Source organism: Pygocentrus nattereri, chromosome 20, assembly GCF_015220715.1.
Source record: "Pygocentrus nattereri isolate fPygNat1 chromosome 20, fPygNat1.pri, whole genome shotgun sequence".
NCBI classification, from domain to species: Eukaryota; Metazoa; Chordata; class Actinopteri; order Characiformes; family Serrasalmidae; genus Pygocentrus; species Pygocentrus nattereri.
In genome coordinates this window covers 8805860-8857991 of record NC_051230.1, presented here as the reverse complement: position 1 = coordinate 8857991, position 52132 = coordinate 8805860, and the positions used below count along the sequence as shown (strand labels likewise).

At 39.4% G+C, this 52132-nt stretch overlaps 3 protein-coding genes across 3 annotated transcripts; 2 read left to right on the top strand and 1 right to left on the bottom strand.

The window, feature by feature from the left end:
* Positions 1–1611: 1611 nt before the first annotated feature.
* pole (polymerase (DNA directed), epsilon) lies at positions 1612–26536 on the bottom strand. Its single transcript, XM_017705075.2, has 49 exons — positions 26172–26536; positions 25330–25465; positions 24493–24573; positions 24368–24412; positions 24190–24282; positions 23843–23997; positions 23401–23545; positions 23108–23188; positions 22588–22695; positions 22354–22464; positions 22157–22242; positions 21951–22070; positions 21602–21734; positions 20856–20969; positions 20428–20640; positions 20167–20274; positions 19840–19968; positions 19408–19510; positions 19058–19204; positions 18697–18842; positions 18397–18545; positions 18043–18135; positions 17744–17888; positions 16962–17119; positions 16315–16510; positions 15826–16040; positions 15563–15665; positions 15375–15455; positions 14993–15115; positions 14405–14608; positions 13006–13218; positions 12520–12663; positions 12219–12359; positions 10213–10366; positions 9897–10003; positions 8137–8313; positions 7547–7770; positions 6934–7154; positions 6517–6721; positions 6101–6274; positions 5828–5953; positions 5238–5370; positions 4806–5004; positions 4427–4558; positions 4132–4325; positions 3771–3971; positions 3433–3558; positions 2994–3083; positions 1612–2013 (listed from the first exon to the last, which is right to left on the bottom strand). Exons 1-49 carry the CDS (start codon positions 26234–26236, stop codon positions 1912–1914), a joined length of 6849 nt encoding a protein of 2282 aa, XP_017560564.1. The 5' UTR covers positions 26237–26536; the 3' UTR covers positions 1612–1911.
* Positions 26537–27665: 1129 nt separating this feature from the next.
* Positions 27666–42530, top strand: lztr1 (leucine-zipper-like transcription regulator 1). The gene is made up of 20 exons (XM_017705074.2): positions 27666–28348; positions 29759–29821; positions 29901–29957; positions 30811–30890; positions 32183–32291; positions 32427–32507; positions 32687–32744; positions 33288–33427; positions 33574–33775; positions 34555–34665; positions 35010–35102; positions 35354–35449; positions 35639–35816; positions 36664–36833; positions 37865–38021; positions 38580–38706; positions 38998–39147; positions 40013–40118; positions 40749–40829; positions 41291–42530. Exons 1-20 carry the CDS (start codon positions 28179–28181, stop codon positions 41405–41407), a joined length of 2346 nt encoding a protein of 781 aa, XP_017560563.1. The 5' UTR covers positions 27666–28178; the 3' UTR covers positions 41408–42530.
* An 8395-nt stretch (positions 42531–50925) lies between these two features.
* si:dkey-98f17.3 (uncharacterized protein LOC793143 homolog) lies at positions 50926–51618 on the top strand. Its single transcript, XM_017705022.2, has one exon. The coding sequence runs from the start codon at positions 50956–50958 to the stop codon at positions 51616–51618; it is 663 nt and encodes a 220-aa protein (XP_017560511.1). The 5' UTR covers positions 50926–50955.
* Positions 51619–52132: the final 514 nt, after the last annotated feature.

Genomic DNA, 52132 nt, shown 5'->3' with positions numbered 1-52132 from the left:
ATGGTGGCACCACTGCTATAATGAAAGATTCACCACCCAAATAATTTCTGGTGATTGACAGTCCTTGTGGTGGTTCCTTTGTCATGCTGAACAGGGCAGAGGTGGTCTGATTAACTGTGCAGCAACAGATGGGCTGCAGTAACTGCTTTTCGAAAAGCGCACCTGTATGGTAGGTGTACTGGAAAAACAACAAACGTTTACAAGCCAAACAGGGCATGATACTCAAAAATCAGCTCTTCATTTTCCCACAGGTTTCATGGCAAAAATCTAGATTAAACCCCAACCAGTCATATTCCCAAGCAAGCATCAGTCTCTTCCGAGAAGCGCGGTCATACACAGAAAGATAAAGATGTGGTTTCTCATTGGACTCCATGGCACTCTATGGGCTCGTAATGTGATAATGACGACTCTTCCTGCAAGATGGGCTTTCATAATGAGATTGAAGAAGAGGGAGACTGCATCCTCCCAGACCCTTCCTCCCGGAGATTAATAGCAACACATCGATTTCTACTGCTCACACTTTTGAGGTTTATGGACCAGCCTCCTAAGAGATTGCTTTAATAACCGCACCTCTCTAGACATGGCAAGAGACAGAAACCAGATCTGAGACGAAGACGAGAGACAGCTTTCTGCTGGGCATGGTTTCTACACAGCCTTACGTATTTGACTTCACAGGCCTTCATTTAAGACAGCAATGAACAGATAAATACAAACTGTACATTATAACATCAACGCTCTGAAATGTAAAATACAGAACCATCAGTATTCTCATATTCTCTTTGTATAGACAAGGGTTCATTATGAATTATGGTGCTGATGTTTACAGATCAGCACGGTCTGGTAAATTTCTTGGTCTAACACACCAACTAAACCTGGTAAAAGGCGAACATCTGAACAGGGAAAAATCACTAAACTGTGCCAGATTCAAACCTCCAGAATCATAACTGATGACCCCAGGCATCAATGGCCTTAGGCTGATGGACCGGGTTGAACTTTAGAGCCCACCACAAAATTCCTGCACCATACAACCTACACAAGCCATGTAAGCCCAACCGAACCACTATCTGAAACAAACCTTCTCTGACAGGTTATATTACTTGAATTATATTCAGGCAGACCCATCGGCGAAACCTACAGCATGACTCATCTTATGGCCCCACTCTCATCTGGAGGAAAACAAGGTTATCTTGGGAGAGTGAGGCTGAGTTACTGTAGAACTGATTTGCACTGAAAGGCCTGAACTCCAGTAAGTTATATGCAGTGATGCTTTTCAGATTAAGCAGAGGCAGAAACCAAACCCTGCCTTAGATGAGAAGCTTAATTAACTCGTAATGTGATAATGGAAAAGTGGCATGGTCATACTGTATAGCTCTCATTAGCTGATTGTTGCAAAAGGATATTGGTGATTATCCCCTTAAATGGCTCTATAGAGGGTTCGTGAGGTCATAAATTGATATTCTGGGAAACCAAGACATACATTTGAAACAGAAGGAATATCTAGATAGATGTGTGTAATAAGCACAATGGGGAAAAACGTCTCATTTACACATAAGTACTGTAACTGACAACACTCATAATTTATTCATTAAGCCAAATGATCAGCCCTTTTCCCTTAGCTGAAACATTTTATTGCTGAAGTACAAAAGTATTTCATTCAAATACAGAATATAATGTCAATTATTACTCTTTAGATACACACCACTGTGTTCCCAACACATCCTGGTACAACATGTTCACAGAAAATGATGCTGAATCAAGATTTGTACAAAAATCTTTTATAATCCTTTGCACATAATTTCAAGCACTGTGATAATTATAAAAGAGATCAAAGATACATTTTGATCTAATCTGGTCAAAAGAGATATTTTACACACAAACATACATTTATACAGACATACATCCACCCAACTCTTAAGTGTTCATCCTCAGGATCCAGTCAATGGTCTCTAGCAGGAAGTGCATGTTGTAGTGGGCAGCAATATTCCTGAACACGGTGACCTGCTCTGTCAAGTTCTGAGTGCAGAATAATGTAAAAGAAAACCATAAAAACCACATTAAACAGAACCTTAAGAGCACTGTAAGAGCATTAAATGAAAAATTAGATGATGGCGGTATAAATCTCTGACCTCACAATAATCAGATTTAATTACAAGTGCTCAGGAACAGAGTCAATGCACTGAAATCTCAATTCACCATGATGTGGTTGCCTGGCATTTGAAACAGTATTTGTCACTCAATTATATTTTAATGTTTTGCTTTTGACAACACAGACAACCACTCGCTTTTTGTATGTTTTACACAATTAAATATCTGCTATGCATGCATTAGCAAAAATCTGAAAGGATTTTTAATTTTGCTTCATTTTTCAAATATATTCAATTTTTCAAAACTGCTCATCATCCCAGTCCTAATTAGATTCAATTACATTACATTAGCTTTACTGTCCTAATTGTGATGCTGTAACGTGGCTGAATTAATTCACAGCAATTCTGCTAACTGAGCCAAAAATGCTCCACAGCAATGAGTAAATTGTTGCTGCTACAGATGAAAATTAAGTTTAGCGGCTGTTACTTTTTCACATGTATGATATACGTGTGGTAAAACTTCTCTTAAATAAACAAATTAATATTTTAAACATTGTTCTGTCTCCTCATGTCCTCTGTTGTATATTTTGTATGGTTTGAATCTATTTAGTGTAATACCTTTAAATAAAAGATCGATACAAGATAGACAATTATATATTATCTAATATTTTATCTAAGATGTGAAATAATTATTGACAAATTGGGACAAAATTATGAATCTTGCAAAATTGTTTAACATCCCTGCCTAAATGAAATGAAATTAGATTCGCTTTACTGTTCATGAAGGAAATGTATTTTTTTTGCTGAACAATGACCAAAATACAATTCAATACACACATTCCTCACATACATTTTACATTTTTACATCCTTATTCACTACTGCATGAGTAAATCTCATTTCGGTGATACCTTTGTGGTAAAGGTGAGTTTAAAGTCTCCAGCACAGCTGCAGTACACGGGCATGTTGGCTTCCTTCACCCCTTGGCATTTGGCACACTCCTGTAACCAGATAAAATCATGACCACCATACTTTGTGAGCCAACTAAAAGCACATTTAAGTAGGTGTATAAGGTCTAGATCACAGAGAGACCATGCATGAACACTGTTCTAACATCTAACTGATTATGTAGGGCACAAACACACAGTTCAGCATTTTCTGGTTCTAATACATCATTACCCATTCAACCTCAATGTGCAGTAATAAGACCGTCCCATTTAAATGGTACTACATCTTTGGTTAAGTAAGTCCATAAAATACTACACAGAAACCTAACAATTACATTTATTACAACATATTGTAGATCAGCAGTCTTAGTTTTTGATGTAACAGTATATGACTGCCACTCACCAGGTCCTGCAGGGTGTAACTCATTAGTTTCTTCTGCAGAGCCTCCACTAGAGCCATTTCTACTGACTCAGTGTCATATGGGGCCTGGCAGTTAGAGCAGAACCACTGAGGTAAGACAGACCCATCCTATACAGGAGGAAAGCCACAGAGGCGGAGAGAGAGTGAGCTGGATGAGCTAAAAATAATAAACATTATATATAGCACTGGAAAAATACAGGACAAAAAGCAATTTTAAGTACATTAATGGCTTCTTGATCACTTCCTATAGCAGTCTAACTTGATCTTCAGATGTGTGGTGAACACGGATTTTAATTTGTTGCCCCGACTTGTGTACGAACCTGGGCTACGGAAGGGTCCTTGCAAAGGTCAAGGTCACGACAGAAGTTGCAGTGGTGGCAGATGACCTCTGGCAAGATGTAAGAGTTGCAGGGGTCATGGAACTGAGCTTCCTCGGAAAACTCCCCAACGTCCACCAAACGCAGAAGGTCTCGCTTTAACTTATTCACTTGATTTACAATGTTAGAGTCCAGGGAGAGGACCTGAACACACAAACAAAGATGCACCATTCAAGCTTTGACAAGCTCTTGCACACACACACTTGAATAAAAACCGATCTCCCTCAAATTATTGTGCATATTAAAACTTACCCAGCAAGACCATAAATGGCTCAAGCTGAGAAGTAAAGGTATGGGGTCTCACCTGGCAGACGTATTTGATGAACTCCAGAGCTGGATTGTTGAGGGGCAGGTGTGATCCAGGAAGCACAGGGAACATTTCAGAGGGCAAAGTCACACTGCGTGTTCCAGAGATCTTCTTCTGAATCTTTTGCGTGATAGTGAAGAAGTTCTGGGTAAGCTCGCTGGACACATACTCCTGAGAGAATGTGATCATGCCTGCAGACAACACAGAGAGATAAACAAACCTGGAAAGACACTACAGGTGTTACACCTTTATTCCTCCAGTGATTTAACAAAATATAATTCCAAGTTCTTACCAGGAAGTGCACTGATATCACCAGCAGGTTGTTGGGTCATTTGGCTTCCGCCCCGTCTCTTTATAGGCGTGGCTCCAGGAGCATTTCGTCTAAGCTCCTCCTTCATGCTGTGATACACAGCAGCTATGTAAGCTGTACAGAGGCAAGAGAGAAGCAGGAACATTGTGTCACTAAATAAGCTGAAAGTTCTGAGAGAAGCATATGTGGGGGAAAAAAAAAACCTTGTGTTTAAGTGCTTCAAAATTAATTATCCATCAATCATTTTCATTGTACATGTGTGTTAGAATGAAGACACAAAAAGTAATAGTTATTTGCAATGATCAAAGTATAGTGATAAAATATTAATATTTCAATTAAATGTAAGTGTAAAACAATCCACCTGAGATGATCATGAGGAAGTATTTCTGACATGAAGCTGTTTGAGGCAGATACTGCATGATGTTCCAGTTGCTTTCAATCAGGTCCTCAACTTCTTCATCCCCATCTTGCTCTTCATCTTCCTGTGCATCAGCCTCTTCATCCTCATCACTGTCCTCATCTTCTCCTTCCTTCTTTTCTTTCCTCTTTTCCATGCCATTCTTGTTTCATTTAAAAAAAAAAAAAGCAAATGAGCAATTTAATTGACGTATTCTAATTTTGATGGACAAGAAACAGTTGAGCAGCTCCAAGATGGAAAGACTACATAACAAAACGACCTGTCCTCCACACATATGCAATTAACATGATGGATATAAATAGATAAGCAAAAGAACAAAATTGCCTTTGTGCTTGCAGAACATGCAAAACATAATCTAAGTGAATCATGACATACCTCTCCATACATAACACTGGAAGGCAGTTTCCCCTTGACTCCCCCGTAGTTGGCAGGATCCATCCACAGCAGGAAGTCCCAGCATCGAGAAAATGTGATGGACAGAGAGTGGAAGATCTCCCGGGAATGGATACTGCAAGGTGAGAATCAAATATGAGGAATTATACACAGAGATCATTCCACTCTTGAAGGCTTGGCTACTTAACAACCTTTTGAAGCTGGGCAAGAGAATTATTCTTATTGCTAAAGTTTCATTTGTTTATGTTTTACATTTGCCTGGGGATAAGCTATAAAAATCTGTAATAAATGCCTGCTCTGTACAAATTAGCAACTGACATGGACTGTCAACTACTGATCAGGGCTGGCATCAGATTCTTATAACACTGCTCTGCCTTAAAAAAAACCTTTTTGCCATTCATCCTATTGTACAATGATACAATGCCATGAAATTTGTTAACTAAACTTTTACACCCCTTCATTATGCAAAGTCATTCCAAGCTGAATCTGGTATTTCAGGATGGAAAAACATGCAGTGGGATGAAAGGGATAGACAATCACTGGCACTGTTAGGGGGGGAAATTAGGTCTCACCTGTTGGTGATGTACTCCACGTATGCAATGGCATCATCAATGCGCCGCTTCTTGGTACTGAGGATGATACGGTTAAAGTTCCCATAGACAACAGAGGAACCGAGCCTCTTAAACTCAGCAACCAGTCTATATGAGAAAAAGGGACACTTATCATCTGAAATGCTTGGTAACATTACAGCAATAAATATTCAAAAGGGGTCATAATGCATTTACAGTGGACTTTACAGCTTGCAGCCTTCCCAAACACTTTTGTCTGTATTTTATGCCACTTACTGCAAAAAAAGTTTCTTCATCATATTGAGAAGTGTGCGGTGCAGTGCTGGGTCATACAGCAGAGAGCTGGGGGAGCGCAGCCAACGGTAGAAGTGCATCACTTGGTTATCAGCGTAAACATTATGGTACTGCGTGATCTCCCGCACCCAGCCAACCACCATACTCTTCAGGATCCTGCACACAAACAAACACAATTTCAAAGAACATGTTTATCCACATCAAAGTTTACATCTCAACCAGTTTTTTATGTATGTACTTTTTAACAAAGTGAATAAGAATCAAAATACTTTACTGATCACAGAGGGAAACTGCAAAATGCTCCAATGTTCTCAAACTATAAAACTTATTATTCACTAAATGGCACTAATGATCTCCTTAGAGGGAAATACCAAACTCATACACATGCAAACACATACCTAAAGGTGTTGGAGCAGAGGGCGGTCTCATCATAGCTGGCCACAGCGCTTGCCCCCTGGTTCCCTGACATCATTTCCTCCAGTGAAGCATGCTGGATGACATCAAAACTCACACCCAGACTGGCCCCACCCTCCATGTCATTCACATGCTGAGACTGCAGGATGGTATTCACTGCCAAGCTCTGAATGTCCAACTCCACACACACTAAAAGAAAAAAAAAGCCCCACAAGTAAGTAAAAAGGATAGCCACTGAGTGTATTCTCTCATATTTCACAGTAAAATAAGACTAAAGCACTGTTGGACACAGTAGAAAACTGGACTTATGGAGAAACGGACTGCTAATTTTACTTTATTCAACCCAGCATAATCAACTAAGGGCCAACAAGTTCTGCTAACCCATAAAGAATGCGATGTACCTGTGGAGAAGCAGCCTTGGATGTTGATCTCCACCGAACCACGCTCATCACTCTCCATCACCAAGCGGCTATCATCTGCCTCCTTGCCCCCAAGGTCAGGTCTTGCTGTGGGAGAAAGCCACAGCAGGTGGTTGTGTTTCCGCAGGTGACGGGCCAGAAATAGGTCTGAGCCAAAAATGGAAATGTCCTCAGGTAGGTTCCCCACAGGCAGGTGATAATACCTGCAGTGTGGAAGAACATAAGAAATTATGAAAAAGTGGGGAAAAAAAAGAAATTATACAAAAAGGACAAGCCATGTGAGAAAGCTGAAGGTAGGCATAAAAAGCATTTAACTTCTATTCTAAAGGAATGACCATCAAGCCTGAGGTTAAAGTATTATGACAGAGACCTATAAAACTGCATCATTTAGCCCAGGCTTCATCTTTGTTCATTAAAGTGTCCTTTAGGCTCCAATTTCTTTTATTTCTTAGCCACACCTACACTACAAGACCCCTCAGAGATGGTCAAAATAGCCTCCTGCTAATTCATTCTGCCTTTTATCTTTTAAATTTAGGGAAGCTGGGTCCAAATTAGGCCTAAAGGTCATCGTCTCTCAGTGGTTTATGTGTTGTACCTGGCCATGTCAAAGGCTTGTGATAGGCAGCTGTCCAGGTTAAGGTAGTGTTTGATCATACGCCGGGCACCGTGTCGCTGCCAGTCGAGCACACTGTAATTAATTTCATCTGTCACATGCACCGGGACCACTGGGAACTCCTCCAGCACAGCCATGCCGGCAACCAGCCGCCGCAGTTCCCAGTTAGACTGCACAGCAATGAGAGTTGGACCACGACGCTCCTCCTAAACACACACACACACACAAACATATACAAACTTAACACAAGCTACAAATTCAGAATATTATTTTCCCATCAAATACTAGAGCTAAAATTTCAATTATAAAATATACTGTATAATGTAACTTGTGTATTTTAATTATATAATCCTTATTATATAATATGGAAATGATGCATAATTAAAACTGCATTCTAGAAAAAATATTCTCCTTCTTAGCCCTTTCCCACTGCATTCTTTCAGTATTGTGTACTATATATATATATATATATATATGCCCAAAAAGAGAACAAAAAACTCACGCTGGCACCTCACAGTCAATATAGCACAAAATGTATGTGCATAAAAAGCCACCAAGGTGGGTGTTTATACCTTGTAGCTGAGCAGAATGCGCTGGAGGGCACGGTATATGGCCTTTACATCATTCTCAGCACGCACTTCAAACAGGTGCTTCTCAGGTGGCAGCAGCTCCTCAGAGGTTTTCTCCAGGAGGGCAGTGCGCTCTGCTCCATACATTGTACTCAGGTTTGGCATCTGGTTACTCCGAACCTGAATGGGGTGCCAGAAGGTTAGAAAAGAGAATTTTTTTTTTTTTGGAACTGCCACCCCTGGTAAGCATGAGCAAAATGAGTTGTAAATGAGCTTGAACTTTTTGATTTTCTGCAATTTCCCCCTGGGATCAATAAAGGAATCTGAATCTTTCATTCAAAATATAAAAAAAATAAAATAAATCTTTATTTGAAGTATAATGACAAAGAAAAAAAAACCTCATGAAAAAAAAAAAAAAAAAAAAAAAAAATATAAAAAGCCACAGTTACTGGCAATTATTCAAACTCTTAAGAGTGAAATCTAAATGAAATATTCATATTTTGTGTTTTTAAGTTCATCTGCAATCAGGAACACTCAAATGGTCAGCAGTGATTTCATGTTTCACTACAGTCACTTTGACTATATATAAAGAAAATAAAGGCCCAAGGCCGTCAGTTCTCCATCGTTATGAGAAAGACTAGAGAATAAATCAAATTATGCAGGACAAAAGGTTGCTGAGCCGCACAAATCAGGAAATTGCCACAAGAAAATAGCTGAACAGTTGAAAATGTAAATTTCCGATATTATTTGAATCATTTAGAAGTTCATAACAACTGGATATTTTAAGAATCTGCCAGGAACAGGATGTATGTCTATAATGACAGATGAGACCAAAATGTCTCAAACACCAGAGCTGAGACTGGTGTACACAAAGACATTCATGCAGAAGAGTACCCCATCCACAATGCGAAGTATGGTGGTGATGTTGTTTCTGTCTATTTTCTTCCAAAGGCTGGATACACGGTATCACAGACTCAATCAAATACCAGCAGAACTAAAACCAAAACTTGACTGCCTCAGCCAGGAGGCTTAAACTGGGCCATAGTTGGGATCTTCCAGCAGGGCAATGATCCAAAACACACCTCAAAATCAACACAAAAATGGTTCACTGACCACAGACCTAAGGTTTTGCCATGGCCACCACAGTCCCCTGACCTGAACCCTGATGAATGAGCTGAATATGAGACCACAGCTTGAAACTAAAAGTGGAGAGGTCCTGTATAGAGGAATGGTCTCAGATCCTTTGCTATGTGTTCTCCAGTCTCATTAAGCATTATAGGAGAAGATTCTGAGATGTTCTCTTAGCAGAGGGAGGCTCCTCGGAGTATAACAAAAAGCGGTGCCAATAATTGTGGTACCCACACATTTGAGAGAAATAATATTGCCTAATGAGACTTTTTAAATTTTCCCCAATATCTGTACTTCAAAAAAAAGGTATATTTTGAAATGGTCATATGTTAAATGAAAGATCAAAAGAATAAGCATTAAAGAATGTTTTTACAGCCTGTTTTGCTCATGTTTACCAGGGGTGCTGCTATTTGTGGAGGACACTGTATATTAGTCAAATGACTACACAACATTTTATCTCACAAATAAAAAAAAATAAAAACAGCCCGTATCAAAATAGGCACAATATTTCTAGCAGAGGACATTTGCTTAAATAGACAAATAAAAAAAATATACAATCTGTTTAATTTCTTTTCAGGCTCAAAAAACAGTTAAGTCATCATGAGGAAGAAAAAAAAAATGCCACTCCTACTAACCGTGTCAAGGACAAAGATGTTGGCTTTACGCTGAGAAGGGATGAAAAGGCCAAACAGAGCCTTGTGACCCTGACTGTGATGGTACAGGTACATATGCCTCACGCTTCCTGCAATACAAAGACTTTGTAAGTTATTCTCAAGGCCACAAAACAAAAGCACCCATGACAAGTGGCAGAAAAATGAAAACAACCTGCTAGTGATTGAACAAGTGAGGAAAAGTGATTAGGTGTTGATTTGTCTCATAACCTTGAATATGAATGAGATGCATGGGTTCATACTCATTTTCCCCAGCACTGGGTGTAGTTTCAAGTGTTACCTGGCTCAAGGTAGCTGAACTGGGCCAGGGAACGCATCTCTAGGTGCTCCAAGTCGAACGTATCTGCCTCACGGCCGGCAAGCTCCCTTACCACCTGCTTGTTGACCATACACACACAGCCCAGCTGCACCAGTGCCCGGAACAGCAGCGGCACCTGCAGGATGTACACACAAGAACACGCTCAGTCAATCAGGGAGTTCAGGCACTAGATGAACTATAGCAGTGAAAGAATGAATCAGATGTCGGGTGCCTCAGAAAATCTGTCTGTGTCTGCAAGTGTTTTCAAAACAACAATGACACTGAAAACAAAATGCGTTTTGAATGCATTTCTACCCAGGAGAAGAAAGAATAGATACATTCACACTTTTGGATTGACAAATGAAAGAAAAACACTGTGCAAAACAGCAAAACACAGTTGTATAAGAACTGTTAAAAAGATATAATTACAGAACATTGAATCTCAATGTGTGCTCATGGTGAAACTCTGAGACTTCTTTCTGAGCCGTTTGTGCAAAAAAAACAAAACAAAAAAAAAACCTGGTGCAGACAGTTCTGCTCAGTCCGTCTCCCAGAGACTAACAAAAGATCTGTGATTTTTTTTTTTGTTCTTAAGACAAGATTAAGACAATCAAAAGCTAACTGTCTGAAAACAGTATTTAAGTTTTCTTTTTCAAAATTCTGTGATGAAAACGGACTACAACTACAAAGTACTGATGGAATAAGAAGTCTCAAAAACAAAATATTCAGGATATCTAAGGAAACCTTAGTAAAATAAAGCTACTTAGAGCATCCAGCACTGCTACCCTGAACTAAAATGAAGCCAGCAGCTGATTAACTTTTCATCAAATCAACACAGGCATTCACAATGGAACTGACTAAACCATGATAACTCTGGCTAGGTAAGCTTAGATATCACATGTTGCAAAGCGCGGGCAGAGTAACAGAGAACACGGCTTGCCAGGACATAATTCATAAAAGATGCATGCTTTTAAAAGCACATCATAGATTTACATGTTTAGTGTGGCAATAACGCAGTGACTGGACAAAATTATGAGCGCTGGCAAATCTTGTTAACACTAGTTGAACGTGTGAAATCTCATGATCACAAGATTGCACATTTCTAGAGGATTGGAATCATTTGTCAATAATTGCTGTTATTTTATTTGGGTAAGCGATGAACAATAACAATCACGATTCAACTTTCCTAAATAGAAACATAAGAAAATGTTCAATAAATGTCCAATATGATGCACCATTCTCACACTTCTGTGTTCTAATAATAGCCCTGGTGGCATTTTCTACTGCACGAAAAGCAACACTACTCAGCTGTCACAACAAGAGGGCGCATTTTTGAGGTCTTCAACATGATTCTGAGGTGGTGGTAATTAAAACAGGTCACCAAATGTACTTTGGCAGCCATGAAAATCTATAAAAAATATCTGTGTCTTGGAACCCCTGGCCAGTGTTTTACAGTTTTAAGGGACTATTCAAAAGCCACAGGATGTAAACAGCCGATTTGACATTTATGGTAATTACTGACATTGACTCATACAAAAAATTTTAAATCGCAATATCATCTTTGGCCATGTTGCTCAGCCATACTACTTCATTCAATACCTAGCACAGTGCAGATACTACAAATACATTAAGCTAGATATCAGGTATGTAATGAGATTTTCAAGATTTTGGGAATAGCAAGTAACTTTATAAATGATAAGAGATTCAAGAGTTTTGTCGTCATATGTACAGCAGAAGAGGCAGTTACACTATACAATGAAATTATTACTTTGCTGTAAGAATTTCATTGTATAGTGTAACTGCCTGTTCTGCTGTACATATGACAAAAATAATATTGTGATCATCTGTTTACAGTACTTCCTTATATTAATAAACAAGCATTGGTTCCAAACTTTTGAATGGTAGTGTACATGGTATTGTCATATCATATGATTGAGGACAGGATGCAAATTAAAAGGCTTAGTTAAGGCTCCTGTCTATTCCATTACCTGTGTCTCATAGACTCCTTCTATGTCCGGGGCAGAGAGGTCTGCATTAATCTCATTGATGTGTTCTTGATACATGTCCTCGGGCACACAGTACTGGTATAGGTAATACACTATGTTGGAGCGTGGCAAAATCCGGTTAACCTGTAGAGAAGAATGACTCCAATCAAATGTTTACATAGAAAACATTTTATGGGCAACAGCTTTACAGACATGTGCGTTCACAAGAGTATCATTTACTAATTAGCTCTACAAAATAGTTAATCTAGAAAGGTAACGTACAAAGCTCTTGCTCTTGACAGACCTTTTTGTATGTGGCCCCTTCGTCTTGCTTGGGCACTCTTTGATTGACATAGAACACTCGTGGAATATTGAGCTTCATGCAGTGCAGGTCACTGCCAATCACTGCCCATAGCTTATACAGGCCTGGGTGGCTTGTCTCTGCAATCTAGCGAGGATTAAAAGACAAAAATTAGAATAAATTGAAATATTGAGGATGGGGAACTTGTTTAATTAACATAGTAAAGACATCTTAAACCCAGACACTGAATACAGTTTTGGTCCTTTGTAATAACTGGTAGTTGATGAAGTATTGATGCAAGTGTTTGGTCACTGTGTTTTGCAATCCACCACTTACAAAATCCAGGACTACAATCGAAATTCAAAGTATAGATCTATAGAAAGACATTTTAAGAAAATGACTGGCAGAAAAAGTGTAACGGTATCCTAGATTAACCATCCTATTTGAGAAACCTTGACATATGGTATTAATACAGAAGACTGGTCCCACCTGTACAACCTGCCAGGGCATGTCCAGAATGCTCCTGGCTGTCCTGCGCAGGAAGTTCCCCAGCCCTGTGGTTGGTCCGTCCCTGATCACTCCACCTCCGGTTGGCTGAGCCTCTCCATCAATCAAGCGGCGCTTCTTCCTGCGCTCCTTTCTCTGACGGATCTGTAGTTCCCATTTTTTCTTATGGTAGCGCAGCCAAACCAATCGCTCCTCCTAAAAATGAACACATTTCAGAGAAGATTCTACCAAAACTATTAATCTTGATAGAGACCAATTACACTGCGTTCCAAATTATTATGCAAATGATATTTACCTAAATGGTCGATGCAAATGAGTCAGTATAATTTTAAGTTATCAACCATTAGAGCATAGATCTAATTTTACAGAACAAATCTCCCAATGATAACAGTATTTTTTTTTTACTTTTGGAAGAAAAAAATAAAATAAATAAAAATACACTGTTCCAAATTATTATGCACAACAGTTTCAAAACATTTTATAGGTTGTAAAGAACTGAAAATGGTTATTTGTTGAATTTGCGGCATTAAGAGGTTACATTTACTGAAATGAAAAGCAGGTAGGAAAGTAGGTGGAAAGTAGGTTTATGCACAACTGCAAGCCTCTGGAGGATCCTACACCTTGAGGTTCGTGGGACTCCAGAGGCACCAGCAGCTTCAAATACTTGCTTGCTGCTTTGTAATGGCATTTTAGCAGCTACTCCCTTAATCTGATGATTTTGTCTGGCAGAAACCTTCCTCATTATTCCTTTATCTGCACAAACCCGTCTGCTATGTCTTGAAATCTCTTCACAATCGATGATCACGCTCAAGTTTTTGTGAAACATCTAATTTGTTCATACCTTGTCCAAGGCATTGCACTATTTGACACTTTTGGCAGCAGAGAGATCATTTTTCTTTCCCATAATGCTTGAAACCTGTGGCCTGCTTAACAATGCGGAACGTCCTTAAGTAGTTTTCCTTTAATTGGCCTCACCTGGCAAACTAATTATCACAGGGGTCTGATATTGATTTTCATTTGCCACCATCATGGCCTAATAAATAGTGCCGCAGTTTGAGGTACAAGCAATGCCTAAATTCATACTGAATGCAAGTATAGGTTAAGCGCTGCCACAAGCTTAGTTGACTGCACATAAAATCTGTTGATTATTCAAGTGAATAATTTAAAGACACTTCTTGAGAAACATCTTGTCTTGAACGCCTGATGAGAATATGTTTGGTTTATGCAATTTATGGTACAAACAAAATACTTAGAAATACAGTGGCCTCATCCACTAAAAGGACTCTCACAGCTTTATTTACATACATGAGCATGTGCACCTACTGCGTCTACACATTAAAAGGAAGCTTCTGGGGAAATGGTATGAAGGTTTATGCAGTACCCGTGTTGTGCCCCTAGGTGGCGGTGGTCCCAGAATCTCTCTCCAAGACTGAGTAAGCTCCAGCTCCTGAGACTCCGTCTGGCTGTCCTCACCATGAGACACTCTCTTCCTCTTTGTGCTGATGAGGATGGCAGGTTGCAGGGGGCGCTGCGGAACCCCAAAATCCTCTATATCTGGAGCCCCATCCTGCTTTTGTTGGGTCACCTGCGAAAAAGAAGCAATAAAAAAAAGTGCAAAAAGAACAAAAGAGCAAAAGAAAGAGTGAAAGAACAACAGAAAGATAAAAAGGAAAAAAACAAACAAACAAACAAAAAAAACGTGTGATGAAAGACAGAGGCAACAAAAGTCTAGCTGTGCATTCACATGTATTGATGTGTACCCGGGGGTGGATTACAGGAGGATGATATACATAAATAAAAATCCTCTTCTGTAAAAATGCCATGTAAAATTACATTTTAATTCCATCCACATTTGAGAGCTTTGAGACAGCAGCTGATGCCCATGCTTCCTGCTCTACAAAAATAAGTACAGCTATACTTCTTAATACAAACCCCCTTCAAGGACTTTCTGCAAATCGACATTGTGTACCTGTCTCTTTCCTTCACTAGTGAACAGCTCACTGATTTTCTTCTGTTTGTAGATGTCATTCTTTTCCAAAAGCTTCTTATGCAACCAGTCCGGATGACGCACTCTGGGCACAGGGTTTTTCACCTGAGAAAACAACAAAATCAGCTGTGTGCTCAGACATGCACATATGTCAACAATCTACAACTAGAAAAGGACTGCAAAGACACACACACACACACACACACACACACACACACACACACACACACACACACACACACACACACACACACACCAATGAAATTCTAACAATATGCAGCCCACTATATGTAGGCATTAATAAACTGTGATAAACCATATCCCAATCCTGTATCCTGAAGTGAAAGCATAAGCATGGCTTCACCTGCTGTAATGCTGCTGGAATGGTGATGATCTTTTGAATAGCACTACCAAGCCTCTCAATGTAGTAACCCCAGTCCAGGATCTGGCCCAAAGACAATAACAGTAATATTTTCAATTCAAGTAATTCATCACTGATACAAAGTTTGACAGCAGATCAGAGAATGACATTTATGCAGAGGACAGACATACTGATCTAATGTCCAGGTCGTGAAGGCTGGGCATCTTGAGCCATTTGCGTAGGAAATGCTTCTTTACACTAGCTTCAGCCTGGAATATGGCAAGAGGAATTGCCCTTCAAGGAAAAGGAGAGAATGTACTGAGGGAAACGATTGAACACTGTTTGCAACCAAAAGAGCCTAAAACTGACTTTGGTTTGTAAACTTACCACAAATAAAATAATGCAGAACCTCATGTTAGTGACATTATAATTCTGATAATTCTCCATGCCTTACCTTTCAGTAACAGGTGAGCCTTCAGGTTTCCGGGAAATGACGTAGCGGCAGCTCAGGCCAGCGTCCTTCACCATCTGGTCACCAAGAAACTCAGCCAGTCGCTTGGCTGTGCTGATGGAGGTGGACTTCTGTTCACCGTAGTCCTCAAGCTTTCGGGACATGGATCGATTCTCTGAGATGAGCTCAAAGAGCTCTGCATCTGGCATGTTGGCCGCCTGTAGCACAGGGAGAGATGACACCAATGTGGATATACATACACGTGTGTAAAATATTTAAGATTTTTGATTCAGAAGTGTGAGAATCTTTGATTTGATTCTCTGAATCAAAAATCTAAATAAAATGAAAGAAAAAAAAAAAAGTAATATTTCATTTATTTCAATACCATTCACCAGACACAAAAGACGTGAAAATTGATATACTGGCAGAACTAACAAAAATTAAATGGTAATCTAAAGAAAATATTTTAACAGCTTTCATATACCACCCTACCTTGCTGTAGAGCACATCTAGCCAGTAGTCTGCCACTTTAGCAACAGAAGCATAGACCTCCTCCAGAGTGGTGCCCTTGAGAAAGGCCTCGAATACAGACGACTGAAAGATTTTAATGAGCTGGAGCTCTCCTCTCCTCTTCACTTCGAAGCCTTTCAGCTCAGCCAGAGAGCCATCTTCATTAAACACAGCATACCTGGCAGCCAAACAGAAACACAAACCCCAATCATCTCAGAATGAAATCTCCTCACATATACTTGCATACTCATTTGGGGAGAGGGGGTGATTAAAAAAATAAAAAAATAAATAAATAAATAAAAACATACACACATGAAACATGGTGCATCCAACAAGAAAGGAAGCCTTGGGCTCATTTTACATGTTGTATATAGTGATAGAAAACACGGCAGTACAAAAGCAAACAAAAAACTCTGGTTCTATTTGATAAAATTGATAAAATGATTTTATTGTTGCCAGCAGTGACATGCACATAGCATCCTCATCTGATGGCATATTTTAAAAAGCAGCTTCCTTTTTAAGGTGCCCTGGGGGCTCATCAGGTTGGCAAGATGACAGTAATATTCCTCATAGCACTTTGCCTTATCTTTCAGGCTTCAGCAATGTAACACATGGGTGTATTTTCTCACCTCTTCTTTAGCTTCTTGCCCTCCTCTTTGGAGGCAGGCAGAATCATGGCCAGGTATGGTCCATCTACCTCAAAGAAGATGCTGTTCTCTGCTCTTGTCTCATATGTCAGCGAGGCCGGATCCACCAGCTCTTGGTACTGATGATTGGTAAAACCTTCCTGTAGAAGATAAAACAAATAGAAATTTAAAAAATGAAATGTTCATAAATAAAATTTTACAGTATCTTCAAGAAATTATTTTCCAGGTTACAAAATCATTTGTCCTTTTACAGGACAGACTGAAGTACATATGCACACAGCTGCTGCTTGCGAAGTCATTTTAAAATGATGCACAACTGCCAATAATTTTAACACTAAAGCCAGCAATACAATGACCACTTTCTGACATGCTCACCGAAATCAATCGTCAACCAGTCATCATTTCAATCAGAAGTTCTACTTAAATATTAGAAGTGAATGTTACATGCTCCAAAAAGTTGGTGTGCATTAAATGCAGCTCTGCTCTCCCAAGCATTCCAAAACAGCATCCACATATTTATTCACATGCAACACTATAGGCATTTCAAACATTAGGTAAGACTGGACACTCAGACTGGACACTCAGACTGGACATATAAAATGCAATCTCTGTAGCATAACAGCACAACTTCAGTTTTCCAGGACAATTTATGGTACAGGTATTTCTGACTGAAATTAGTGTAGGATTTAGGAACACTTCCAGAATGCGTGAGATCCTGTACTGTTTTCTCTAGTCAATGCTTTACTGGGATTAAGTTAACTTGCCTTGACCATGATGTTGAGCATGGCTCCAGGATAACTTATAGTGACTTTGGGTTTCTTCTCATTAGAGGACTTGATCACAAAGTTCTCAGGGAATGTGTTAGGGAGGACACACCAGATACCATCAGTGTCCAGCTCCAAAGGCCTCCTGTGCCAACAAACAAGCATTCAGACAGAGCCAATATAAGTCCTTGAAGCTTACAAACTTTTGAATCACAATCTTAGGAAATTGACAATACTTTTTGCTTGTTATTCTATGTTTGGCGGCAGAAGGTTATTTAGCGTGAGAATGGAATCCTCACCCAATCTGCTCGATCAGTTCTCTGGCCTGAGTGATGATGTTAGCTCCTGTGTGACACACAATACCAGCCATTTCCATGGAGTACCACCGCGCTCTACAAACATAAAACGGGTTTGAACAATTCATCAATCTCTTTATTACTGCACAAATTTAGATTATTTTCAGAGACCAAGGACACCAAAACCTACAGAACATTTAGAACCATAAACAGAAAACAAGCAAACATGGATGTGTCTGAAGAGACCGCTATCAAAATATTTTACGCTATTGACCGTGTATTGACTCTAGAAGCAGCAAACTATTGTAAGGAAAATTACATTTATACAGTTATGTCACTGTGCTGTTAGGTGCGCACCCTTTTCTCATGACATATCCGTAGAAAGAGTTGAGGATGCACTTGTGTGCAAGTTGCAGAGACTCATAGAGGATCTCCATGTTCTTACAGCGCTTCACTTCAGCTGCATCACCACTCTCCTGAGCCGCAGATAGCTTTTTCTTCCACACCTATTGAGAGAGAGGGAGAGGGAAGAGTAAATTTGAAAGCATTAAAGTAATTATATTTTCCCTAATTGATCATGTTTCATCCTGAAGATTCTTAACCTCATGTTCTGGGGGGACTGGCTTGGCCAGTTTTACTTGGGCTTGATACCAGTACCTTATGCAGTCCTTTAAACTCATAACGTCTGTCACGGAAAGCTCGGACTGTGTCGACGTAGAAGGAGTTCTCTCTCTGGCAGATTGTGGTGACTCTCTCCTCCAGCCTGGTCAAGTGCACCTTCTTATAGGCCTTCCTGCAGTAGTCTAGAAAATAACACAAGATAGTCTTAGCCTCATCTTAATTGTCAGATCTGTTTTCTAAGATCTAGTCTTGCCCAAGTCGTATTCAGATGTGCACTTTGACATGGAAATGTTAAAAGCTATAACTTACAAGTCTGTTACCAGAGACATCTACATAAACAAGGCTTATGGAGTCTGAGTTGTGGGTTTATTTAGGCTGACATGCGTCTGACACTCACCTCCCAGGCGTTTCTTCTCATGGCGAGCCTGCTCCTCCCTGTTGAGCTCATGGAAGGCACGTGGGTGCCCGTTAGGAAACAAAGGTGGGAATTTCTCAGACTCCAACTGCTGCTGGATACGATGGAACTCACTACGACTGGCCGGCACTGCAGGGGATGAGAAAAGATGAGTCGACTTTCATGTAGAATAAACTTTGAAGCCCTTATTAACCTACGAAGGCTTCAGCCTAAATTCTCATATAAATGAATAGAATGCATTTGATTGAAAATACAATTTACTCTATAAACTACTTTGGAAAGCAGTCTCACTATGTTAGCCTTGAGCAGAGTCTGTTCAGGAAACCACTTACTGATCTCTCCTCTCCACTGCCAGGCCATCCTCCGCTGGCAGTTGGCTCCAGGCTTATTAAAATCGCATGCAGCACAGGTAGCTTCATCCACCATGGCAGATGGCTGAAAGCAAGAAAGCAAGTATGAGGGGGGTGGAAAGAAAGGCACGTAAAGAGGCAAACAAAAAAGGTCTATTTAATAAATCTTGCGGTTGAACATGCCATGCTATGTACATTTATGCTGTCTGTGTTTTAATACACCTGACCAGTGCATTAAGAGCTTAATAACTACTGGAGATTTAAATTAAGTGTTGGAGCAGGACAATACATGATGGCAGATCAGGTCACCAGGGCTCTAGTCACATAGGTAGATATCTGTTCACTGAATATGTAAACATTTGTAAATGCTAAAAACTACTGGGCTTAACTTATATATAGTCTACTGTAACTTACCTGTAGTCTGTTGGTAAGAATGATGTTGGGGTACATGGCACCAACATCTAGATGGTAAATAAGAGGACACTCAATCCTGTTTGGCACTTCCTTCAAAGAGATCAACTTCCTCTTGATCTCATCACAAACCTGGGGGAAAAGAAAAGCAAATGGGACAGAACACAAATTATATTAAAAAAAAAAACAAAAACCAACAACAACAACAACCACAACTCTTAACAAAGCTACTGACCTGAGGGAAAAATAAAAGCTTTTATCAGACCCAGATCCATCACATGCACTTCAACAATTTCAAATACTTTTCTCAAATACAGTTAAATCACAAACCTCGTTAAAATTGGTGATCTGCTCCAGTGGAATCTTCTCCTCTTCCTCAATTGCGTGACGAAGAGTCCTCTCCACTCTCTGAAGCAGGAAGTCAAATGCTGCAGGATTCTGTTGGATAAGATACAAAACAATGAAAAGAAATTAAACTCAAAATACATTGAAAAAACCCTAAACCTAGTCTGATTTTTATTTTAAAGAGCAGTGCTGCTGCAAAAAAATGCTGAGTTTTAAACATTCATTCAGACAGCAACAGAAGAGTACCATTTTGAAACGGCAAGGGATGTCACTGCGAAAGACTCCAGACTCCAGAGCCTCAACGTGGCCACCAACATAGGTCTCAGAGTCCAGAACATGGCCATCGTCTGTAAGTTTATTAAACACTTGCTCCTGCTTATTAGGGAAAACAATATTTGCATGAAAAGCCTGGACCATCAACAGCGCCTCACACAGCGTCCCCGAACCTTTACGTAACACCTGGGAGAAAACATACCACACACATACAATCATACAGAGAAAAATGGAAGAAATAGTTAACCTCATGAGCACTGACTACAGGCATCATTGCTTTTTCCATGTTACCCAAGAGTGCCACCTAAACCTTTCTTAAACATCTTTTCTGCAGTCTAAAGTAAAATCTTCAAAATAATTTTTGGTGCTACTTAGTGGATTTTTTTTTTGGCACTACAGACCTCATCTGGTTCCATGGGGATGATGGTGCACAAGGCAAAGATGAAGGGATGGACGTATTTCATGTAGAGGTAGTAGGTGGCCACAGCGTCAGACACGGAGTAGGTAGCCAAAGTCTGAAAGACAAATCAAGTGAAAGAATTAAAAGACAAATAATAAATGCATGAAATCAGCATTAATGTGCATAACCAGACCTACAGTACTGCACAAAAGTCAGACACCACCCTGGACCATGGACAGGAATGCTTAAGATCTGAAGCAAGGGTGACGCTTGAATTTTTTTCCCCCCTACTGTTTATGTGATGGTGAGTTTCGGTGGTCTACCAGGTCTTGCAGGGTTATTAGAGGTATTATTTTCACTATAGCTTTTTTTTCCTTAACTACAGTCTTGGAAGCTGTTTTAATTCATTTCAACTTTTATCTAACCTCCTCAGAAATATCCTCTTTATTCATTTTAGAAGCTCATGCGAAAGAACTTTGCAAGGCAAAGTGTGTTTGGGCAGTCATGTGAAATATTAGAGTCTCTTTAAAGGATAACTGTCAGTGATACCTTTGGGAACAGCTTGAAATGAAATTGAATGAAATTAGAGGGTGGTCTCTGAATTTTGCACAGCACTGCACGAACAAAGCCACTGTGTCTGGCTGTTTCTGCTTGTAACTCCATCCCTATATGACAGTTAAATCAAGATGAACATGTAAGCCTGGTTGCTGAAATGAACATGAGGGCATGAAGTTAGTCTGGCTCTACCTGTGGTTCTTCAGTAGCCATACGGCACATCTCCTCTGGGTCCAACTCAACAGGGTCATAACTCAGCTTGGCCTTTGCTGCTGCCTTCAGGTTATGGCTACCTACTGGGAGGTAACTGTCTCTTTTTACCCATCTACAATGAATGGGACAGGGACAGAGAGTGGTCAGTTATAGCATAAAAATAGATTCTGGCATTTCTACTACTGTAAGCAGTACAATAAACAGTATTATGAGCCTTCTGATCAAAAATCTATGAATAAAACAAAAAAGGCTCTTTTGCATATAATTATCTTCATACTAAGCTAAAATCTCGCCTAGCTGTATCTCACTGGCCTTTGGCTTCTCCTACCTGAGGCAGTCCATGTGAATGGCCTGGCTGGCTTTGTATTCACCCTGGTTGTCCTTTTGAAAGCCAATCTCTTGGTGCATCACGAGGCCATGGTGGGCTGCACGCGTCTCTACAAATGGCCTGATGGAAGAAAACAAATGAGAAGTCACAGTAAGTCACATGCAAGCGCTTGCAGATTGACTTTCGTACTGTATATTTAAGCTTACCAGTCAAAAAAGTCTCCATTGTAAGTCACAAAAATATTGGGTTTGGTTTCATGGATGTGCTCAAACCACCTCTGAATAAGAGCAGCCTGCAAGCAGATAATGCTAACCTTGTCAGTAAAAGGTCTAAAGGAAAAAAAAAAAAAAGATAGGAAAGAATGCAGCTGGTGAAAGAACTCCAGTCTTTGGTTGCTACTTGCCTCATCAGGCTCATTGAACACAGTGAAGGGCCCCTCATATTCTGGTTTAGGAGTGAACTCAAAATCTTCAATGTCCTCTGAGACAATCTCCCGGTTTGTGATTAGAAAACCCTAACAGAGAACAGAACGAGCAAGTGAGGCACAGCACACAGAACGATTAAACACCTCACCTTTATGAGCATTTTATCCAAAGTTCAAATTTTCAAAATTTTGGTCTTAGAGTGGATGACCAACCTGCCCATCAATCATGTATGAGATCATCATTATTTGGTCTGTTTCTGCATCAGGGAACTTCAGAGGAAGCTTAGTGGTCTCAATATCAAACGCCAGCACAACCGGATCCTATACAAGACAAGACCACAGTCAATGAATAAATCACAATGAGCTCTCTTTTCCTCTTGGCTCAGGTGCTCATGTCGCCCTTAAAAAAGCCTTTAAAAGAGCAGAGAGGGAAAGAGAGAGGAGAAGGACGAGCAGCAGAAAAAGGCTGAGGAGCCTTGATTTTAATAAATGCACTGAAACGTCTAGCTCATAGGCCACCGACAAGCTGCCAGCTTTGGTTCTGAGTTCTTGTTTAGATATGTTGGTCCTTTGTGAGTGAAACTTAGAAGTAAAATGCCTGCTGCAACCCTTAACCCTGCCTCCAGCATCCTTCCTGATCCCAGGGTAGCACAGGCTGTGCTTCAGTCTTCTGGGCATAACTTCAACATCTCATTAAAAACGGCAGATGTAATTCTGCCACACTGATACTTACTGGTCGCTCTACAAGATCATCTCGACGCACAATCTCAGGAGAGTAAGCACTGCCTCTGTACCGCACATTATACCAGTGAGCCTGAAATCAGGAAAGGATGGTTATTAACACTGTAAATGTCAGAGACTTGGTTTAGCATAACAACTCCTTGCTTAGTTATAAAAATCTGTAGCACATTTCTAAAATAGCATTAACGGAAAGGTTGAGAAGGGACCATACATATAAATCTATTTTAGAAAACAAAGTTGATTCCTGCGACCCTTTCAATTTACATCTGCAGAGTGTGTACTTACCACATGGATCTTGAGGTCAATGGACAGCCTAACATGGTAAGGCACATCATACTCCCTCATATCCACAATATTGTCTAGCTGGTCAGCTATTTTCTTAGACGTGCCATCTTCATCGGCCGTCATCACACTTCCACCTACAAGTGCACTACACCACAAGAGGTGAGCAGTTAAGTTAGAATTTATGTCTCTATGATCACAAGATTAGCGTAACACTTTCATTTTGAGTAAATGCAACAATTTGGCAACTTCATTTGTTGATGTATTTTAAATAACACAATGATCATATCAGTTTTAAAAGTGATGCAATAGCCAGCACGCAACAAAAATTCAAAGTTGAAACTTCATCGATTTTACTATTACAAAAAACATACAACACACATTTTAGTTCTAAAAAAACATTGTTTATTTAAAATCATATTTCACAAGGAATTAAATAAAATACCTGGACAGCATATTGGTGTAGGCATCATTGGATTTCTCTCTCTCTCTGTTCTTTCTAACCGCAGGTGAAATCTCTCGCTTTACTTTGATGAGGTCATCCACAGTGTTGAAGGAGAGTCTGATGTAGTTCCGCTTCAGACCCACCAAATGATTAGGCTGGAATGCAGAATAACAGAATCCTTATAAATGGTGTAAATATGTATCAATAAACAACTTCAAAACAATTAGATTCACAAGCACTTTTCATTACACAGGTAAATGACAATGTAAAACAAAGTGAACGTCAGTTAAAAAAGATTGAAAAATGATTAAAACACATTAAACATAATAATTAATGCTTGTTCTTACCAAATCTAGATCTTCCTTGGGGACGATCTCTAGCTTTGCCACCTTTCCTTGAAACTTCTTTGACAAGAAGGAGATCACTTCTCGCTCACAGTTCTAGACAAAAGATGCCATACAAATGTCATATTGTATACATCTTAAACACATACTGATTAAACAGAACACAAAGCTTTGGTCTCACCTTTCTAGTGGCTATGTAGAAATACGGCTTATAAGGTAAAGCAACCTATTAAAACAAACAGTGTTACCAGTTGTAGTGGAGAAGTAAAATGCACAAAATGCTGGTTCACACACTTTAGTCCTCACCTTAAATCTGTTGCCATCCTCCTGAATGAAGTAATAATCCACAGCACTGATCATCCTCTTGTCATCGTCGAGAATTTCAGTCTGGAAGGTGAGAGATATGACAGGAAACAATAACAGCAGACTCGGCACCTTGTCTTGACAACATAACTTTCCTGCACTAAACAATACACTCCTATCCACACAACTACAGAACAAATGAAAAGGCAACACGATCAGAGCCTGCCTTGACTCTAAGTTGCATTCAAAAACCAGTGCATCCCTCTCACCAGGTGACTTGCAAAGCATTTTTCCTCCTTGTCTGTCCAGATTCACAAACTCAATTTCTTCTTTTACAAATATGAAGTTAGAAGTGGATGATATGGCAAAAAATGTATTTCTCGATAACTCAAGACATTTTCACAATACACAATACACTCACTGGCCGCCATTCAATTGCTTGTTAACACAAATAACCAATCAGCCAATCACATGGCCACAACTCAATGCATTTAGGCATGTAGAGGTGGTCAAGACAACTTGCTGAAGTGCAGACCGAGCATCAGAACGGGGAAAAAAGGGGATTTAAGTGATTTTGAACGTGGCATGGTTGTTGGTGCCAGACGGGCTGGTCTGAGTGTTTCAGAAACTGCTGATCTTCTGGGATTTTCACACACAACCATCTCTAGGGTTTACAGAGAGCATTTCATACAACGGACCAGGTTCAATATGGCTATCAAAGATATGCTCAGAAAAGCAGATTGTATGGCATTGTAACAATTTATCAAGATGACGATATATACGGTCATACTGCCCAGCACTATGGAAAGTATAGGTGACTTAACCAAGACTTGATCTTACTGGATGCATGTTGATCAACCATCCAGTTTTTTCACCAGGCTCCTTCATCCTTTCAAAGCCAAATCGCGCATCCATCCCATCTGTGAACTGACTACGTTCAAGCCGCTTGACAGCAGACAGGCCAGGTCCATCATCCCTATGTTTAAAACAATTATTGCATAATGGTAGAAATAAAACCGTTCTTAACAAGAAATTTCTTCCTAAAACCTACTTGCACAGTTTTCAAAGTTTTACCTGGTCAGATTTTACCTCGTCAGATTCAGTCAGTAACCAGTAGAAGTACATTTAAAAAAATGCTAACACAATATTTGTGAACGCAATGATTTTTATTCAATATTTTTATTTATCATGACCATGATATGCTCAGAAAATCATATTGTACTAGGTCATAATTCACCATGATAATGACAAATATTGTCATTCTGCCCAGCCCTTCACTCTTGAAAAAGCTGGTTCTACAAGTCATGCTTGAAGAGTTCCTTGCATAAAGAAGGTTCTTCAGACTGATGGAGAACGGGTTGTATTTTGATGCAGAGCATGTTGCTCTACACAGAATCTTTCAGAAAATAGTTCTAGCTATACAGCACCTGACAGGGCTCTTCTGCTGTTATGATGTCAGGCTTGTGATGATGGCAGAACCCTTTGTGGTGTCATATAGAACTAATTTACTCACAACACATTCTCTCATCAATCTGAAGAACCATTTAACCATGAAACTCTTCTGTATGGAACCCATGGAACAACACAGAATCAATACTTTAAGACTGTATGGTTAGGCTAACGTTACTCTAACGTTTCCCCCGTTTATGCACTAAACTCGGCCTGTTGTTTTGTGAACTTACCTCTGGTTGTCCTGATCTCCTCCATCACGGTCTGTTTTATATCGTCCGCTGTTCTGCAGAACCATCGTGGAAAAAGAAGCCGCCCAGAGTGCAGAGGTGCAGACGTTTAGCCCAGCTTGCTGTTTTGTTTCGTGTCTGGTAGTTAAAGTTAGAGCCGCTGCTAACGCTACTCCTCCGCTAGCGTAGCCACCAACGCGGCGCTGGTGTGTTTTACATCAACTTTTCTCTGTGTTCTCAGGCGCTGCGACCCAGAATCGCGTCTTCTTATCAATTTCAATGTTCTGGCTGGCATTAAAGCTCATATAAACTGAATTTTCTCTTCATTTATCGCTAATATAACCGTTATAGCTGTTTTCTGTTGTTTCCAAGCGTCGACAGCTCGCTCCGAATTTGGCGCGTTTTGCTTTGCTTGCCGCGAGCGCCCCTCGGCTTCCGCGCGCACGGCCCCGCCCTCTCTTCGTGCGTGGACCAATCACAGCGCGGACAGGCACTTCGGCACTGCCAAACGTCATTAGCTGTTTATAACACAGAGGGGTATTTCACACGCGATTTTCATTCCGTCTTTTCTTCCTTCTTTCTTTCGTTCTTTTTCTTTATATTAATTTTTCCTCTATCGGGTTGTTCTGTTCTGCTTTGCTGTCAAGCAGAAGGAAAGTGTATCTGCTGTAGACTAGCGGAACAAATCAGAGCCGGGCCGGGGGCGGGGCAAATTACCGGACCCTTATATAGCCTTTATTATTTAATAAAGCTCATCATAACATCATTTTACAACATACACATGCCCGCAACAGCGGGGCTTACAAGCTTCGCTTATCGGCGATCCACTTGAAAATTTGCGTGTCCTAAAGTTAAATGCAAGAGTGAAAATAAAGCCAGTCATGCAGAGCAACATTTTATTCAATATTTTACACCTACTACATCACTAAAGTCAGTCGGTCTTGTAACGTTTTTAGAAACCATGACTCAGTCCTGACTGTGGCAACCTTTAAAAGCCGCGTGTGAGACTTGAATGATGGGTGGTGTAAGGTGGGCTATGCCTTTGGACGCATACCCTGCTCTTCTGGATACAATCAGGACTATAGTGGCCCGGCTACTTGAAATGTTATCCTCTCTCCCATCCAGGCCCCCTCTAGGCCCGGGCCGGGGGCGTGCCGTCCTCCCAGCCCCCCCTGAAGCCCCGCCCCTGCTGCTGTAGAGAGGGACGGGGGTGAGGTGGGCATTTAACCAAGCATTTTCCCTTATTGTGCCTTATTCTTCACTCTCTATACAGCTATTCTGTCTGTTGGAGAAGTCCGGCTGTTTTATGAAACAGCCCTCTGCGCCTTAAAAAAATATTTGTAGAAAAGTTCTACTTACAATGAGTCGAGTAGGCCAAACCAAAGTTTATTGGGCTGAATTGTTCTCCTTTGGCTCTAAAAAGAAAATGTTAAAACTAAAACCTGTGAAGCGAGCGAGTGGACCAATCAGAAACGGCGAAATCACGCATGGCAAGTGCCGCGGAGACTCCGCCCATAGCAGCGATGAGGAAAGTAACGCTAGCTAAGTTGTTTTCCTGTAGCCGGATGACGCCAAATAACATTTATTCTCGTTGGCTAATTTACTAATACGGTTGCTTTTACATGTTCCGTGTAACATATAGTGAGCTTTAGGTAATATACAAGACGCCTGGACTCGAAGAAATCTACACTTAAGGACTCGTTCAGCTGACTTGCAAGGTAGTTAACCTAGCCAGCTAGCAGAGTGGTATGGTCAGAGCAGGTAACTATGACAACTCGTTAACCGTCACGCTCCTAGGCAGGTAATGTTGCTGTCCCGGTGTAAGGTAACGTTAGCGTTAAGGATGCTGTGTCTCATCAGTCTCGTATGAGCTCTTGAGCGTCAAGGGGTGTGTGTGCTAGCTGCAAGCGTTGGTGCTTTGAATTAGCCACCCACCCGCACAGACAGGCCGAGCTGGCTGGTTTCTTTCTCCCGTGGCCGTCAGACGTCGCCGTGTTGTGCACAAACTGAATGTCATGGTTTCCTGGAGCCATGTCTTGTAAATCCAAAGTGGCCCCGAGTGTCGACTTCGACCACAGCTGCTCGGACAGCGTTGAGTATTTGACACTTAACTTTGGTCCCTTTGAGACCGTCCATCGCTGGAGGCGGCTTCCACCCTGCGACGAGTTTGTGGGTGCGAGGTAAGGAAAGGTCACTTTATGGACCCGCAACTTCATAGTTAATCTGTTTCATAGTTTAGAGGTGGGTAATCCAGGTCCAAAAAGTAAAAACCCTCCCCAGGATTTTGTTCCAACTGCCTGAACACCTTCGCTGCTGGTTTGAGCAAATCAGAGAAGCCAAGCAGTTGGATCAAAATCCTGGGGAGAGTCTTTACTCTTTGGATCTGGATTACCCATCTCAGTAACTTATAATATACAAACATGGCATTAATGTATAATTTCGAGAAGATATACATACGAGTGTGTATGTAAAGATTAAGAATTGTCGGTTCAGTACTTCGCATTAAAAGGCCCATTATCTATACCCCCCCCCCCTTTTTTGTCTCTCATTCTGGAGGCCACTTGGTGTTTATGTGGTTTCATGTACCAGTAACAGTTAATGTTTTTTACAATCGTTTCCCATTCTCTCTTGATTCAACTACCAAGATGTGAACAGGCATTCAGAGTGATTTGTTGTGAAATAGTTCATTTTAGAGAAACATACTGACTCCACTGACTACAGTGGCGGTGACAGAACCTGAGGTTGCAGTGTTAACAACCCAAATATGTCCATTTTATTTACTATTCAAAACCACCAGATTACCTACACATCTTCTAAGTCTTTATATGTGGTGTTGATGGTGGTAAAATAGTGGTAAATCTACATGCAAAAGGTTTTATTGGGGACTTCTTTGCCTTATAACTCTCCAAAAGTTTATCTCAAAACTATTTTAGAGCAATGCTTTGGACATCACAAAGTATGTTCTTAAGCATTTCATGTAATAACTTTTTGAGATGTAGCTTTTAGAGGCTTTAAACTTTTCAGACATCTGGTTCCAATCACAACAACTGAGAGCAATTCTGATAGGGTAAGTTTCTCTGAAATGGAGCTTTGAATGACTGTTTATGCTGCTTTGCTTATGGAGAAATTTAGAAAAATTGAAGGTGTTGCCCTTTAAGCAATATCGGTCTATTTGCATTACTGTGCATTTAAAACTGAGGCATGTACATGACATCTTTTCTTGGCTGGAACACTCTTTATAATTTCACTGTGAATAGTGGAGCTAAAGTACTGTAGGCCGAATAGACAGATTACATAAATGTGTTGGTTTTTGTGACATCACAAAAACATAACATTTAAAATGGACCGTCTTCCATACTTTCATGCTTACTTTCCATATATGAACTGTAAGGACTGGAGAGTGAATAATGCAATTTGTTTATTTACTTCTTCAAACACTTTTGTTTTAACAAGGTGAAGAAAATGAGTTGTACATCGTATGGATAAGATAAAATAGTGATGAATATTGCACTTGTTGATGTGATACGCACTGCAACAATCCAGTAGTTACTGAATACTGAATAATGAGCGGTATCTGTCTGTCCTCTCAGACGCAGCAAGCATACAGTTGTGGCATACAGGGATGCTATCTACGTGTTTGGAGGGGACAATGGGTAAGAAATTGGATACTGCTGCTTCTTATGATGGATGGAAATTGCACCTGCCAAAATCTCACCTTTGTTATTCTTGCAGGAAGAACATGCTTAACGACCTGCTGCGTTTTGATGTGAAGGACTGTTCATGGTGTCGGTGAGTGGAATTGATTTAATACTTAGGGGTCCTTTTTTCAGTAGAGTCTGGCTGCAGACATGCACTTTCATCCAGATGCACTCTCAGCTCCAGTGACGTCATGCGCACATGCACTCTCTGCCACAATGGCAGAAGCGGCCCAATAGCACGTTAACTTTTGGCTGCTGCTGCTTAGTGATTTCATCGCTTAATCCATTTTTTGATCCTTAACACAGCTGGAGAATTCAATGTAACGTACCTCCCTGTTGAAAAAAAGTCATAGACCCCATTAAAAGTGTGTGTTGGTTCCTGGTGGTGTTCATTAGTCACTAATGATATTTTGTGTTTTTCTAATGCGTTGATACCCCAGTGTAAAGCATTTGGATCATTTAATTGGGACTGATTCTAGATACATTCGTTTCCTAATGGTCTCTAATGGCAACCATCAAGGCAATTTCCATTAGGAAAGCAAAACCATCATGTTTTATTCCTAATGGTTCTAATCATCTTCAGCATGGCTGTCATGAGTTTCAGCAGAAGCCTGTTAGTTTTTTTCTGTGAATAAACCTGACATCATGTCTTATCGTCGTGGTAGGTTTTATTTTGAAAGTTCCCATATTTAATTACCGTATTTTCAGTATGACAACGTTGATATATGTTCAGTGTAGCTGTTGTTTCCCAGCAGGACCTGCTTTGCTATTTTCCCTCATAAAACCGACTAAACACTGTCGTGGCAGAGCGGCTCTGACGTCATTAACAAGCTGGCGGTGCATGTCAGGCTGAGAGTGCATGTCAGCGGCCAGACCCTTCTCCCTTTTTGACAGGTGTGACACATCCTGTTCTTGTTTGTTGACTGCTGTTTTTACCTGAACAGGGCCTTTACTACTGGCACCCCACCTGCACCCCGATATCACCACTCTGCTGTCGTTTATGGAAGCAGCATGTTCGTGTTTGGTAGGTGGTTTTATTTATTGCAGATGCTGCTTAAACTCCTAACTCCCTGATATTTTCTTTTAAATGAGACCTTAGGTATTTCTTCTGTACGGAGCCCCGCTGATGACATCCTGTATAAATAAAAATAATGCGTGGCCATGCCTTATTAACGCGTGGGAACAAGATCCTAATGCATGGCCACGACTTAGTAAGGTGTGGGAATGAGATGATTAAGTTGTGGTCATGACTTAGTAAGGCATGGAAACGAGATCACGGCTTACTAAGTTGTGGCCACGCATTAGGATCTTGTCCCCACTCGTTACTAAGGCATGGACACGCACTATTTTTATTTATACAGGATGTCACCAGCAGGGCTCCGTACTTCTGTGTTTTTATGTGTTCTTGCGTTCTCAAGGACTCACTTGACAACATCCTCCACTGCATTTATGGATACATTTTGGGCTTGGGCTTGGTTCAGATTTCACTGAGTATATAAATATTTTTGAAGGCTCCCAGCCCGTCTCTAAATTATTTTACCCTGTGTTTTCTGCAGCTTTAGATTTGCTCTTTAGTTTATTATTACTCTCTACTTTCATTACCTTAAAACATATGATATGCTGGAGTCACCCATTCGTGTTTTAATTGTTTTAATAGAGCAGTTTTCTGCAGCCAAAAGGCTTTGCAGATTAAAATATTATTATTATTATTATTAAAACAGATTTTTTGATGAAGAATTTTGTTGAAGCTCACTTTAAACTTAATTTTGGATTATGATTATTTATTTTATTGTATTAAATCTCATGTTTAAACAGCTAAAGACTGCTATTACTGTCACTACTTGATAATTTAACAGGCACTATCCTGTCATCCTATCATTTTGTCTTGGCACTTTGAGTGGTGATGACCCAATTTGGGTCAGTTTCAGTCAGAATTTTGTTGGACTCAAACTCAGAATTTGATGATGCTGCTGGACAAAAATGTTTGATAAAGGTGTTTGAGGATCAGACAAAAATTTCAGCCCAGATTATGTTTCTAGTGTAATTTTAATATTCTCAGTACTTCGATAGGGCTGAGAGACACTGTTTTAAGGCTGCAGAACTACAGTTTTTTTTGTCCAGCAGGTGGTGCTAGTGACCAACTGTGGCTCGGAGCTAAAGAGTCACATTTTATGGAGGATGCTTTTTCTGCAGAACAGCACTTTTTTTACCTTGATGTGTGTTATGGTTGGGCAGAATGAGCAGTCATTTTTTTTTTATCTATGTGGTTTTGATTTTCCCCTAAGCATTGCAAATTACTGCCTGCATTATGTTTAGGTGGCTACACAGGTGATATCTATTCGAACTCTAACCTCAAGAACAAAAATGATCTGTTTGAGTACAAGTTCGCTACCGGTCAGTGGACAGAGTGGAAGGTGGAGGGGAGGTAAGGCAGTTTGTTGATGCTGGTGTTTGGTCTGGATATAAAATCTCCCATTAATTTGTAAGATCTCTGCATCTGTGCAAGAGCCTGCAATAGAGTTTCTGCATCTCTACTGTTTCTTGAAAATGTGTATTTCAGGTTAGTAGCAAGGTCTGCCCATGGAGCCACAGTCTATAATGACAAGCTGTGGATTTTTGCTGGCTATGATGGAAATGCAAGGTGAATTTATGAGGCACACTGTCATTAAAAAAGAAAATCTTATTGTGTTTAGTGATGCATTTGCATATCATAGTTCTAAGATTAGAACCAATGTAGTAGATTGTGCAGTTTTTTTCTTAATGTTAACTTTGGAGGCTATGACAGCATAGATGTGATTTGTTTGTGTATTTCCTCCACAGGCTAAATGACATGTGGACCATCAGTCTTCAGGATCGTGAACAGGCTTGCTGGGAAGAGGTGAGTAATGTTTTTGAGGATTTTTAAAATTATTATTATTAAAACTAACTAATGTAAAGTATTTTGCATAAAATTAAATGTCTTGCACATAATATCTTTACTCTGATGGGATTCAAAGTGATTGAAATGAAAGGTAAACTTTACTGCTTGTTCAAAAAACAGGTTTTGTGGGAATTTTCCGTACAGTCTGTGCCAAGTTTTAGAATGGCATTCTGACCCTCTGCTGTCCTACTAAAGAAAAAATAGGCAATTGCCTGCTCTGCTGGGTGATTTTGCCACAAAAATTAAAAACATGCCACCAAAATGTAAAAAAATCACAGAAGCAATCAGTGCTTTTGTGACTAGTTATTTTGTTTTCATAATTTGCAAGCAAACGAGTATTTTAAAGGCCTACCTGATACAGTTTTATGGCCATTCAAGAAAGTGGTCATTTTCCTGCTGTTGCTAAATAGGCCAAGAAGCTCATCTTTTTGCACCCTTGCTAAAGAGAATCAAAGAAATGTTTGATGGAAAATGTTTATGTCCTGTTCTTTTGCCCACCAGATAGAACAGAGTGGTGAGATTCCCCCCTCCTGCTGTAACTTCCCGGTAGCTGTATGTCGGGACAAGATGTTTGTCTTCTCTGGTCAGAGTGGAGCCAAAATCACCAACAACCTTTTCCAGTTTGAGTTTAAAGGTCACATGTGAGTATGCTAAAGATACATTATTTCTGTTGTCATGGAGCGTTTACATGAATTGTGTGGTCTTTTCATTACTACTACTTCTGACAGACTAAAATGTCTAAACATCAATTTTAAGTGCAGGTGACATTGTTTTATGTTCCCTACAGGTGGACCCGCATCCCGACTGAGCACTTACTGAGAGGCTCACCACCTCCACCTCAGAGACGCTATGGCCACACAATGGTAGCGTTCGACCGCCACCTCTACGTGTTTGGGGGAGCAGCCGATAACACTCTGCCCAACGAGCTCCACTGCTATGATGTGGACTCGCAGACCTGGGAGGTGATTCAGCCCAGCACAGATAGTGAGGTAATACTACAAATCAGGGGTGCTCAATATATCAGGGGTTCTCACTGTGTGTCACAAAAGAGAAACTCCATTTAACACATTTTGCATAATCATGACACCTAGAGTTGTTGCACAATCAAGGCACTTCTAGCACATTGTAGGGTACTTTTCAAAATGAAAACAGCAAAATGATTGATTGTTGAGTGCTATTATTACTAGTACTATTAATATTAGTAATCGTGCAATTAGTATATCATTAGTAATATAATCCATTAATTCTTATATTGGTGCATTTCTACCAAAAAATATGTCAGTTGCATTAAACTCCATTAGCCAGTGTTAGAATAAATTCCACGGTCTCTGCTATTTCTATGGGTTTTCCAGAGTGTGACATACCATTTAAAAAAAAAAATGCAGCATTGTCCATACAGCTTAAGTCTCCTAGTGGTTAAGATGAGTTCTGACAGTTCTGAAAAAATATAATATTACGTGCTTTTCCAAGGGTATCTGTGGCTGAAATCTAGAGTGACTTTGCTATAACAACCGAAAACATATTTTTTTTTATCATGCAAAGCATAAGGGGTCACTTAGAACATGGTTTGCAGTCTAAAATTTCTCCACCAACAGCACCCAAGTCGCCATGAACATACACCAGAATCGATATAATCAATACTATGGATAATTTTTTTATTATTTATTTAATTTTATTTATATTTTAACACTTATAATGTTCTTTATGAGATCTGTCACAGAAAAAGTTCCATATCATTTAGAATAATGCGGCACACATATATTCTCAGATGCCTAGTGGGAGACTCTTCCATGCAGCGGCAGTAATCCATGATGCCATGTACATCTTTGGAGGAACAGTTGACAACAATGTTCGCAGTGGAGAGATGTACAGGTTTCAGGTGAGCAGTTTACAGAGCAGTCTACATACAACAGCCATTCTGTTGGTACATGCGCTATATTGCCGGTCCTCTCATAAGAGATTCTATTGCTGACCATTCTTGGCTGTGAAGTGGTATTTGACAGGATGTGAAATTTGCAGGTAATGCTTGATCCAATTAATAAAATCAAATTACCAAGTCATTTGCTAATTTGTAGCTATTTTCTTTAATTATCTTTGAAATTAGCATTGTTGTTCAAACTGTTTTTCCGTTAAATAGACAGAAGCGGGATTTTTTTTTCATTTTATTTTTATTTGTTTTTTATTTTTAATAAGCGGGATTATTTTTTCTTTTCCTTTTCTTAGTTCTCTTGTTATCCAAAATGCACTCTTCATGAAGACTATGGCAAGCTTTGGGAGAACAGACAGTTCTGTGATGTGGAGTTCATCTTAGGAGAGGTTGGTAAAAGTTCATTAAACTTGAAATTCTTTCAAACTCCAGGTCATTTCACAGCATAAAAACGGTGCATCAGTAAAAGTGTGCTTTATTTTTAAGTTATACTTAAATCGAATGAATAGCAGTGTTATTTCTGTTTAATAACATGTTCAATCCATATACTCCTCTCTCTCTCTCTCTCTCTCTCTCTCTCTCTCTCTCTTTCTTTCTTTCTTTCTTTCTTTCTTTCTTTCTCTCTCTCTGTGCTGACTAGAGAGAAGAGAGGGTTCTGGGCCATATTGCCATAGTAACAGCACGCTGCCAATGGTTGCGGAAAAAGATTCTCCAGGCCAGAGATCGACAGAAACAGGTTTGCTAGATTTTGCAAAAATCCTTTTGTCTTATGTAATGGTAGACAACCCACAGTTTTAAACATGTGACTCCTTTGAGCGTTAATTGGATTTGAATAGCATACTAGGTGCAAGTGCATTATAATTAATGCTGCTTAATGCTTATTTAGAAAAGGTTGTTTCACAGTATATGTTCTTGCTGTCTGTAGAAGGGTAAGCAGGAGGCAGGTGAAGATAGCGAGGAGGCTGCAGCGAGCAAACAGAAGGACAGCAAGTCATCAGGAGGCCCTCCTCTGCTGGAGGTTTCCATCAGGGAGGCGGAGGCTCAGCCGTTTGAGGTGCTGATGCAGTTCCTGTACACAGATAAGATCCAGTATCCACGCAGAGGTAGGCTACCACCTGCCACTCTTTGTGAAGTGTGCAAAACGTAGGCCTTCAGCATGTAATGTTCTAGTCATTGATGAAATAGGTTCCACAATAAAGTGTGTGCTAATTTCAGGCCAACACTCTTAAGCTATTTTGAAATGCAAAATCACCCAAAATACCCTTTAGTGTATTTTTTAAAATTTTCTTTACTCCTCAACTTTGTAAATCAGAAGAAATTTATTTAACAGATGTTTTGGATTAATGCATTCCAGAAAAGACATTTTAGTTTGATTTTTTTTTTTTTTTTGTGTTAATATTGCAGATGCAATAGAGAACAAGTAGTATATGGGGCTTAGACCATTAATAGAGACAGGCTTAATATGTACAAAATATGAGAATAAGCTTAATATGTACAAAATCATCGTTGTTAGCTTTTTTAAATTGGGTGGTGGCTGTCCCAAACCCTAACCCTGTAAATTTCTACTTGGAAAAATACCAAAACTTTAAAAAAAATAAATAAATTTTTCAGATTCATCAACTTGTCATCCAGAGTTTAATTAAATCTAATAAAACGAAAATTAAATGTTGTCCTGCGCAAAGTGTTTTAGTCCATCGGTGGAGCCTTGTTTTAGCCACACCACTGCATTTTAGAGCCGGAAATGAGACTGTATCCCCACTTTTAACTGAATTGTTACTTTTGGTTGTGGTTGTGGCTTTTACTGTTTGTAACAGCTGGTTGTAATTGCTAGAAAGATTCAGCCTGAGTACTATTATGAGATACTGGCACTCATAGAAATCCTAATAAATAATAAATAAACACATCACAGAAATTGGTATGACCTCTTCCCTCTTCTCCAACTCTCCTCAGGCCACGTTCAGGATGTCCTGTTGATTATGGATGTGTATAAACTTGCCTTGAGCTTCAAACTGTCCCGCCTGGAGCAGCTGTGTGTGCAGTACATCGAGGCATCGGTCGACCTGCAGAATGTCCTCAGTGTCTGTGAAAATGCTAACAAGCTTCAGCTTGACCAGCTCAAGGTGAGGAAGAGTCAAACTGGTACTGACACGGACCAACCACAAACAAAATCAACCAAGACTGGTTACTGCATTTTAAAGCTAGTTAGAAACTAGTGAGGGGACTTCCAAATGGAGAAGACAAGAATAAAAGGGAGCTTCTGAATTCTGAAAACAATTTAATAGGCACTGTTGTCCTCAAATGACCATCTAAAACTGCACTGCCTGGCATGAATAAACACTGAGGAAAATGAGAAGCTAGTGAGCCCACACTATTTTTCTGTTAAAATTAGCATGTACAGCACTGTGCAAAAGTCCAGACCCACCAAATTTATTTAATTTCCAGTTAAAACAGCCATTAAGTACAATTTGTTCATGTGTCAGTGTCAGGAAAAAAGCAGAAAGCATATATTTAACATAAAAGTAGACAGAAGCCTTAATAAAATCAACTAATGCTCAACTAAATATAGTATGAATTTTTCAGTGTTTGTGTTCTGCTTTTGCCTGTATTACAGCTTCCATGTTTTCAGAAGACTTGCTTTCAGCTGTTCAAACAAATATGCAGGGATGTTTAACCACAATAAAGTTCATTCTTAGAAGCTGGTTGCATTTTCTCCTTTTTGTGATCCAAGTCATTCCAAACACATTTAATGATGTTGAGGTCTGGCTTGATTTTCTTCTGTCCTCTCAGAGATGAAAGCTTTAAGTATTGTTTATGTGACCGTATCAGTTTTGGTGGTTGACCTGGTCTTGCACGGTTGTTCCATCGTCTTTGAATCATTTAATCATTTTTTGAAGTCCAGTTTATGGAATAACTTGTACTTAATGGCCTTCAGGTGTGTAGGAGTATAACAAAACAGCATAGTGTATCGTATTGTTTAATACAAGCCTGTCAATTTAATATGCATAGGAAAAAAGAAAATCTTATTAGATTTAATATCTAATACTGTATACAATTTCTTAGGCCAGAATTGACACAATCACCTAGTTGGTATTAAAACAATTGACAGTCAAGATCCTTTCATCTTTATGTATCTGTATTTGTGTCTTTGCAGGAGCATTGCCTTAACTTTGTGGTGAAGGAGAGCCACTTTAACCAAGTGATTATGACTAAGGAGTTTGAGCACCTTTCTACTCCTCTCATCGTGGAGATAGTAAGGAGAAAACAGCATCCACCTCCCAGAGTCTATTCTGATCAGCCAGTGGATATAGGTACTGTCATACAAACAAGCCACACACTCTTGAACCTAAATATAAGCCAGTAAACAAACATACTGAATTTCACCCAAATTTTCCTAAAGTTAACACCAACCAGCCATTTCATTAAATACGCCTACCTTGCTTCAGCATTCTTCGTCCATTTTATCAGGTCAGTTTACCATATACGTGCACGTTGTTATCCCCCTTTCTTTCCCCCTAGTCAGGCCCACCACAGAGCAGGTATTATTTGGGTGGTAGCTCATTCTCATCAATGCTGTGACAATGACCTGGTGGTGTCATGTTGGTGTGTGTTGCACTGGTAGATCAGAGACATCTTATATGCAGGAGTTCCATAATATTGATATTATAAGTAATAAAATAAAATGGACAGAGAGTGTAGATATAAGACAGTGTATTTAATTAAGTGGCCGGTCAGTGTATAACAATGTATGAAACATTGGTAAGCCTGAGGTATTCAGGTTATTTTTGGAAAACTTTTGAAAATCTTTTTTCTGCTCTTTTTGCTGTCTTGCTATTGCAGTTATCATATTTCTGTGATTTGCCTTTCAGGCACATCTCTAGTGCAGGACATGAAGGCTTATCTGGAAGGGGCAGGGCTTGAATTCTGTGACATAATCCTGTTGTTGGACGGTCATCCTCGACCAGCCCACAAAGCCATACTGGCAGCCCGTTCCAGGTACAACACTTGGTGCAGATAAATGATCGGATTCCACTGGGTAAAAAGTGTCACCACTTAGAAAGATGTGCATATTGTTCAAAAACCTTATATCTCCAAAATGGTAACTTAACATGATAAGGAAAACTGTTTTTAAAATTTAATGAAGATTGAGATGAAGATGAGGTTGAAGGGGTGACGGTGGAAGTAATTTCCTCTGTTGTAGGACATTTTCCTTTTTACCGATAATTTTGAATGAGTAACAGTGATGGTTTACCAATCAGTTGGACTAATTGGTTTAATTACTGTCAGCTATTTTGAGGCAATGTTTCGCTCCTTCATGCCTGAGGATGGTCAGGTGAACATCTCCATAGGAGAGATGGTGCCCAGCAAACAGGCCTTCGAGTCCATGCTGCGCTACATTTACTATGGAGATGTCAACATGCCCCCAGAAGACTCACTGTATCCTTCCAAACAATGGCATAATAGTTCATTTCACCTATTTTTAAAATGTCTTCATGATTTAATTCATAAGATGTAAGTAAAGTCATTCAGAGTTTTTGATGACCAATGCTTTTTCTAGAAAAACACTAACTGACTCACAATTACTTACATTTGTGGTGATTTGAACCAGGGGTCTGCATCGCAACTATGTTTGCTGTTTTATATACTTTTTATTTTATACTATACAAAACCTCCAGTGAACCTACATGTGTTTTCTGAGTATTTATACGTCATGTTGTTGATAGTTAAATAGTGGTTAATTGGAAAAAAATCTGTCTTTGGCATCAAGCACAAAAATTACATCAGAAAAATTACCTAAAAAATCATAACCATTATCTGTGACATTTTGGAAGCATGAAAATCTTCAGACATCTGGTTCCTGTCACACACCCTGGAAAAATTAGGATTGTTCATTAGAGCAGAGCACATCAAACAATTCTAAATGACTTTAACATCTTAATGAGTGACTTATGCAGAAACTTTGAAAAAATCAATGGAATTCCCTTTCTGTAGTACTCACTGTATTGATTGTGTTCATAGTCATGCCACTGCTTGATCAATAATTGTTAAGTAAAGATTGCTTGAGTGACATAAGCCAGTTGAAATAATAAATAAATAAATTCATTAAAACATCAGGGCGACCAATAAATGAGTTGATGATGCATTGGTAGCAAAAGCTGAGAAATTAGAAGAAAATCAATTGTTATTCATTAGTAAATACTTGTTGTTTGTTTAATTACTTTTGGTACAGAAGCAATGGGATTCTTCTCCATTTGTCTATAAGCAATCAAGGTCATTGATTCTGTCCTTAACCTGAGCACAGATACCTGTTTGCAGCACCATATTACTATGGCTTCTCCAACAACAGACTGCAGGCTTATTGCAAGCAGAACCTGGAGATGAATGTTACTGTGGAGAATGTTTTGCAGGTAGGCCTACTGTGGATTGTAGACAACCTTTTTTCCACCTTTATTTTTTTTTTTTTTTTTTAGCCTACAGTAGTTTAGCCATGCCTGTTCATACTGAAGAGCTCATTTACATGTTTTAGTTTCAAAGACACAGCAACAAAAACAGCCTGTTTAATTCTAGGGATAAAGATAAAGAGATGATAGAAAATGTTCAGATGTTCATTAAATTATGACGACTATTGGTACACAATAGCATATATATGTTGTAAGTGGATCTAAGGGAGGTAAAAGATAAAATATAAAACTAATGTAGGTCTGGGCCCTTTTTATAGCTATTTTTTACTGCTAATAATCTTGCAGTGCAATGAGAATAACAAAACAAAGCCTTTTCAGTCATTTCTGTTTTTATTTTTATTTTTTTTAAGTGATCTTAGTTCATGCAAATTATCATCAATACTTTTTTTTTAATTTGCCACATCTAGCTTTTGAGCTTTCTTATAGGGCTCTCTTTTTGGATGAGTCTTTTTAAAAAAAAAATCTTTATTAATCTTTTTATTAGTCTTTTGTCCTTTTTTTCCCCTTAAATAAATAAGAAGAATTGTCCTCTTTTAATTGTCGTCCCCTCTGCATTGTTCTCTGTATTGTTTTCAGATACTTGAAGCAGCTGATAAGACTCAGGCTCTGGACATGAAGAAGCATTGTCTGCATATTATAGTCCACCAGTTTATCAAGGTGGGTGTGCTGCTGACTGGCGTTCTGAGGGTTTGCTGGTTACCTGACCATGGTTAACCCATCTCGTCATCTCCACTGGTTCTAATCAATGCAGTTAGTTTTTTTGATCAACAGAAGGAAATGCCTAACCTTTTAAGGAAATCAGTTCTGTTGGAGATGGCAGTCATTGTGATTGGTGACAGTTCTGATGGCCGTCATTGTGATCAGTGCTGAGGGAAATGTTCTTCTTTGTGGTTCACAATGTGTGTAGTACATAGCGTATAGTATGAGTGTCTGCATGCAGCATGAAACTGCAACTCGTCAAAGCAAAAGTGCCATATTCCAGATTCTTTTTTTATTAGCTTTTTTGGCTCTGTTTTATTTGCTTGTATGTCCATTGCTTGCCCTGCACTCCTGTTTGGCTTGTATTGTTTTGTTTACTGTTTGTTTATTGGTTTTGCTCTCCTCTCCTTCCCCTAAAGGTGTCCAAGCTCCCCAACCTGCGATCGCTCAGCCAGCCCCTGCTGTTGGACATCATAGAGTCTCTGGCATCACACATATCAGATAAACAGTGCGCTGAGATGAGCTCCGACATATAGGCATGTTCTCTTCTCTTCTCTTCTCTTCTCTTCTCTTCTCTTCTCTTCTCTTCTCTTCTCTTCTCTTCTCTCTTTTTCATTTATTCAGCCATCTCATGTAGTATATAATTTATCTTTCCCTTTCCATGCCTGTTCCCCCTGTAGATTATCAGAATGGTCAAATAATGAAGGCTTTGTGTAGACCCTGTGGACACCACAGTATGCACAGATAGGAAGAAGTAGTAATGCTTTGTTGACTGGCATCTCTGTGGCGATAAGTGAGGAATGTACATTACCCATGTGCACCCTATGTAACCAAATCTGTCTGCAATTTACAGTCATATGCAAAAGTTTGAAAACCCCTGGTAAAATTACACGTTATGTAACATGTTATGTAAGAAAATAATTTACATATCTTTGCAGGGAGCAACCTAAACTATGGCATTTTCTGCAAATTCTAGAGCAAATTTGTACTTATTTGCTTATTTAACATATTGGAAAAAATGCCATGTTTTCCAAAAGAACATTTTATTTTTTTCTCCATACTGTACAAACAAACAAATAGTAATAGTGCACAGAAATGTAAAAGTGTGCTGTCTGTAGAGGATGTGTACACTTTGGCATACAACTGTATCTGCGTGGTCTTTATGATTACTTAAGCAAACTACTGGTCTCTCACAAATGCAATATGTTGATTGAGCTCTGTACTAACAGCTTTACAGTACTGGATTCCTAGAAATGAAATGAACATACCTATATTAATCATGACACTTACATGGACAAGGGTATTTGACAAATAAAATAACTGTCACTTAATTTCTGTTTGTACTAATTGTATAGTTAATCGTTTGTATTAAGTTCTCTGTATTGCAGTTAGTACTTTATATCTCTCATTTTTTTATAAACAATGCACCATGTAAATATGAAATATGTAAATCTATTTATTCCTTAACTCTTTGTTGTTTAACCTCTTTTCAGCATCAACAGTAATTGGTTGTAATATCGCTGACTGTAAGCCAAATGACACGTACAGCCTCACAATTCAGTGTTATTGTATCATTTATGTACTGTGACCGCAGAGAAAAAGCTTGATTGCTTCTGTTACCACTGTATGACATGTTTGTTAATAAACCATAAACAGGTTTATTTTGTTGTTTACTTACAGGACCAGTAGAATATCATATATTATTTTCTGAGTGCCTTCATCAGTGGTCATCAATCCTCCTCCTGGAGATCTGCTTTCCTACAATGTTTAGTTTCAACCTGTGGGGAAATGCTGCCTCCTATTTACCCAAAACTGTTGTATCTGATCCAGCTAGTCGGGGACTAAAGATGATAATTAGCCGGAGATTGCTACAGATTGTGATTAGAACAAGACTCTGCAGAAAGGTAGACGTCCAGGACAAGGCTGGTGACCACGGATCTACATGGTGTGTCTTTTAAAGACGTTCTTATGTGCCTATAAACATGTTTAGTAACACTTTATTTGAAATCTACGTAATATATGCCTAAGTATTTAATGATGTATTTATAAGAAGTTCTAAGAAATGTTTGACTATATGTGAATTGCAGATGCTAGGATTCACAAGATGACAAGATGTTTAAAGTGTCATATTGACAAATAGGGCCTTAAACTAGTGATGGGCTTTTCCCAATTCCCAAGTAATGGAACATTACTAACATTAATTAGTTTGCAAGGGAAGTTAATGGGAAAATATTTTTCTCTAAGTAATTCTGGGCCATTTCGATTGGCCCATTCATCATGAAATTTTAACACAGTACAAAAGGTAACTGGAGTTGTCCAATAATACAAAAAAGGGGAAAATGGTGGTTGAAAATAGAGAAATGGATGTTTTCGTGAAACAATGTTGATATATCAGTTTCTTTATAAAAGCTCAGATTCTTGTAATTAGAGACTGACTTTTTCATGTCTCACAGGTCACCATCATGGAAACTGTTCTTTAAAATAATACAACCTCATTTTCAAAACAGTTGGGATGCTGTGCAGAATGTAAATAAAAATAGAATGCAATGATGCATATCATGTAAACCCTATATTTAAATGAAAATACAACATATAAGTAAACACAAATAAATCACAACAAATCAAATGTTGAAACTGAGAAATGAATATTTGAAAAATATATGCCCATTTTGAATTTGATTCAAAACAATGCGTTCAAAAATGTTGGGACGGGGTCATGTTTACCACTGTGTTTCATCACCTCTTATTTTGACAACACTCTGTAAGTGTTTAGGAAGTGTTTAGACACTGCTGTAGTTTTAAAAATAAAATATTTTCTTGTTCTTGCTTAACATAGGATTTCAGCTGCTCAACAGTTTGGGCTGCTATATGTGCAGAATGTGATTTGACACTGTCTTGCTGAAATAATCAAGGCCTTCCAAAGAGACATCATCTGGGTGGCAGCATATGTTGCCAAAACCTGTATATAGTATCATTCAGCATTAATGGTGCCTTCACAGATACGCATGTCACCCATGTGCACTAATGCACCCCTATACCATCAAGACTACAGGCTTTTGAACTGTGCTTCTTGAACTTCTCCATTCGCCTCAGTCCATTTTAAATGAGCTCTGGCCCAGAGAAGGTAGCAGCATTTCCTGTTTATATATGGTTTCTTCTCTGCGTGAGTTTTTACTTGCATTTGTGGATGTGTGTGAGCACATGCAGTTACTTCTAATACAGAATACAAATGTCTGTTTTTAATGCAGTGTCGTCTGAGAGCCCAAAGATCATGGCCAGCCAATACTGGTTTTTGTCCTTGTCTCTTGCATACAGAGATTTCTCCAAATTCTCTGAATCTATTGATAAAATTTACCATAGATGATGAAAAGCAGAGGTTCTTTGCTATTTTATGTTGAGAAACATTATTTTTGAATTCTTGCAATATTTGCTATATACTTTCACAGAGTGGTGAACCCCTCTCCACCTTTATTTCTGCAAGACTCAATCAACAGATGTTTTTTTAGTATTACATTGTTTTTTGTGGCTTCCATCCCAACTTTTTTGGAATGTGTTGTTGGCATCAAATTCATATATTTTTCAAAAACTAACATTTCACAGTTTTAACATTTGATATTGGTTTATACTGTTTTCAAATGAAATATAGGGCTTAAATGATTTGCACATTATGTTTTTATTTACATTTTGCACAGCATCCCAACTTTTTTTGGAAACTTTTTTTGGGGTTGTATAGTAACAGTAGTAACTCACATTTCTTCTACATTTGATGCTATAGGGGAATTTCAAAATGTCTGCATAACTCCTTAAGATGTTATCAAAGTCATTCCGCGTGTTTTGATGTGAAATGGTTAAATGTAGAGAAGCTTAATGAATCTTTGCAGTGGTGCTGATAGCAACCAGGGGACACAAGTCTACAAAATCCAGCCTTTTTATTTACTATCCAAAAATAAAATAGTGGTAAATCTGAAAATATAAGTTCTCTGGGGACTATTTTGCTTTACAACACCATAAACAACTCCATGCACTTCACTGCCAGGAATGCATTATGAAAAGTACATTTAAGTTCTCTCATAACTATTGCAAAAAAAGTCTTAGGCGTCAGTGTATTTATAATCATTTTATATAGTGGCCTTCTGTGAGGTAGTAAACGCTTCAGATGTCTGGTTCCTGTCACCACCACTGCGAACGATTCTGACTCTGGGCTGTTTCTCTGGATTGGTGCATTTCATACTGAACCACTCTTACTTTCTTTACAAATGAATAATTTCATTATGCAGAAACTGTTAAGGATTGGTGGAATTCCCCTTGAAGTACATCCAAGAGAAAGTCATTTTGCAATTGTGTTCTATAGACAGTAACCTAGTTTTATTGGAATAATATTTTAACAAGGGAATCTCTACTTTTACTCAAGTACAGGACTTTTGTGCAGAAATATGAATATTCATACATGTGGGAAAAGTATGTATGGAAATTGTGAGGGCATAACAATCTTCCATAGAGCCCGTATATAGTGTTCTTACATAGGCCACCTGCATAGTTACTTGATACTTCATAAGACAGTTCTAATTTAAATAAAGAGTTCAGTAATTTACTACATAAAGCATGTTTTGCAGTTTCTGGCATAGGCTATTCAGAATTATTCAAGCATTGCATCATTGCCTAGTGTTTATGCACATGTTTTGGTAGTTTTCAAATAAAGTGTTGCTAAAAGTTGGACATATCTGATCAGTGCATACATAAGCTGTCAGGCCTGCAATGAAAAGCATTTACCTGGTTTTGTCAGTTAAACACTGAAAGTACAGTTTTTCTTGGCATACAACTTAAAAAAGTAATTTTGTCCAAGCGATGGCCATCTTTCTACCTCTACCTCTCTGTGATTTCTGCTGACCCTTGGATCGAGGGGATGAAAAGGAAGACAGAATGAATGCAAGGTTTTGGACAGCAGTACAAAGAGTCTCATTTAGTTTAGAGGCAGGCACTGTTAAACCACCCTGCCAGGAAGTGCAACTGGACCTGGGGGGCATTCAGGCCACCCAAAGCCTATGGGCTGCAGTACAGCTTCAGTGTTGGCAATCATCACTTCCATTTAAGCACCAAGAGAGACGGCACAGGGAAATGTGCTTTCCTCAAGTGCTAAAACTGGAACATTTGGAAAGCTATTTAGGTACCTTTGCTGTTTAGTGTCTATATCCTGATTTGACCATTTTAAAAAAGTTTTAAAAAAGTAAAGTTGATGGTGCAATACATAAATCATATATCCAAAAGTATGTGGACACCCATCCTGATTATTGAATTATGATGTTGCAGCCACACGCATTGCTAACAGGTGTATAAAATTAAGCACATAGCCTTGCAATCTCCATATGCAGACATTGGCAGTACAATGGGTCCTAATGAAGAGCTTGGTGACTTTAAACATGGCTTTATCTCACGATGCCATCTTTGTCACAAGTCAGTTTGTGAAATTTCTGTCCTGTTGGTTCTGGCTCTATTACTGTAAAATAGAAATGTCTAGAAGCAACAGCTCAACCATGAAGTGGTAGACCACGCAAACCCAGAGCAAAATGTACAATGCCAAGCAGCAGCTGGAGTGGTGTAAAGCCGCCACTGGACTCTGGATAAATCATTTACATTTACAGCATTTAGCAGACACTCTTATCCAGAGCGACTTACAAGAAGTGCTTTGTCTATCTAGAGAATGTATCTTTGCTAGTTACCAATAGGTTAGAGATAAAGACAGTCCTGAGCTCAGATACTGCTAGAAACAAAAGTCACTGTTGATACCCAGAGAAAAGGAACAGAGTTGAACACAGAGCAACGCAATACAATACATAAGTGCAGTACAATACAATACAATCAGTACTAAATTCAGTGCTCATTTAAGTGCTGCATAAAGAGATGTATCTTCAGTCTGCGTTCGGAGACACAGAGAGACTCCGCTGTACGGACAGCCAGTGGTTCATTCCACCACTTGGGTGGCAGTACAGAGGAAAGTCTTAATGCTTGCCTTCCACTTGCTTCCCCTTGAAGGATGGCGGGTCAAACCAGGCTGTACTTGAAGCTCAAAGGGCTCGTGGTACAGTTCGAGATTTCACCATTGCCATAAAGTAGGTAGGGGCTGGTCCATTTTTGGCTTTGTATGCAAGCATTAGGGTTATAAATCTGATGCGTGCAGCTCCAGTGACGGGAGCATAGCAGTGGGGTGACCTGGCCAAACTTGGGGAGATTGAAGATGAGCCGTGTTGCCGCATTCTGGATGAGTTGCAGAGGCTTGATGGTCTGCATGCGAAGACCAGCCAAGAGAGAGTTGCAGTAGTCAAACCTTGAGATGACTAGAGACAAAGCGTACAGGAGAAAGCTGCGTGACTGAGTTAGGGATGAGTAGCAGCTCAATCTTGCTAGGATTGAGCTTTAGGTGGTGAATCACACTTCACTATGAATGATAAATCTGGCTTGGCAGATGCCAGCAGAACGCTACCTATCAGCATGCAAAGTGCTAACAGTAAAGTTTGGTGGAGGAGGGATAATGGTCTGGGGCAGTTTTTCGGGGTTTAAGGTGATCCCCTTAGTTCCAGTGAATGGTAATGTTAATGCTACAACATACAAAGGCATTTTATATGTTTCCAGCTTTGTGACAGCAGTTCAGAGCTTTGCTGTTTCATCTTGGCTGTACCATATTAATCCTCTTGGTTTTGCAATGGGGTATCAAGCCCATATGGGTGCTATGTATAGATGTCCACATAATTTTGGCCATGTTGTATATATGTAAAGTAAGCTGCAAAAATGTCCAATTTGTGTTCATTCTACAGTTTATCTCTGCTTGTCCACGATGGAGTTTTAAGGAAGGATTCTACCAGGACTGTTGTTTGAATGATTAACAATATAGAGCAGCTAATCAGAGGTTCATTTACATACCTCAGTCTTAAAGGCCCAGTGAAACAACCACTGTTTTCAGTGAAGGTACACACACTGGTGATGTTCAGTTTCTCGGCGCATCACAGCGCACCACTCAGTATTTTTCTGAAAAAAAAAAAAGGTTCTTAAGGGGTCTTAAATGGTTCTTTAGTAAAGCCAGTGTTTTTATATAAAATCAAATTCAAACAACCTTCAAAAGATTTGAAATTATAAATGGTTCTTTGTATATCCAAATAGTTCTTCTTTGTAATGAAAACCCAGTTGTCTATGGTTCTTCAATAGAGTCTTTTAGAATAATGCTATTTAGCACCAAAAAGGTTGTTATGTGTCAAAGAAGTGGCTACAAGGGATAAAGATTTTTTGGAAGATAGTCGTGCAGAAATGAATTATGAAACACAAACACAAACACAAACACAAAAACACAAAAGAAGTGGCTACAAGGGATAAAGATTGTTTGGAAGATAGTCGTGCAGAAATGAATTATGAAACACAAAAGTTATAAGTGGACTAGGGAAAACTAAAATGCAAGAAAAGTTCGAATATGTGCCCTTTAATACCAAACTGCACCCTCAAATATTTGCAATTTAGAAGGTGACTCAAATCAAGACCGGTAGACCTCTAAGGATACATTTTGATGATTTACCTGTCTATACATGTTATAACTAGAATCTCAGTGTTTGTAAAGGAGCCATTCTTCCTATTTAGAGACAGTCTAATCAAGATTAAGAGACCCTTATTAGTCCCATAACGGGGAAATTTCACCTCTGCATTTAACCCATCTGTGAAGTGAAACACCACATACACACTAGTGAACACACACACACACACACACACACACACACACACACACACACACACTAGGGGGCAGTGAGCATACTTGCCCAGAGCAGTGTGCAGCCCAATCCGCTGCAGCCGGGGAGCAGTTGGGGGTTAGGTGTCTTGCTCAAGGACACCTCAGTCATGTGCTCTCGGTTCTGGGGATCAAACCGGTGACCTTCCTGTCACAAGGCTGGTTCCCTAACCTCCAGCCCATGACTGCCCCCTAAAGGTGTTTACTAAATGTCATACACTAGTTTAAAATAGTTAATAAGCAAGAAGCTGTTGTTTTTTTTATTTATTTATTTATTTTATAAGACTGATTTTATGTAGTGGGCAAATATTCTAGAAGTATTCTAAAAAAGTGTAAAAAGTAACTCTACAATCAAAATGGTAACTTTACAGGAGAAGGAAAAAACATATTATATTTTTAATGTTAGTCAATGGAACTAGAATTTTTTTCAAGTCTTTTTTGGTCATTTCTTTTGGTTCATTCTTCATGAAATTTACACACAATGTAAAGAGCAACAGGAATGATACATTATGTAAATTAAATGACAAAAATGGAGATGCGATGTGGAAAAGTTTGTGCAATGCTGGGCGAATAATGTGCCAAAAAATGTTACATACGTTTTGCACAGACCATGTGCCAGTTTTATATTTTTGTTCTCTGTGTGCTAAAGTCAACAAATAAACAGTATTTGTGCAATTAAGTGTGCAGAAGTGTTTATTTTCACTTAGAAAACATACAAAGCATGTCATTTGACCAGGGGTGCTCAAACTTGAATAAGAGGGACCCCCCTCTTACAAAGACTGCCCTCTTTAGTGACAAAGAGTGATCACAAAAACTGACTGAAAGAAACCTTCAACCTGGCTCTGGTTTATTTTGATAAAGAACAGAATTGGCAGATAAAGGGGCTTCTGTTGTTGGGAAATGAACACAAATCAGTAGTTACTCCTGATTCTCCAGCAGTGTGTGTGAATGGAAACGGCCTCTGCTTGCACATCTTATCCTTGACCTTTACCCACTCATATTACCCTTCACCCTCCTTCAGATTCAATTACCTCAGATTTGTGCAAGATAAGACCACACAATGAACCTCTCTATGTGAAAGGGGAAAATGATATGGCAAGGTCATTTAAATTAGTTTCACTTAAATGAGACTTTAAACAGCAATACATCTGATTTTAAAAAAATGGTTAGTTGTAGAGAAACGTACCAAGTCAGAGTTCTTTGCAGTGGTGGTGATGAGAACCAGGGGCACAAATATAGCCACTTTATCTCAAAACTATTGTAAAACAATGTCTCAGTCATTAGACAGCATATCCGTAACTATATACATGCAAGATATTGTACTTTTAAAGTCTTTAAAGCTTCCAACGTCTGGTTTCTATCACAAAGCATTGGTCAAATTCCCCTGCAAGAAAGAATAGGTTATGTTAGACTAAACCAAAGCAAATTAGTGACCATGGTTCGAGCCAAAACAGTGCCATGCAGATGTCTTGTGGTGAGACCATTTTAGATGTAACTGCTTTACATCAACTGAATTCAAGCTTAGCCTTTTTTAAATGCAAATACATTGTTCACCGCATTGTCTGCAAATGCATTAAATGCAAATCCACATGCCTGAACATGCATTATGCATAAGAGGGTAGAGAAGGATGTACAAATCACATCGTCAAGGACAAACCATGAGGAAGGATGAGTTCAGGCCTATTTGTGTGGGCAGGTTGTCTGAAATCCATTAACAGATCCATTTCTACAGGGCTTTAGAGATAACTAATTCAAGTGACAAATGTATTAGGGCTCCTAATTCTGCTAGCCATGTCCCTGGAGACCTTTGACCACACAAATAATTTAAATAGCTTGAAGTGGCAACTTGTGCTTGAACACCGTCATTCTCTGGAAGTGTAATAAGGCCACGAATGGAACTCATTCAGAACTCTTCACTTGGAGTTTCTCTCTGAAGCTCTCCTGCCCTCTCTTTGTGCTGCTTGTGCCTTCATCCTCGACCTGATCATGTTTCGCCCCTGCGGAGGCTCCTCGCACTGGACTCAAAACTGGACCATATCTGATTTCCCCTCTTTTAAAAAGCCCTTATTGTCCTCTACGATGATATTCATCACGTTGAGCGAACAGAACGGCTCTTGTGGAGGGAGGGACGAATGCTTAGGGATTATCCGGAGGTGAACGAGTGCTTTGGTTATTAAAGAAGTTGACCATGAGGAGCCGACCTGGGTTGGGCTAGGCTGGGCCTGTTGGGGCTTTGGGGTAGGAGGGACAGTTTGGAGGACTGTATTGTCAGTCTGAGGTGGACAGATCCAAGAAGCGAGGAACTAGGGGAGCGCAAGGATGGTGCTGCTGACCGCCAAGATCATGCAGAGGGCATCGCTCTTTGTGTCTTTTGGAGGTTTGGTCACAACGTTTGTCACCACTTTCTTGCCACTGTGGAAAACAATGAACTCGGACTTAAACGAAATGGAGAATTGGTATGAGGGTCTCTGGCACACTTGCATCTTTACAGAAGAAGTGGGCCTGCACTGTAAAGCCTTCGAATCTTTGTTAGCCTTGCCACCGGTCACCCTAGCATCACGGATACTCATGTGTCTGTCCATTGCCACTGGTTTTCTAGGAGTGGCAGCTGCCTTTTTTGGGCTGGAGGGTGTGGAGATCGGACAAGGCCGTGAGAAAACAAAGCGGGCACTCCTCATCCTCGGCGGTGTGCTGATTTGGGTCTCAGGGGTCACTACATTAGCTCCGGTCTCTCTGATTGCCTACATGATGGTGGTAGAATTCTGGGATGAATCTCTGCCGGACGTGATGCCACGCTGGGAATATGGAGAGGCCATGTTCTCCGCCTGGTTCTCTGGACTTCTACTGGTGATCGGAGGATCCTTCATCTTCGTGGCTGTGTGTATGGGTGACCACGAAACCAAACAGCAAAACAAAGTACTCTCACAAGCTCAGGGACAGCAACCTAGAGCTCGGAACTACCTAAAAACTGAGATTTTATAGTTTTATCACAATTAGTGCGTGTAATGCATGATGCAATGATGCAAAACAATAGTCTTTTTTAAAAAACTGCAAAAAGCTGCATTTTTATGCTGCATATTGCTTCCTTTTAACGATTTGTGAGCCATATTTGTCACAGCTAATTAAACCTAAGAAAATAGCTGTACTTTTACCTGCCTTTTTATTTTGTCAGTACTGCTTAATTTTGAAGCCATATTTGTCATATTCCCTAATTAAAGGAAAAAGCTGTATATTTGCCTACTTTCTTAGGATCACAGTCTTGCTTTCTTTTAAATGTGAACTTATTTATTTATTTACCCTATAACAAGGTCATTCAGAGTGGTTTGGTGCGCTCAGTTCTAGAGAAACATGAGTCGGAATTGTTCAGTAGGAACGAAATGTCCAAAGCGTTTAATGCCGCTAACAGCTCTTTCACAAAAGTGAAAACTGATTACACTGCCTGACGGCTGAAACTTGCTTTATGATAGTTTGGGAACAGATTTTGGCCTGAATTGTA

What these genes read in the sequence shown, in the direction of transcription:
- pole (XM_017705075.2), bottom strand. Translation starts at nt 26,236, where the DNA reads ATGGTTCTGCAGAACAGCGGACGATATAAAACAGACCGTGATGGAGGA. An exon ending in TACACCAATATGCTGTCCAG is followed by an intron (nt 23,546 to 23,842) that starts GTATTTTATTTA and finishes CTTGTGGTGTAG; the next exon opens with TGCACTTGTAGGTGGAAGTG. An exon ending in TGAGAAGAAACGCCTGGGAG is followed by an intron (nt 18,843 to 19,057) that starts GTGAGTGTCAGA and finishes GTTATTTTCTAG; the next exon opens with ACTACTGCAGGAAGGCCTAT.
- lztr1 (XM_017705074.2), top strand. Translation starts at nt 28,179, where the DNA reads ATGTCATGGTTTCCTGGAGCCATGTCTTGTAAATCCAAAGTGGCCCCG. An exon ending in AACAGGCTTGCTGGGAAGAG is followed by an intron (nt 32,745 to 33,287) that starts GTGAGTAATGTT and finishes TTTGCCCACCAG; the next exon opens with ATAGAACAGAGTGGTGAGAT. An exon ending in GAGAGATGTACAGGTTTCAG is followed by an intron (nt 34,666 to 35,009) that starts GTGAGCAGTTTA and finishes TCCTTTTCTTAG; the next exon opens with TTCTCTTGTTATCCAAAATG.
- si:dkey-98f17.3 (XM_017705022.2), top strand. Translation starts at nt 50,956, where the DNA reads ATGGTGCTGCTGACCGCCAAGATCATGCAGAGGGCATCGCTCTTTGTG.